General features: G+C 37.8%; 3 protein-coding genes and 1 pseudogene across 7 annotated transcripts in view; 1 reads left to right on the top strand and 3 right to left on the bottom strand.

Moving 5' to 3' along the window:
• The window catches only part of LOC105180945 (hypothetical protein), a 14,574-nt gene extending 5,514 nt beyond the window's left edge, over window positions 1-9,060 (bottom strand). The window contains exons 1-3 of one of the 5 annotated variants that reach the window (XM_025297764.1): window positions 8,736-9,060; window positions 5,776-6,103; window positions 5,401-5,586 (exon numbers count right to left, since the gene is read on the bottom strand). The gene's annotated coding sequence lies outside the window, so the exon portion shown is untranslated. Of the gene's footprint in view, window positions 1-5,400; window positions 5,610-5,775; window positions 6,446-8,735 lie in introns of those variants that run through there. The other 4 variants (XM_025297763.1, XM_011137312.3, XM_011137311.3 and 1 more) reach the window with 4 other exon arrangements.
• Window positions 9,061-37,726: 28,666 nt separating this feature from the next.
• On the bottom strand, window positions 37,727-38,454 carry LOC112588307 (THAP domain-containing protein 4-like). The gene is made up of 4 exons (XM_025297794.1): window positions 38,299-38,454; window positions 38,048-38,230; window positions 37,883-37,972; window positions 37,727-37,786 (listed from the first exon to the last, which is right to left on the bottom strand). The coding sequence occupies exons 1-4, from the start codon at window positions 38,452-38,454 to the stop codon at window positions 37,727-37,729; spliced, it is 489 nt and encodes a 162-aa protein (XP_025153579.1).
• An 11,687-nt stretch (window positions 38,455-50,141) lies between these two features.
• Window positions 50,142-50,885, top strand: LOC112588306 (protein ALP1-like). The gene is made up of 2 exons (XM_025297793.1): window positions 50,142-50,156; window positions 50,358-50,885. Exons 1-2 carry the CDS (start codon window positions 50,142-50,144, stop codon window positions 50,883-50,885), a joined length of 543 nt encoding a protein of 180 aa, XP_025153578.1.
• A 302-nt stretch (window positions 50,886-51,187) lies between these two features.
• Window positions 51,188-52,102, bottom strand: LOC105184569 (uncharacterized; annotated as a pseudogene).
• Between the last annotated feature and the right edge of the window lie 19,987 nt (window positions 52,103-72,089).

Here is a 72,089-nt window from a genome sequence, read left to right as displayed (position 1 = left end):
TATAAAAACGAAACAGAAAACATTAATAAGTAATAAAACTGCGTTTCTTAGATATATTAGTGTTTGTTAAATATACTATTAATAATTTAAATTGCAAAAAAACCGTAAATCTTATCTATAAAATATATATGATAAAATATGTATGAGAAAATTTTTATATAATAATTGCAATGGAAATAGGAGTAAAAATATATTATATTTTCGCTGGAGGATTTTTCGATAATAATTCATTATTCTCGTAAATAGAATTCGCATATATGAGAGCATTAGTGAATTCACCTTTAAAATCTTCATTTTCAAAAGATCTTTCTTCTAGCGATTCTACATCAACTATTTTGCTTGTTGAAGGATTCTCTGACATTGTTATGATATATGTAATTTAAATATGATCACCGAATTGTTCTGTATCACTAGTAAACGCACACTGCTGCTTGTTCTACTGACGACTGTTCCGATGCTCGAATCATTTCGTCATTCTTAACGATCGTTTAGAATGACACGAAGGAAGTTTCTGGAGGGGGATTGCCAGAAGAGATAAAGACACAACACAACTTCAACACAATACGACTTCTACACAATATAGAGAGTTGTAACAGAAATAAATATTTTATATATACAATATAAGATTACGAAAAATTATCTCATATTAGTTTAACCCTTTGCGATCGGCCGATTTCGAAGAGATCGATAAACATGGATATCTGTAAGTTGATCTAAACATTTGAATCTAGCATCGGGAGGATAGTTTTCTTTCATTATCGCTAGCTTCATTTGCCGTGCCGCACGCCAGGCGATCATAAATGCCAACCTGGCGGCATCGACTTCTACGACGACTTGCGAATGCCGTGGCGGCATCGACCGCAAAGGGTTAATAGCATTCCTATACATTTCATAACAATATTTTTATTCCTATTTCCATTGTAATTATTATATAAAAATTTTCTCATACACTATATATTTTATAGATAAGATTTACGGTCTTTTTGCAATTTAAATCATTAATAATATATTTAACAAACACTAATATATTTAAGAAATGCAGTTTTATTATTTATTAATGTTTTCTGTTTCATTTTTGCTTACAGAATAAAAAAAAACCATACAGCAGGGATCGAACCTCAGCCGTCAGCTCGGTAGTTCGTTACCTTCGCTGCTGTGCTACGCCGCTTCGTTGAATACCTCTCTTAACTCGTACACTTTGTTACCTCTTCTTTAGACCGTTTTTTCTCGAAAACGAAGAGATATTGCGTCGTATGCTATTACCATGAGTTATTAGTAGTCAAGTACTATTAACTCCGTAAGTTTCGTTCCAAACCGTTTCCCGGTCGATGCGTCCTCCCCTTGTAAGTCGTGAACGCGATTATGATATATCGTCGCTGCCGTGGAAAGATCCACTATGTATATTTTCCTATAAAATGAAGATGTTTATATCAATATACATTGGCTGCGTTCAGAAGAACAAAATGATCAGTGAGCGCTTAGTGATTCTCGCTCTTGATTGATGGATGCTTCTGGGTCTATGAAGAATCTAAAAGAATGCTCCAATCACAGACAATAATCACTAATCACTGATCACTTTATTCTGCTGAACGCAGCCATTCACAATTTTATTCTACATATATTGATACAATATGTTAAAATCACAAAACATGAACATAGACTTTTTTACGGCAGCGACGATTTATGACAAAATATGAAATAAATATAAGGCGAATATTTATATATATAACGTGCCAGTACGTCGCACGCAGTGGGATGAAAGTAGAGTTTTTTAGATAAATCAATCTATAGAACTCAATTCTTGATGTATCGGAATAAATTTTTTTTTAATAAAAGGTCATTTCTAGAGCTGATGATACCCGGGTACCCTCTCACTATTTGAAATACGGGAAATACGGGAATTACCTGGGTACCCGGGTATTACCCGTATTACTCGTATTATCCATATTACTTGCATAATCTATATTATTTGAATATCCATATTATCCGTATTACTCGAGTGTCTATGTAATAAAAGATTGTCAGAAGAAATGATGCAATCGGACTCAGAGAATGGATAATCACATCCATAAAACGAAATCGTTGCGAAATATACGTAATTTAGAATGAGGCCACACGCTTTACATTTCGCCTGCATTCTATCTTCTGACGGAACAGCATATTTCCATACCCAACTTTTTGGACGCGACATAATTAATAGCAAACGCAGTTATTAAATGCAGGTTATATCTGATTACGATATTAAATTAACGTATGTCATCGAGACGGTCAGAAGTTTGACATGAAGTAGGTAGATAATTTAAACAAACACGAATAATAAAAATACGGGTAATACGCGCGGGTACCCGGGTACCCGGGTATTTTCAACATATTTCAGATAGTGAGCGGGTACCCGGGTAATTCATTACCCGGTCCAAATCATCAGCCCTAGTCATTTCAATTGAAAGAAAGTTATCAGGGCCGATTTTAGATTATTGCATTCCTGTTAATGTAATTAACAGCAGAAAATGTTAAAAAAGGTCAATCGCGTTAAATTATCGCGTGCATTAAAGCCCATGCCGAAACCAGTAGTGACATGAAAAAACTAACTACTGGATTCATAGGCAAATTGAAGATGCATATTTTTTCTTTTTTCATTTTTCATTGTTTAATTAATAAATATTTAAATAAATCATGAGTCATTTTTTCGAAAAATTAATAATGCGGATCGATTCTACGGGATAAAATAAGAAAAAATGTATATGTCATTTTCTCGTCCGAAGTATATTTTGTTTATAAAAACGCTACAAATAAATAGAATACGGTCAAAGTGGCTACGACCTGTGCTTTGCCTATTGCATTTCAAACAAAACTAACTACTGGATTTATAAGCAAATCGAAAACAGATCCAAGTTTTTTCTTTTTTCATGTTTCATTGTTTAAACAATAATTATTTAAACAAATTATAGTTATTTTTTCAAAAAACTAATAACGCCCATTGATTTATTAGCGTTATTAGTTTATTAGAGTTATTAGTTTTTCAAAAAAATGACTTTTTTTATAATTTGTTTAAATAATTATTGTTTGAACAATGAAAAATGAAAAAAGAAAAAACTCGTATCTATTTTTTTTCAATTTGCCTATGAATCCAGTAGTATTATCCAGAACTTTCTTCCGATACATTAAGAATTGAGTCCTATTGAGATTGATTTATCTAAAAAACTCCACTTTTGTCCCATTGTGCGACGTACTGGCACGTTATACAGGGTATTTGAAAGCTTATCACGGCATATTTACGGCAGTGACGATTTATGACAAAATATGAAATAAATATAAGGCGAACATTTATATGTACAGGGTGTTTGAAAGCTTATCATGCAGACGAAAGTTGGAGATAGATTGGGTGTAGTCGAGAAAAAAAGTCATGTACCATAATGTCAAATTGCCAATAGTTACCGAGTTATTAATTAAAACATGTGAGCCAACGAACGCGTAGAGAGTAGAGGGCGACCGCAGTAAGCACGTAGACATTTGATACAGGCGGAGTCAGCGAGTGACGGTAGGCGCACGCGGCGAGGGGCAACGTAAGCGACAAGAGACGAGCGCGCGCAATGAGGAGCGAGTGAGCGCGAATGACGAGGAGCGAGCGAGCGCAAGCGACAAGAGGCGAGCGAGTGCGAACGACGAAGAGCGAGCGAGCTATAAGGAAAAAGCTCGCATACTCCTCGTCGTTCGCGCTCGCTCGCTCGCCTCTTATCGCTTGCGCTCGCTCGCTCGCTCCTCGTCGCGCGCGCTCGCCTCTTGTCGCCTGTATCAAATGTCTACGTGCTTCCTGCGGCCGCTCTCCGCTCTCTACGCGCTCGTTGGCTTACATGTTTTAATTAATAATTCGGTAACTATTGCCAATTTAACGTTATGGTACATGACTTTTCTTCTCGGCTACACCCAATCTATTTCCAACTTTTGTCTGCATGATAAGCTTTCAAACACCCTGTACATATAAATGTTCGCCTTATATTTATTTCATATTTTGTCATAAATCGTCACTGCCGTAAAAAAGTCTATGTTCATGTTTTGAGACTTTAACATTGTATCAATATATGTAGAATAAAATTGTGAATGGCTGCGTTCAGCAAAACAAACTGATCAGTGAGCGCTTAGTGATTATTGTCTGTGACTGGAACATTTGTTTAGATTCTTCATAGACCCAGAAGTATTAATCAATCAGGAGCAAGAATCACTAAGTGCTCACGAATCATTTTGTTCTTCTGAACGTAGCCAATGTATATTGATATAAACATCTTCATTTGATAGGAAAATGTACATAGTAGATTTTCCTACGGCAGCGACGATATATCATAATCGCGCTCACGACTTACAATTGTTAGATCCACGCCGAGAAAGCCAAAATATGCTCGGACGCGCGTTAACGCAGTTGAGTCGGAGCGAGAAGGAGCAAAGATTATTTTCTTTTTCACTAGAGCGAGGCCGGCATGAGGCGACGCGGCTTCACACCGATAGGCGGAGCAGCAGCGTTGTATGCGTGAAGACGCATGGAGGGGATGTTTCCCCTCAGACGCTGCGGTGTGCACGGGCACATTTCAGCAGCACTGCCGTCAAGTCAAAAATTATTTTAGTTTTTTGTATATTTTGTACTACAGTCGCCATTGTAATTGTTTTTCTTTTGAAAATTCTCACTGGTATTTTGGAATGTGTTTAAACTATGTTTTGATTACTTCTGATTACATTTTAAACTATGTTTTGATTACTCTGTTCACTCATACAACTAAACCATAATACTACACGTACGTAGTATCACGTACACCAACACAGATTTTCTAGCTCCAAAATGGCGACCGTGAGAGAACCACAGACTTTTATAGTATAACTAGACTGCTAAAGGCCATCACACACAAACGAACTTAAGCAGGAAGACGTAAGCAATAAGCAAATCAATCAATCATAATCGAAATTTATGGACGCCATTTTAAAACTTACGAGAATAATTGATTGTGATTGGTCAGTTTCTTTACTGCTTACGTCTTACTGCTTACGTTCATTTGTGTATGATGGCCTTAACTCCGACTCAATACATGATCCCGAAAAGTATGTACGTCCTGGTGTCCGACATTCACGTCTGACTGGTTGAATCAAAACACATTTCTTCTAATTGGATGGGCCATATTGCTTATATACCCCTTCTCCTTGTAGACTCCCGCATGCGCAGATGTTTGATTCCCTTATATAATACATACTTTTTGGGGTCAATTTTGTGCTACAGTATATAAGGGAGTTAGCAGTCTAGTTATACTACAGAAGTCTGTGGAGAGGACCCAATTTTGTTCTATTCCTCTATTTACGGACCTTGGTGGAAACTAGTAAGGATAATAGCGATGAAGAACAGACCAATAAATAACGGACCTCTTGACGCATTTGGGGACGCATGCGCTCTTGAATTCACGACTGCATTCCATTATACAATAGTCAGGCTATCTGCACGTTCCTGTACCTTCAACACTTTGTTTTATTCTCTATTCTTTGTTGATATATTCTGTATCCCATTTTTCAATCCTTCTTTCTCTTTTTCTATTGCTTTCTTCTTTCTGTCTTCAAAATCGTCAAATATACATCTGTTTAATTTAAAATATGATGAATACAATAAAATATATTTAAGATATTTATAGTCAAATCTTATATTTGTAAAATTGTCCTTTTTAATTTTATCTTAAGATGTAGCAAATATTAATTATATCACGAGATAAATTTAAGACAACATTAAAATCAAACTATAAATACCGCCAAGGAGATGCTGAAGACGATTCCGAACTTCGATGGTGTCGGTATTACAGTGAGGCGCCGCGGCGCGGCAATAATAAAATCTACTGCTATACTAACACCATTGTAGGTCAAAGCTTGGCAAAATCTGCACATTTCGCTTGATTTTAAGTTTGCTCTGTCTACCAGTATTGCTCTTACGTCTTTCCCCGTGCGCAGTCCACAAGCGACGTGAGGTTCAGTAACGTACGATGCGTGAATTTGTTTTCAATAGCTTTTCGCGTCACCTACGATTGACACTTTTTTTTTTCACGCGTCATATGTTACTGAGTTTCGTGTGGTTTGTAAGCTGCAGGAGAAAATATAAAAAGAATAGTGGTAGACGGAGCGAACTGAAAGTCGGGCAAAATGTGCAAATTTTGCCAAGTTCTGATATAGGTCACATGTGTTTTTCATAGATTAGTAATCTGTCATGGCAGATATAATTGAATCTCATTTCAATGTCGTATTGATCTATGACAATGTAGAAAATATGTGCACATGTGATCTATGAAATAAATTATTTGCTGTAATCCTTATTATCCTTGTAATCGCATTTAATTCAGCATGCAATTATTATATTTTCGACTTTTACAAATAATGTGATATGTGGATTTATTACTATGCAATATATCGTCTTTTACATACATGTACAATTATAAAATTAGCAATGACTGAAATAAATGTTGTTTTGAAATAAATATTATATTTTAACTTTTCTTCGTGTTTTGTACCATATTGGAGCAAAACATTTGTATTATATTGCCTTTCTGTTGTATAAATAAAAATTTGTTACAATTACTTTATTACTGAATATATAAAGAATAACTTTCTTTTATACTACATACAGGATAGGGCATCTAAAACAGGCCACCTGAATAACTCCCACAGTTTTCGAGATAGGAAAAAATGTTTGAAATAAAAGTTGTAGAAAATCGAGTAATAAACTTAATGGTGACCTTGAATTTGACCTTGGCCATGACCAACAAGGTCATTTGGAGGTCAACTTGCGTTAGCAGGCCCGAGGTGGCGCCGGCCGAGGAGCCGCCCTCGATTCGTTGAGGGCCTCCTTGGCCGCCTCGAGCCCGCCTCCGTCCGCGTAGGGGGGGAGGCGACAGGCGTAAGGCCTGCCTCCCCCTGCGCGACGGTAAAGGTAGGTAAAGGGGGTACGGGAGTCCACCCTTTACTCGTTTGGGGACGGGCCCCGCTCCCCTCCGGTAGAGAGGATGGGTGTCCCCTCTCTCCTTCGTTAGGACCAGGAGACCAACCCGACCGGGCAACTGGTCGGAGTGCCGCGCCCCTCTCCCTCAGAGGGGGGCACAGCACTTGGGTGAGGGACTCCCTTAGAGCCCCAGAGCCGGGATGTCGGGGAGGGAGTGCCGACGCAGTCTCCCCGATCCCCTCACTCCGGCCCGCCTGGCAGACACCCCGGTGGGGTTTTAGCCGGTAAGAGTCCAGCATAACCCCCGCCCCCCTAAGGAGCGGGGGTATCCATGAGGATTTCCCCACCGTAATAAAAAAAAGGTCAACTTGCGTTTTTTAAACGGAAACTTTAATTTTTTATTACACTGTTTTTTCTACCAATTAATTTGAACAACTTTTGTCTAAAACATTTTTTATTTGACTAATATTTTTTTGAGATATTTGAGGAGAACTTGATAACTTTTTCAATATTTAACTGACGATATCTCGCTATTTGTCGGAAGAAAAAAGTGGTACTAGACTTTCTTGCTTCATTTAGTCTCAAGAACATATTACAATAGCACCTTGACTTTTGTTAACTTGCTGATTTTTGGAAATTTTAAAATCATCAAATTAACAAAAATCAGGGCACTATTATAACAATATATTCTTGAGACTAAATAAAGCAAGAAAGTCTAGTACCACCTTTTCTTCCGATAAATAGTTAGCGAGATATCGTAAGTTAAATATTGAAAAAGTTATCAAGTTTTCCTCAAATATCTAAAAAAATATTAGGCAAAGAAAAAAATATTTTAAACAAATGTTGTTCAAATTAATTGGTAGAATAAAATAGTGTAATAAAAAATTAGGGTTCCTATTTAAAAAACATAAGTTGACCTCCAAATGACCTTGACGATCATAGCCAAGATCAAATTCGAGGTCACTGTCCAGTCCATTACTTGATTTTCTACAATTTTTATTTCAAGCATTTTTTCCTATCTCAAAAACTGTGGGAGTTATTCAGGTGGCCTGTTTTAGATGCCCCATCCTGTATACTTATATCTAGTTTATATAATACTAGATAATGCATGCATTTCATATTATTGGAAGAAAACATATATCAATAATGTTTTTATCAATTAATGGTTGAGAACAAGTTTCTTTGATAGTTGACTTAATGGTCTAATGACCTGTTCATATCATATAAGAAATTCTTGGCATTTTTGAAAGTAAAAAGATTTATTGAAGGTAACAAGATTTTATGCCTGCATTATTCTCTGGTTTCAATAATCTATTTATCAAGCCATGATTGAAAACAAGTTTTTTTGTCAACGTATTGCTTCAATAATCTGTTAACATCATATTAGATGCCTTTGATATTCTACATTATTGAAAGAACAGATTATGCTTCTGATTTATTGCCTCTGTTTTCAATAATCTGTTTATCACGTCACAGTTGCAAGCAAGTTTTGACAGTCAATGTAATACTTTAATATCCAGTTTACAACATACAACATGTCTCTGATATTTTTAATTATTCAATGCCACTTGTGACGCTAAAACATATATATCAATAAATTACCAGCTCATGTCACAAAAGGCGCCTCTGGCACTAATTAATGATAACCAGCCCATATTTAAGTAGATGACTCTGATATTAATTAATAACAAACAGATCACATCAAAAGAGATATCTCTGGCACCAGCCCACATTTCAATAAATGCTTCTAGTATTATATATAATTGAAAGCATATATTACGTATTTTCTTTTCTCCATGCAGGATGATACTGTCACTCAGTTTTTATTTTTCCTCAGCTGCATAAGCCTCGTTGCTTATCACTTTATCAATACAATTACTGTTTATTCAAAAAGTCATTTCGGATGACAGATTTCCTAACCTGATAAATGTATCAAGTTTATTTTTCTGCTGATATATGTGTTGGCGCGCTTCGGAGTTTGCGCCTTCTGCCAAATAGGCATGAACTAATTTCTTCACTTTTTTACCGATAGTACTATATAAATTTAGCATACGTGTGAAGCCCGTTGCACAATGCAGTGATGCCAGTGATGCCAGTTTCAGGCAGAGAGAAGCCTGAGAGCGGGCATGGTTGCATTTACAGCGTTATGGAAAAGTTGGCTGATTCGCAGCGCCAACTGAGTCCATTTTTTATGGACATGAACTACTAAGCCAATGTCCACGATTTGTTGGTACTATTCCGTGCTATGTCCATAATTATTTGGTTCTATTCTGTGCTATATTCACGAGCGAGCTAGATTAGTTAGATAAAAACGAAGAATCGGTCTTTGTCTCACCACCAGCGAATAGACAACTCTCAGAGCAATGTTATAGTTGTTCAGTGCACTACTCAATAAAAATATAATAATACTATCTTTGTATGTGTGAAGAATATTTGCTAACTTACAGGATATTGTAATAAAAGCAAGGAGGTTTTATCTCGTACTTCTAAGGCCAAGACTTATTAACGGCTAAAGACATATTCGAATTGATCTTGCCTTAATTGGTCGGATCAGTGATCGGTCTTGCCTTAACTGCCAAGCCTCATAACTCGGAAAGTACTCGATGAAATGTAACTTTGTTAGAGTGTTTTGGAATGCTCTCGAGATAAGCTACAAGAATATGTAATAAAAAATCGTAGTTTCTATTTAAAAAAACATTAATGACTTTGGCCTGATTTTGACAAGGTCACTTCATTCAAGGTCAAGTCCACATTTCCGTTATGTGTCGTCCTTCAAGCCATGCAATTTTCGTTCGAAAAATTTTTTAATAAAATAACATAAATTTTTACAAGTAAAATTTATCATTATTTATTAGAACACTGAGTTATATGGTTATTTTACTTGTTATTGTAACAAATTAATTATTATAACAATGCAATAAAAAATATTTAATACATAAAATCTTGGCGCGGCTGCACCAAAAACTATCGAACTAAACTATATCGAACTAAAACTTGATTAATACATACATGACAGCATTTTTATTATAATAAAATGTTTTTGTAAATTCTCTTTATACATATACGGCATAATGTTCTATTTAAGTTTATATAGTATTATAATAAATAAATTATAAACCTTCATTATAGAATATATTATAATAAAAATGCTGTCATGTATTAAACAAGTTTTAGTTCGATATAGTTTTTGATGTAGCCGCGCCAAGATTTTATGTATTAAATATTTTTTATTGCATTGTTATAATAATTAATTTGTTACAATAACAAGTAAAATAACCATATAACTCAGTGTTCTAATAAATAATGATAAATTTTACTTGTAAAAATTTATGTTATTTTATTAAAAAATTTTTCGAACGAAAATTGCATGGCTTGAAGGACGACACATAACGGAAATGTGGACTGACCTTGAGTGAAGTGACCTTGTCAAAATCAGGCCAAAGTCATTAATGTTTTTTTAAATAGAAACTACGATTTTTTATTACATATTCTTGTAGCTTATCTCGAGAGCATTCTAAAACACTCTAACAAAGTTATATTTCATCGAGTACTTTTCGAGTTATGAGGCTTGGCAGTTAAGGCAAGACCGATCACTGATCCGACCAATTAAGGCAAGATCAATTCGAATATGTCTTTAGCCGTTAATAAGTCTTGGCCTTAGAAGTACGAGATAAAACCTCCTTGCTTTTATTACAATATCCTGTAAGTTAGCAAATATTCTTCACACATACAAAGATAGTATTATTATATTTTTATTGAGTAGTGCACTGAACAACTATAACATTGCTCTGAGAGTTGTCTATTCGCTGGTGGTGAGACAAAGACCGATTCTTCGTTTTTATCTAACTAATCTAGCTCGCTCGTGAATATAGCACAGAACAGAACCAAATAATTATGGACATAGCACGGAATAGTACCAACAAATCGTGGACATTGGCTTAATAGTTCATGTCCATGAAAAATGGACTCAGTTGGCGCTGCGAATCAGCCAACTTTTCCATAACACTGTAAATGCAGCCATGCCCGTTCTCAGGCTTCTCTCTGTTTCAGGACCCAAACAGCACCGCTATAGTACGTGCAGCGGCGCGTACACAAGCAAACTACTGTGTACGTGCGCCTGCCCGTCACGAACTATAGCACTCGGCGCTTCGGCTAACAAGTAACACTACCCAACTGATACTCACCGATTTGAATGAAACTTAACATACTTATTAAACACCGAAAAATATTAAATACGTGTTTTTTTGTTTCGGCTAAATACGCTTTTTAGGGGTAGAAAGCATCTCTCAACTCCTGGAGGTGGAGACAGTTATGGCTAATTATTTCTGAAACGATACATGTTCTGAAAAAAGTGCTTAGGACCAAAGTTGTAGAGTTTAAAGTGATGCACTTGATGGCGACCTTGAAATCGGCCTTGAGGTCGATTTTCAAGGTCAATTAAATTTGGAGATAATTAGCCGTTGCCGGACTTTGACCACATCCTGCATCTATAATCAGTAATTTTATGCGTTGACTAAATCTCTCTTCAGAATTGATTTGTTGCATTATTTTCCTAAAAAAAGAAAAAACCTGACGTAATGGGAAGATAGGTGCAAATTTATAGAAAAAATAAGAAGGAGAAAAAAGTTTTGTAAGTAACTTCAGAATAGAAGTAAAGATAAGAAAACATAAAATGTCACTCTAATTGTAAGTTAAACATTACCTCCATGCTATATTAGAAATTTTCAAATTTTTAAAAATTTTTATTGCTACTTTGGAGTTATCCACAATACCTTTTACTCTTTATTTTGTATTAGGATTTCATTCGGACATGATCAATTATTATTTTCTCGACTGTCGTTGAGCAAGCATTTTCCAAAATTACTTCTTGATCACTTATTTTTTATGAGCTATCTTGCTCGTGAATTTCGTTCGAATATACCATCAACCATCATTTTCACATCTGTATTTGGGCGAGTGTTCATTGTTTATAGTTTTATGTCAATTGTTCTTACGACTGCTGTTTCTTGTGAATGTTTTCAAAATTCTTTCGGAAAATATTTACTGCAAGTACTTTTCCTTCATTTGTTCCTACGACTATTTTTTGTGTTAATTTCATTTAGGCTTATACAATCATAAACTCTGCTTTCTATGAATTTACTTTGAATCTCTGTTATAATATTATTAAAGCATTGTTAATCTGTAAAATTTCATAATTAATTAATTTCATAATTAATTGGTTGGATCAATGAACAATTTTAAATTGCAGAGGCTTGTTTTATTTACAAACCACCAACGTTCTGAATGTAAAATTTTACGCTCTATCGACTCTCGGGATGAAAAGTAAACTTCTCCCTTTGAAAAACATGAAATGATTTTCAAATGACCTTGAAAATCGACCTCAAGGTCGACTTCAAAGTCGTCATCAAGTGCATCACTTTGAACTCTATAACTTTGGTCCTAAGCACTTTTTTCAGAAAATGTATCATTTCAGAAATAATTAGCCATAACTGTTTCCACCTCCAGGAGTTGAGAGATGCTTTCTACCCCTAAAAAGCGTATTTAGCCGAAACAAAAAAACACGTATTTAATATTTTTCGGTGTTTAATAAGTATGTTAAGTTTTATTCAAATTGATGAGTATCAGTTGGGTAGTGTTACTTGTGAGTTCGAGCGGTGGAAGAGTGCAGACGACGCTGCTCTCTTTCTCTCATGATCTATTAGCTATAGCTAACGCGCCAGCCGTGAAAATGATGCCTAGGCGTCTTTAATGTATTTCGCCGGTTGTATGTCCTTTCTCGCGCGTGCATTCTCTTCCTACCCAATTAATTGTCCTAATTAATTGTCGCATTAAATAGAAAGTTTTTTACATATAAAAAATATAAAAAATGAAGAAATGAAAAACAGAAAGAATGTAAAAAATAAAGAATAGAAATCCACTCTTGGCCAATATGTACGCATTTTCCTTAAAAAAGCATGGTTATTAATTTGTAAAAATTATTTAATACGCAAAAAAATAGATTGCCGAATTAAATTATATCTTTTCTGTTTCGTAAAAAGTATTCTGTTAATATACTTTTTACTTTACTAATAGCAAAATCATTATAATAAGCAACAGAAAAAGATGTTCTTGCAGTAATAGTTTTCTGCTGTTTCAATTTGATAAATAGACTAAGTTAGTTTTATTTGGAATACCTCAAGTTGAAACTTTTGATTCTGATGCCTGATCATGAAGCCTGTATATTGCAAAATTGTATTTCTTTAATGTATGGCACGCCGTTTTACTTTTTAATGGCATAAAAGATATTCAGCATAATGTAAAAGTTCCAAATAAAAATGGCTACATAAAAATTATGTTTCAGTCTTTTAAAATATTATTATGTCACGACATAATAATAATTCGGCAAATTATAATTATGTGTCCACATAAGAAAAATACCGTATTTCTATTATGTCCCGACATAATTATAATTCATCGAATTACTATTATGCGAAGGCATAAATGTAATACGTTGAATTATAATTATATAAGTACATGATAAGAATGTGCAAAAATAATTATTATTATGTCATGACATAATATTAATTCCGGTATTCTTATTATGTCGGGACAATAATAATTCCGAATTTTTCTTATGCCACTACATAATAATAATTCTGAATTTCCATTATATACATAATAGAAATTGGGATTTATTATTATGCACATAACAGAAATTCAGAATTATTATTATGTCCCGACATAATCAGAATATCGGAATTATTATTATGTCGTGACATAATATTAATTCGAGTATTCTTATTATAGGGACATAATAATTCCGAATTTTTATTATACCGTGACAGAATAATAATTCCGAATTTCCATTATGTACATAATGCTAATTCTGAATTTTGATTATGTACTTAATAGAAATTCAGATTTATTATTATGTACATAATAAAAATACGGAATTATTATTATGTCATGATATAATATTAATTGCGGTATTCTTATTATGTCGGGACATAATAATAACTCAGAATTTCTATTATATACATAATAATAAATCTAAATTTCTATTATGCACATAATGAAAATTCAGAATTAGTATTATGTACATAATAAAAATTCGGAATTCTTATTATGTCGTGACATAATATTAATTCGGGTATTTTTATTATGTCGGGACATAATAATAATTCCGAATTTTTATTATGCCGTGACATAATAATAATTCTGAATTTCCATTATGTATATAATGCTAATTCAGAATTTCCATTATGTATATAATGGAAATACGGAATTATTATTATGTCGTGACAAAATATTAATTTCGATATTCTTATTATGTCGGGGCATAATAATAAATCCGTATTTCTATTATGTACATAATGAGAATTCACTATTATCATTATGTAGTACTGCGACGCTATTTTCGCTCGCCGTCGGCAAACGGCCGTCGGTCCAAGCGTCTCGGCCGTTCACACTCTCACAAAGTGGTTGGGCGCCAGGTGCAGCGGACTGCACCGATCACCAACACGAAACGGAACACCACCAAAGGGCCGAGACACGCGAATTCGATGGGACCGATAGCTCCTCGGTATTTTAAGTCGGTAGACGGGAGGGTTCGATCAGGAATCCGGGACGCAGTCGGGAAAACACAAGAATAATAATGCGCGTTTTAATTATCTCACTTTTTATTCTTTCGGGAATCGGAACGGTCCGACCCCTCGATACGGTAAACTCCGCGGTGTGCTCTCGCGAATTCGAGCTTTGCTCTTCGCCGACAACTAAAACGAGACACGATACGCACGGGACACCGAAACAATAAAGTAGGTGGACGGTCTTACAACTTCGGGAACCTCCCGGCGGCGTGGTCCTTCGACCTCCTTCCTCTTCTCGCTCCTCCACAATTCCGCCTCCCCCTGCAACCCCCTGGGCGTGTGGAGCTCCACCAAACTCCTGCAGTCCACCAAACTCCTCCTCTCACGCCCGGTAAACGGTATCCTTATTCTTTCGCTAACGGTAAACGACACTCCTGTCTTAGGCGATATTCACTCCGCAGTACTCGGAAGTAGACTCACGAAGTAAGAGATAAGAAGAAGGAGCGAAACGGGAGTTCGCTCTTTTATTATTTCCCCAAAAGAAGTGTCTAGTCGTTCTTCTTTGTTGTGTCGAGCTACCCGTCTCTCCCCGTTCCTCGTTGGATCTCCCAATCCGGGAATCCTTCCGCGGATCTTTGTTTTCGATCCGCGGGACGGGTGCTCGGTCTCACTCTTGCGCGTTCTCCTTCTCGCTCGCGCTCCCGCGGTCTCTTCGCCTAGGCCGGCTTTGTTTAGCCGGCGATCACACTTGGAGCACGGGAGCGACGACAGTTTCGCCGGATATTCCTGCTGGCCTGTGGACACGGGAACGGCAGCGAGAATCTTTTAAGGCGATACGGGAATCGGTAATATAGAAGGTGGAGCATTCACCTGAGGTGGCGGTCCGGTCGATGGGTGACGTCCTCTGGTTCCTCCGGTCTCGATGGGCGGCACAGGAGGTCCAGGGGCACAGAGCTCGGGGACGTGGGACCGTTCCACCTGCACGCTCCTATCACTAACATTAATTAATACGGGGGAGGCAAGGCGGCTCCTCCCCCCCCCCGAAATTCTCGCGCGATATGTTTCCCCCCCCCCCGCAAACCTCGCCCAAGGATCAAGGGTCGCACTGTGACGGGCGCCTCCCCGGCTGCCACGTCACAGTACATAATGGAAATTCGGAATTATTATTATGTCACAGCATAATAAAAATTCGGAATTATTATTATGTCCCGACATAATAAGAATACCCGATTTAATATTATGTAACGATATAATAATAATTCCGAATTTTTATTATGTACATAATGCTAATTTTGAATTTCCATTATGTATATAATGGAAATTCGGAATTATTATTATGTCGTGACATAATATTAATCCAGGTATTCTTATTATGTCGGGACATAATAATAATTCCGAATTTTTATTATTCCGTGACATAATATTCCCAGCAAACAATTTGGTAGCAAATTGTCACCAAATTGGCACCAAATTTATACAAAGTTTGCTGACAAATCCGGTGCCATCTGTGTCCTCAATAGGATCGGAATTTGCTAGCAAAACTTATATACATACTCTGATGCCAAATTGGGACCAAATAATGAGCAAGGCTTGCTGACAAAACTCTACACTAAATTATCACCAAATACCGAACAAAGTTTGGCGACAATAGTCCACAGTAAATTGTCGCCAAATACTGAGCAAAGATTGGCGATAAAACCCTACAGCAAATTGACGCCAAATACCGAGCAAAGCTTGGCGACAAAACAACCTTGCAGCAAATTGACGTCAAATACCGAGCAAAGCTTAGTGACAAAATTCCACAGCAGTAGAATAGCTAGGCCGGTTCTAACCCAATTTCTAAAAATTTTTTGCAAAACCGTTTTTTTTAATTAAATAGTTCTCATTTATACCCCCTTTATTAATAACTCCTCCCTAGAATTTTTGCTTCCATGGACTAGATGTGACCGTGATGTCACGAGAGAAAAACTGTCGGGGCTGCTGCTAGACTCGAACCCGGGTCCTCGCGGTTACTATCCAATGCTCCAAAGCTCCTAGACCACCGTCGCCTGTTGCTATAAGCCGTCTAATGAAGGTTCTTAGAGTGTGCATCGTGACGTCACGCATACGTCAAAGAAAAGATGAGTCGAAACTAGGTCAGATTCAAACCCCAGGCCCTTCGTTTACTGCGCCACATCGAACGTCTCTCGAACGTCTCACGAACGTCTCACGAACGTCTATCAGACATCTATCGAACGTCTATCGAACGTCTCACGAACGTCTATCGAATGTCTAATAACCATAATAAGCAAATAAAGAAGTATTTTTATCAATATAATTAACATAATTAACATAATTAACATAATTAACATATAAAATTCTAAGAAAGGGAATAAGGGGAAGTTGGAAGAAAGGATATGATCTAAAATAAAAAAGATGTATCATAATATATATATACAATAACAAAGTAATTTATTTCTCAGAATACCAAACAGCTCATAGCTTCGTGCAAGATATCTTTCGAAGCACATGCCAGCAGCTCGTAATCAATAAGTGACTCACTGTCAAAGGCAGCGCTTTCACGTATCGCTTTTACCGCATTGCACATTTCGGTAATTTTTTTTTCTCGAAGATCTTTTACAAAAGTTAGAATTCTTGATCTAACCAGATACGACTGTTCAGACAACTGCGTATATATATGATCAATGCAATATTCATAAGTAAATAACTTGTTCATTGTAGCAGGACTCAAATACAAACTCTTAGAAGATTGCATTAATTTTACAATTTTTGAACCATTTAGCTCAAACAATTTCACTCCTAAATTTTGAATCCGTAGCAGAAAGTACGATGGGTTGCGCGCTTCCAGAAGTCGTCGTACAGTACCACAATTTTCCATCAGTTTTTCCCAAGTGTCCGTATGTAATATTAGTTCATTACCGCAATTGTCGCCGAGGACTATTTCCACGACGGGGTAGGGTCGATATTATACATTGAGTCCAATTTCCAAATATTTATGAGTCGTTGCAGTTAAAACATATCTGCGCCCCAGGATGCGAGTAGCATGACATGGCTCAGGAATGCTATAAAAATACAATGTAAATGTTATATACATTTAAAAATTCTGTCGGGAAAGTGCACACAAAGTACCAACCAAATTCACATTGATACTCACTTCTTACGTTCCATTTCGCATGGTGGCTCCTCGAAACACTCGTCGTTTTGTTTCCACCTGGGGTGATCCTCATTCTCATCCGCATGTTGAACAGGCGTGTAATAATTTGCTTGTGCAGCGTTCACTTCGACATCGGACATTTTGGTTTACTGTATATGGAAGCTACTGTCGAACCTTGTCTTTTGACAGAACGACTGTCGAACCGTGTCTTTACAGAGCGACTGATGCAGGAGCTTCTTCAACGCAGGCAAGTTTCCCTTCGAGTTTCCTCCGCCAATGCTACATCCCCTCCATCGTTTTCTTCAGAGTTCTCAACACATATACACACACAGGCAAGTTTTCCCGACAATGCCGCATCTCCTCCATCGTTTTCTTCAGGGTTCTCAAAATTTCTAATGCACGTATCAATATATCTTCTGAAACTAGATATTAATTCTCTGGCACATCGTTGTAACCAGTCAATTAAACAGTCATACGCTGATGAAATAATACCAGTCATAGCGCATAACAGTACGACAAAAAATAATGCGCAGTACAGAAATGCGCAATATTTATACTTTTATTACAATTTGTAAACGCTGCAATATAATGGTGCTGTGTATTACAGTATCATATTTTGACCAAAATATTTTTGTCAGTCGTCGACCCCCCAGACTGCAGATACCAAATCGTAGGTCTACAAATACTATTGTGGTATTAGAAAGGTATGCATATCTTATCATAGGATGCATCCTGTGAAGCACTTAGTGCTGTATCATGTAAATATATGACTATTTTTGGCTAGGATTTTCCGGGAGTTATTTATCGAAGATGGTTTAAAATGAGGGACTAGACTATAGAAGCGAACGAGCGAGGATGCTACTCATACCTCCAGCATCAATCGCTTATTGTGACCTGTGTTTGAGTAATATCGAAGAAAGTAAAGTAGAAGGTGTCGTCGTTGATTCTTCAAATAATAATAACGAGAAGAGTGGCAAAAGTGAAGCATATAGATTTAATTTTGTGTGTATTTCCCAGTCTTTTACTATGAATCGCGAAAACATAGAGCATGAAAAAGTAGAAGACGAAGAAATAGAAAACGAAGAAATAGAAGACGAAGAAGATATAAATCATATACTCACGGATGATAGTAATTATGATAGTGACAATAGTAATCAATTAGTGAATGAAAAAGTGAAGAAATTGGAAGTTTCAGAAATTAATACTTTGAGTGGCCAAACAAAAGTGTGTTGCATTTATTTTTCATATAATTCTGGAGACAATCTACGGTTCTGCACATCATGTTTTTTTTATGGTATCCGCGATACACTTACAGAAATATTTGCAGTGTGCGAACACATCACCGAAAGACACGATGCGATTGATGGTGTATTTTGTTCAAACTGTAGAAACCCCATCTACCAAATAACACCACGCAATCTGTATGCACTAATATGACATATTTAAAACAGAATTCTTATACGGTACAAAACTTCATCCAATACACTATACAAGATAAAAGAAGCAGGAAGAATGTGATAACGATATGTGTGCATGTGTGTGTGTGCGCATATGGAAGACAGAAGAGCTATAAAAAAAGTTCAAAGCAGAACATTCTATAGTTTAGTTGAAGACGAACAGAGTGGACGCCAGACTGCTGATACCAAATCATAGGTCTATAAGCCTATTATTGTATCAGATAAAGAAAGGCATGCACTTAGGCAAAGTCCACAACGAGTCGATATGAGTTTAAGACCCAGGAATGTGTTTAAAAAAGTTCGTCGAGGAAGTTTCCTGAATTTTGATAACGGCCTGTATTTTTAGACGAATGAAGGGCTATAAAAAGTTCAAAGCAGAATATACTATAGTTTAGTCGAAGACGAACAGAGCGCGCAGTTACAGTGTGTTTATAACGTTTGCTAGAAAAATGGCAGAATCATCATCATCATTATCATCCGTAGAACGCTAGCTGCAGAATCAGGCCGCTCGATTAGGCTCACTAGACGAATACCTCGCATGGGAACAAAAGTGCGACGAGTGTCTCGAGTCGTTGGAACAGCATAGCCGAGCCAAACAACCACGACTATCGGTTGGTTCAGCACACTCGATGGTTGCTCGTATAGCGCAACTCGAGGGTTTAAAAAATACTTTGCGCAGACGTTTCGTATACGCAGGAACCGGACATTCGACACTTGTTTGGCGAGAAATCGATACAGCGTTCAATAGTCGCATATCAACCGGGGCGATTGTAAATACAGACTATATCGACCCTCTTTGATTTCTCCAAGATGCGAAGATTATCGTTCTCGAGCATGTGCGATGCGTTATGAAGAGACACGGTAGCGTAAAAGTGAATACTGTGTTCAACGGTGAATTTGTGGCGGGTGATAAACGCGAGAACAAGAGCATCAATACGAGGAACGTTGAACTTTTTTCCACATCCGATCTAGACAATTGGTTCACGATGCGTGTTATCGAACCCACCTTAGCGTCCTTGGAAGAATTTCAGGAACGAGATAGCGGGTGGGCACTCTCACGCATACTCGATCTGACCGTTAACGTTAACAAGTACAAACCGATGCGTGCAGGATGTCACATCGAATTACCGCGTGAAATAAAAATGAAGCGAGCTGTGATCAGTGTGCAATCCAAGGACAATACATGTTTCGCGTGGGCGGTGGTTGCAGCGTTATGTCCAGCCTACAAACACGCAGATCGTCAATCTTCGTACCCACACTATACATCGGTGTTAAATATGCACGACGTTGAATTTCCAATGCGCATAAACCAAATTAAAAAATTTGAACGGTTGAACAATATCTCGATCAACATTCATAGTGTGGAGAAGAGATATAACAACACGACAAAGAAAGAAGGAAACGTGGTCGTGCCCATACGTCTCACGGAACAGAAAATGGAGAAGCATGTCAACCTGCTGCATATCCCAGATCCGCGAGATGATGATGACAACGCTGGACATTTCGCGTGGATCAAGAATTTGTCCCGACTCGTCAGCTCGCAGCTGAGCAAAAAGGAGCACAAGAAACATTTGCGACTGGTAAGTATACACTAAGAACATAATGTATAATGAATAATGCGACATATACTAATAACAAATAATGTTTTTCCAGATGTTTGCATTACTTCAGCTCGAGCGAGAAGCTGGAAAGCCATACCGTCGACTGTGAAAAAATGAATAACTGCGCCATCGCCTTGCCAAATGATGATAACAAATGGCTCAGCTTCACCAACTACTGCAGGAAGGAGCGGGTCCTGTTTGTAGTTTACGCCGACTTGGAATGCATCCTGGAGAAGGCGCCGAGGGAAAAACAAACGAGTTCGTATGCGTATCAACATCATAGCGTATTTAGTATAGCGTATTACATGCGATGTTCCTACAATGAGTCGTTATCCGCGTATCGATGTCGTCGCGATCCGGATTGCATCTCGTGGTTTGTCAAAGAACTTGAAGAACTAGCACATCGTATAAAGGATATTTTGTCTGCAAGTGTCTCCATGGAAACTTTGTTGAAAGAACAGGGGAGACATTTCGGAACGCTACGCTGTGCCATGTGTGCGAGAAATCATTTACAAAGGATGATACACGCGTGACCGATCATTGTCACCTGACTGGGCGGTACAGAGGTCCCGCGCATTCCAATTGCAATCTAAATTACCAAGACAGTTATTGCATTCCCGTGGTCTTTCACAACTTATCCGGTTATGATTCGCACTTCATCATCAAAGATATAGCAACCGCGTTCGAAGGTTCAATCACTGTACTACCGATAACCAAAGAGAAATATATTTCGTTTACAAAGACTGTAGGAAACATTACGGATAGTAGGAATAAATGGAAAAATTGTATACAATTGCGGTTCATCGATTCGTACAAATTTCTTAGTTCTAGTCTCGATAAATTGGCGTCTTTTCTCAACCACGACAAATTAAAAATTGTTCGGTCCGAATTTTCAAATTTGTCCGACACGGATTTTGATTTATTGACGCGAAAGGGTGTCTTTCCGTACGAACACCTTGATTGCGCGGACAAGCTGCAGGATCAGTGTTTACCGCCGCGCGAGTCATTTTACAGTTCGTTGACGGGTGACACGGTATCCGAGAGCGATTACGCGCACGCTGTGAACATCTGGCGGCGATTCTCCATTCAAACCTTGGGTGAATATAGCGACTTGTATCTGAAGACCGATGTCTTGTTACTAGCCGATATTTTTGAAAATTTCCGCAATAGTTGTATCAAAAGTTACAGGTTAGATCCCGCGCGTATTATTACACTTTGCCTGGTTTTACGTGGAATGCTATGTTGAAGCATATGGGCGTTAATTTCGAATTGCTCATTGATATCGACATGGTTATGTTCATCGAGCGCGGTATTCGCGGTGGTCTCACAAGGGGAGGACGCATCGACCGGGAAACGGTTTGGAACGAAACTTACGGAGTTAATAGTACTTGACTACTAATAACTCATGGTATTAGCATACGACGCAATACCTCTTCGTTTTCGAGAAAAAAGTCTAAAGAAAAGAGCCAACAAAGTGTACGAGTTAGTAAGAAGGGTATTCAACGAAACAGCGTAGCGCAGCAGCGAAGGTAACGAACTACCGAGCTGACGGCTGAGGTTCGATCCCTGCTGTATGGTTTTTTTTTATTCTGTAAGTATAAAAACGAAACAGAAAACATTAATAAGTAATAAAACTGCGTTTCTTAGATATATTAGTGTTTGTTAAATATACTATTAATAATTTAAATTGCAAAAAAACCGTAAATCTTATCTATAAAATATATATGATAAAATATGTATGAGAAAATTTTTATATAATAATTGCAATGGAAATAGGAGTAAAAATATATTATATTTTCGCTGGAGGATTTTTCGATAATAATTCATTATTCTCGTAAATAGAATTCGCATATATGAGAGCATTAGTGAATTCACCTTTAAAATCTTCATTTTCAAAAGATCTTTCTTCTAGCGATTCTACATCAACTATTTTGCTTGTTGAAGGATTCTCTGACATTGTTATGATATATGTAATTTAAATATGATCACCGAATTGTTCTGTGTCACTAGTAAACGCACACTGCTGCTTGCTCTACTGACGACTGTTCCGATGCTCGAATCATTTCGTCATTCTTAACGATCGTTTAGAATGACACGAAGGAAGTTTCTGGAGGGGGATTGCCAGAAGAGATAAAGACACAACACAACTTCAACACAATACGACTTCTACACAATATAGAGAGTTGTAACAGAAATAAATATTTTATATATACAATATAAGATTACGAAAAATTATCTCATATTAGTTTAACCCTTTGCGATCGGCCGATTTCGAAGAGATCGATAAACATGGATATCTGTAAGTTGATCTAAACATTTGAATCTAGCATCGGGAGGATAGTTTTCTTTCATTATCGCTAGCCTCATTTGCCGTGCCGCACGCCAGGCAATCATGAATGCCAACCTAGCGGCATCGACCGCAAAGGGTTAATAGCATTTCTATATATTTCATAACAATATTTTTATTCCTATTTCCATTGCAATTATTATATAAAAAAAATTTTCTCATACACTATATATTTTATAGATAAGATTTACGGTCTTTTTGCAATTTAAATCATTAATAATATATTTAACAAACACTAATATATTTAAGAAATGCAGTTTTATTATTTATTAATGTTTTCTGTTTCGTTTTTATACTTACAGAATAAAAAAAAACCATACAGCAGGGATCGAACTTCAGCCGTCACAGCTCGGTAGTTCGGTAGTTCGTTACCTTCGCTACTGTGCTACGTTGCTAGTAACGCTACGAATGCTACGCTTCGTTGAATACTTCTCTTACTAACTCGTACACTTTGATGGCTCTTTTCTTTAGACCGTTTTTTCTCGAAAACGAAGAGGTATTGCATCGTATGCTATTACCATGAGTTATTAGTAGTCAAGTACTATTAACTTCATAAGTTTCGTTCCAAACCGTTTCCCGGTCGATGCGTCCTCCCCTTGTCAGTCAATGTTCCGGTAGATACGCAAAGGCCAATAACAAGTACGTGCAGTCTTACGATCCATTGCAACCATCATCATACTTGATGTACTTCGATGTAAATAACTTGTACGGTTGGGCAATGTGTCAACTGCTGCCATACGCCGAATTTCGATGGGTTGATGATGATGTATCGAATTTCGACGTATCATCAATCGCGCTAGATTCACCCATAGGATATATTCTGGAGGTCGACTTGGAGTATCCGCAACATCTGCACGACGCGCACACTGACCTACCGTTCTGTCCGACGCGGGGCAAATCTCCGAACAAAAGCAAGATAAGCTTCTCGCAACCTTATGCGATAAGCAGCGTTATGTGATTCATTATCGCAACCTGCAGCAGTGCATGCGTCACAGTCTTCGTATTGGAAAGATACACCGTATACTCAAATTTGCTCAATCTCCATGGCTCCGCGATTATATCGAACTTAACATGCAGTTTAGAACACGCGCGACAAACAATTTTGAGAAAAATTTGTACAAATTGATGAACAACGCTGTATTCGGCAAAACCATGGAAAACGTTCGCAATCACGTAGACGTAAAACTGTTAACAAAATAGGACGGACGATACGGTGCTGAGGCAATGATCGTGAGACCAAATTTTCATAGCAGAAGTGTCTTTTCGGAAAATTTAATCGCCGTTGAGCTACATAAACTCGAGGTGAAATTCAACAAGCCGATCTATGTGGGTATGTGTATCCTTGACATATGCAAGACCTGCTTGTACGAATTTCATCACGAGTACATGTCTTCCCTGTATCAGAACAGATGTAAAGTAATGTACACCGATACTGACAGTTTAATCTACCATATCCAATGCGATGATATTTTCAAGCACATGAAACGCGATATTTCTAAGTTTGATACGAGTAATTATCCCGCTGATAACGCGTACGGTATACTACTTGCCAACAAGAAGGTGCCGGGTCTGATGAAAGATGAAAATAACGGAGCGATTATGACGGAATTCGTCGGACTCAGAGCAAAGATGTACGCGCTAAAGGTAGAAAGCAAAAAGGACACGAAGAAGGCGAAAGGTGTCAAGACCAACGTCGTAGCGCGAACTATAACGTTTGATGATTATATGTAGTGTCTGAGAGACGAGGTCGAAAAGCAACGTCAGTCATGCATACGATCCAAAATGCACAAAGTCTACACCGTGTCCGAACTGAAAACTGCTCTGAGTCCGTATGATGACAAGCGGTATACCGTACTAGACTCAACAGACACTTTACCATGGGGACATTACAAGATACAATTGTAAACTAAAAAAGCGATCATTGTGCATACATGTATTGAGTGAGTGCAAATGGTGAGTACACATGGGTGAGTGCAAAAGTTCGTGCGGAGTTTGTGAGTAAAAGTCACACAGTGATTAGGCAAACAAAAATCTTTATTCAATCAATGATATATTCTCTATCGTTTTCTATAATCTTTTCCCAACGTTCTGGCAGCATACGGATGCCTCGATCATAAAAACTGCGCGGTTTAGATTCGAAGAACGAAGAGACGCCGTTTTTTAAGGCCTCCAAAGAGTCAAAGTTTTTTCCATTTAAATAATTTTGCAATGACCAGAACAAGTGATAATCAGATGGTGCGATATCAGGAGAATACGGTGGATGCGTTAAGACATCCCATTTCAGGCTCTTCAGTTTGCGCAGCGTCTTTTTCGAAACGTGTGGTCTGGCGTTGTCGTGATGAAAGACTACTCCCTTGCGATTTGACAAAATCGGACGTTTTTCTTTTATTTCTCAATTCAGATTGGTTAATTGGCGACAGTACTTGTCCGAATCAATCGTTTCGCCAGCGGGGAGAAGCTCGAAATAGATTATGCCCTTGCAATCCCACCAAACAGAGAGCATCACCCTCATCGGGTGCAAACTGGCCTTTGGCATTGCGTCATCATGCTCACCTGATTGTTTCCATGTCCGTTTGCGCTGAACATTGTTGTAGAGGACCCATTTCTCATCGCCCGTCACTAGTCGATCCAAAAACGACACGTTATTGAGCCGCCCGAGTAAAGAAACGGCTGCAGAAATTCGCTTGATTTTGTTCTTCTCGGTCAGCAAATGGGGCACCCATATATCGAGCTTCAAATCGAATCCCATCTTTTTTAAACGCCGAAAAGCGGTTGATCGGTCAACGTTTAGTGCTGTAGCAACTTCTTCTGTTGAAATTCGCGGATTATTGAGCACTAAAGTACGCAAAACATCGTCATCAATGTCAGAAGGTCGACCAGAGCGTGGCTCGTCTTCAAGGTTAAATTCTCCGCGCCGAAATTTAGCAAACCATTTTTCCACAGTTCGTTTAGCTGGTGCTTCATCCTGATAAACATCCTGAATGTTTTTTACGGCTGCGGCAACGTTTATTCCCTTCCGAAACTCGTAAAGCATAACATGCCGTAAATGCACCTTATCGATACTCATTTTTAAAGTGATATTTCTCGAAGCAGTTTGTATGAAAACAAATGATTTTTTTTTTAATAACAGTTGAAGACGTCACCTTTCCAACGTTATATAATATGTAGATAGAAGTATTAATGACAACACTTTACGACGCTTATAACTCCATCTATTGAAACTCCGCACGAACTTTTGCACTCACTTAATATATTGTAAAATGAAAAGCGATCATTGTACATATATTTGTTTGTAAGAAATATTGTTAACTATAATAAAAGATGGTTTATTACAAGCTGTTTATAATAGGATATTGTAATAAAAAAGTGTTTATAACAAAGAATTGGTTACAATACATTTTCTTTGTGCATTCAAGAGTTGTGCAAGTCGTCAAATTCCAACCATTTCACTAAAACCTTGTTGCCGCTTTTTCACAACACCTTTTCCACGAGATAAACGTCAGGATTAGCAGCGCGATGCAGTTCGTATTCGTAAAATCTTCCGGCTTTAGACTTTCCGCGAGAATCCTCAAGCAGATAGGTCGCTGGATTAGTTATCTGCACTTCGACGATTTTAAACACTTCGGTTGTCCAATTCGGTGTATAGCCTTTTTTAAAGATGGTTTTGAATTTGCTCACGCGTATCAGATCACCCACTTTGAATCTCGCAGGCGCAGCGATCTCTACGTTGTTGTAGACTGTGTGTAGGAGCTTATCGGCGATCTCGGGTGTCACGTCGATAGGACGCATGTCGATAGTTCGATGTTTCCGTGTGTCGTACTCCGCGATAAGGCGCGGTAACGAGTCGATCCATTTGTATGTTCCATTCAACGTAAACATTTTCCACATGGTGTTCTTTAACGTGCGGTTGAATCGTTCCACAATAGATGCCTTCATTACCGAGTACGTAGAATAATGATTGATACCGTGTTTTTTAAGGAGTTTTTGCAGATCCGCATTATAAAATTCCTTTCCCTGATCCGTTTGCAAATTTTTCGGACATCTTCCAGATTCTTGAAATATCCTGGCAAATACTGTCACTGCTTCTTTACCGCTCTTGCTTTTCATCGGTACAGCCCACGCATATTTGCTCAATACATCGATAACACTGAGTATATAGTGGTAGCCTTTATTAAATCGCCAGTAAGGACGCATCTCTACCAAGTCAGCTTGCCAAAGATCATCGTATCCGCGCACTATGACGCGTCTACGGGGAAAATATCTTCTCGCTGGAGCGTGCAACTCCTCCACCAACTGATGCTTTTCGTTACCGATGAGCTGCTTCTCTGAACTTTTCTTCTTTTTGTTAAATTTTGATGATTGCTTTGCCATTGCAGCTTGTGATGATCCGTCTCACTTATGTCGATACTATATGTCAATTTAACTGTAATATTCTACTTTTATATTTCCCTTGATTGCTTTATCTCTGAGCTCCAGTCTAAAATTTGGTATATGTTCTCATGAATGCTATTCATGCTCTGTATGTTTTTCTTCCGGTAGTCTTCCAGCCAATCCTTCAATTTTTTAACATTCTCATCTACATACTGCTTCATCTCAACGTTACTCTCATACAGTAGAAGCTTTACAGCATTTATATTCTCATCGATATACTGCTTCTTCTCAACGTTACTTTCATGCAACAGAAGTTTTACAGACTTTATACTCTCATCCACATAATATTTGTGCGCAGCGTCATTGAAGGCTTCCGGCTGCGGTACATTATGTATCGCGTGCATTTTTGCATCGAAACATTTGCCATCACGACCTTTACTATTGGCGGTTAGACAAAGGGCATTTTCATTTACATATCGTTTGGTTGCAACGTTGTTTAAATGATATCTCACACCTGCAACATATTCATCCACGTATTGTTTGGTTGCAACGTCACTGTCGGCTTCAGGTTGCGCTACATGTTGTATCTTGCGCGACTTTGCGTCAAAAACTTTGGCAGCGTTTAAACAAAGGGCATTTTGATGTATGTAATTTTCAACGTGTTCATTCCATTGATGCGCTTCGATCGGAGAACTATTGCTGTCTGGCAACACTCCAAACTTATGCATCGACATTTCGGAGCAAGCTGTGCTGATGCTGTATCGGCTAACTGACTGACTGACTGACTGACTCGTGTCAGTGCAGCGCTGTTTAATTTATAATAAGACCAGCTTCGCGGAGTTCTTCGATAATCGATATTTCGTTGTCATGAGCGTTGTTGCCGGCTTGGCGCGAAGCGTCAAGCAATCGCAGACGATCCACCAGCTCGTTGGGATCATCCCAATGCACGTAATCGATATTGTTGTCATTTAAGGTCATCATAGCTTGCGATGCGTATAAACCTTTTCCGGCCACTTTATCGCTCGACGCATGTGATACTAGGCGCGATTATATGTTTATATTTGTGTCCCTTGTTATCGAGTATCGGATTTTGCGGGAGGTATCCGCGTCTATGAGCATTCGTTGCCAATAGTATACTTTTGTATTTTTGCATATCAGCCTCGGTGTACACAGAATCGTCGGGGATTCTTTTGAATATTAGCTCGTAAAGACCGGGTGTTCCAATGTATCCTGTTTCGCCTATGATTATATTATTGTCTCTGTCCACATCGACACGTTTATCACCGAGCATCGCTCCATTGTTACTAAGACGTACGCCGTAAACATAATCTATGGTGTTATCTTTTCCACTACTTAGCACAGCTCCCATATATCAGGTGTAGTAAAAAGAAATCCATTATTTTTCCAATAGATGGCTTTAGTTATCTGTATCTCGCGTTGTATAAGTCCGATCGGGTTCCACTAGATGGCGTTAGAAAGATGAGATTTCGTACTAAAAAAACTTTTGTGACAGTTTTGTAATTAGTTGACTCAGTTTTGTTTGAGCGCGCGTCAAAGATGGACACTAGCAAAGAGAAAATACGCTATATTTTACAGTTTTTCTTCGATAAAGGCGAAAACGCAAGCCAGGCGGCTGAAAATGTGAATGGTGTTTATGGTCCTGATACTGTAACAGCCAATCACGCGCAATTTTGGTTTCGTCGATTCCGTTCCGATAATTTCGATGTCAAAGATGCACCACGCACTAGAAGGCCAATTGTCGAAAATATCGATAAAATCATGGACATTGTCGAGTCCGACCGTCATGTAAGCACTGTTTCGATTGCCCAAGAGCTAAAGATTGCACAAAAAACCGTTTGGGACCATTTGAATAAGGCTGGATACAAAAAGAAGCTCGATATATGGGTGCCACACGAGTTAACGAAAAAAAACCTCATGGATCGAATTTTCATCTGCGAATCGCTGCTGAATCGTAACAAAATCGACCCATTTGGGTCGATCATGAAGCGGTTGGTCACTGGTGATGAAAAGTGGATCACTTACGACAACGTCAAGCGAAAACGGTCATGGTCGAATCGCGGTGAGCCAGCGAAAACGGTGGCCAAGCCAGAATTGACGGCCAGGAAGGTTTTGCTGTGTGTTTGGTTGGATTGGCAGGGAATTATCTACTATGAGCTGCTCCCCTACGGCAAAACTCTTAACTCGGAACTGTACTGTCAACAATTGGACCGTCTGAAGGAAGCAATCGCCCAGAAGCGGCCAGCTTTGGCCAATAGGAGAGGAATTGTGTTCCATCAGGACAACGCCAGGCCACACACACATCGATAGTGACTCGCCAGAAGCTCCGGGAGCTTGGTTGGGAGGTTCTTATGCATCCACCTTATAGTCCGGACCTGGCACCAAGTGATTACCATCTGTTCCTGTCCATGACGAACAATTTTGCTGGTGAAAAATTCGCTTCAAGAGAGGCTTGTGAAAATCGACTGTCTCAATTTTTTGCCAATAGGGACGAGGGCTTCTATGAGAGAGGCATAATGAAATTACCTTCAAAATGGCAACAAGTTATCGAACAAAACGGCGCATATTTGACCTAAATCGGATCATTCTAACTATGGTAATTAAAGTCTTCAATTTCATGCAAAAATAATGGATTTCTTTTTACTACACCTGATATTTTTGACCCAACGGACCAAAATAATCATGTAAAGTTTGTTGTCCTTTGTACATTCGCAACTGACGTCTAACGGATGTCACTACCGATTCATCGGGGGTTTCGGAAACATTCTCATCATCATCAGTGAGTAGATTGTCGATCAGTGAAGATTCATGTGGTTCCTCATATTGTAGAGCTCCCGTCAATGTAGAAACTATCGAAGGATCTTTGAATAGTTTCCGTTTCAGCGGAGTCAATGCGACTGGTGAAAGTTTTGCCTTATGCTTTATCTTTTTTTCGGGTTTTAATACACTCTTTGTTTCTTCGCTTGTACTCATTGATAGTGGCTCAGTTTTAACATCAACGTTACTTTTCACATTAACGCTGCTTCCTGCGATTTGCTTGAGAGGTTCAATAATAGGTTTAAAGTGTCTCTCCAATGCAGCATTCTCAACAATTCTACCGGTTTTCAAAGCGCGATACTTCTTGCGGATCGATTCGCTGGTTTTCGCAATCTCTTCCGCTACCTTTTCATGATCCATGATCTTCACGTTACTATTCATCATTGATATATTTGTCTCGTGGACATTGAAGATGTTACCACGTTGAGGTTGCAACGATGATTGAGCATCTCACAACACAGCAAAGTCGTTAAATCCTTTCCTGTATCGTACGTTGGTCATTGAGCTGTCCGTATCAATCACTGTGAAATCATATTTATGCTTCTAACATTTGCAACACAATGCACTGAAATCCTCATATGATGTGTCGGTGTTCACATGATCGTTATACACATGTTTCAAATTGGTACCATCCTGTTTAAAGAGAATCAGAAAATTTGCGTTGTCCCGTATAAGATACTTGGGTATTTTTTGCGTACGTTTGACAGAGATAGAAACAGTCAACATTTGAATGACGACCCATGGCAAAGTATTCTCTTATCGTATCTTGCTTGTCACATGCCACATCGTCAAAGATAAATATCGTCGTTGGAATCACGTCGCTGTTATCGGAGAATGTAAAGTATCCAATTTCATCTATCGGTTTCAACAAATTTTCCAAGTAGCGATATTTAGGTTGTTGCAACGATTTTGAGTACACGTACAAGTTCTCGAAACGCAGACCGCGCAGACTTTCCAGCAAGCTGATGAGAACATTCGTCTTGCCGCAATTCGAGGGACCGCATATGATGCCGCGTATGGTGTTCGGAAGCATGTTTCCATGCCTGTGCGCCTCTTGCACAATCATTGATTGCGTTCTATTGTCGAAATTTGTCACACGTATCGATGTCGGTTGCTTCACGAACCGCATGTTTCCCCCACGAGTCACAAAATTGATTATGTTAACGGATCGTTGCGATTGAACTATATATATATATATATATATATATATATAGACGCGTCAATCTTGGAAACGCTCAGTTTAGAAAATGTTGCTCCTTCTGACAGATACTCGTGATATTCGAGAGCTAATCTCCGAACAGTTGAAATACATACCGAAGAATGTTTTGTTACGCGATTTTGCAAAGTATATTGACGACTTATGGGGCAGACTCCTTGAACATATAAAAGTTGATCCAGAGGTTCAGCAGTATCGTCGGTGTTTGGAACATTACAATCGTCCGTGGCAGCGAACGCATATCGACGGTCCGGCATCGCTGATCCGGGACTGTAGTGAATGCCATTGACAAAAGTCAAAGTCGACAGCGGTCTATTGAATCGCGCGATAAATGCGCTTCCTATCGAACTACACATTCCCGGATATCAATTTTGTGGTCCTAGAACTCGCTTGGCAAAACGATTGGCCAGAGGCGATCGAGGCATTAATTCATTAGACGCGGCGTGTCGTGAGCACGATATAGCCTATTCGCGTAGCAACAGTCTCGCTGATCGGCACGCGGCGGATAAGATTCTCGCTGTAAAAGCGTGGAAACGCATTACTTCGAAAAATTTAACTCTAGGCGAGAGAGCGGCTGCTGCCGTCGTTTGGGCTGCCATGAAAGTCAAAACGAAAATCGGCATGGGTATGAAAGTCAAAACGAAAATCGACATGAAGAAAAAGAAGTCTTCCAAGAAAGCAATCCGAAAACGAACACTTCCGATAGCAAAACGAGGTGGTATTTTACCAGTTCTACCATTACTGGGAGTTCTCGGTTCACTAGTCAGTGGAGCGGCGGGTGTCGCAAAAGCGGTGAATGATGGCAAAGCCGCGCAACGCCAGCTGGAAGAATTAAAATGTTATTAGGTGCGCAACTAAGTTCCCGCTGTTTTTCAAGAGATGGCTCCAGTAGTAAGTGCTGGTCGATTGTGACATAACCAAAATGTCATGAACCAAGCTTAGACATATGGTAAACAAACCGCTTTGACACATTAGTGATTTTGTTTTTGCGTCATATACTTTTGGTTGTGTGAAAATGTCTGATTTTGTGCCAAATAATCGTCATTTGCGGGAAGTGTTGCTTTTCCTCTTTCATTCGAAGAAAACGGCGGCTGAAGCGCATCGAGAACTCCAAAAAGTTTACGGAGATGTTGCTCTAAGTGAAACAACGTGCCGTGATTGGTTCCGTCGCTTCGAAGACGGTGATTTCGATGTTGACGACCGTTCGCGTGAAGGAAGGCCAAAAACCTTCGAAGACGCTGAATTGGAGGCATTGCTCGATGAGGATCCGTGCCAAACGCAAAAAGAACTTGCTTCAGCATTAGGAGTTACCCGCCAAGCCATTTCCAAGCGATTGCATGCGTTGGGAATGATTCAAAAACAAGGAACTTGGGTTCCTTATGATTTGAAGCCAAGAGACGTTGAGCGCCGTTTTTTCGCCTGTGAACAACTGCTCCAGCGGCAAAAAGGAAGGATTTTCTTCATCGCATCGTTACGGGTGATGAAAAATGGATTCATTACAGCAACTCAAAGAGAACAAAATCATGGGGACTGCCCGGTCATGCTTCTACGTCGTCGGCTCGGCCGAATATTCACGCTGCGAAGGTTTTGCTGTGTATTTGGTGGGACCAGGGCGGTGTTATTTATTATGAGCTGTTGAAACCGAACGAAACCATCATTGGGGAACGGTATCGAACTCAATTGATGCGATTGAGCCGAGTACTGCGCGAAAAGCGGCCACAATACGAGCAGAGGCACGAAAAAGTGATTCTACAGCATGACAACGCTCGGCCTCACGTTGCCAAACCCGTTAAAACCTACTTAGAAACGCTCAAATGGGAAGTCCTACCCCACCCGCCATATTCCCCAGATATTGCGCCGTCCGATTATTACTTGTTCCGTTCGATGGCACATGGTCTGGCTAATCAGCAGTTCCGCTCATATGAAGACATCTCAAAATGGCTTGATTCGTGGATAGCCTCAAAAGACGAACACTTCTACCGTGACGGTATTCGAGCTCTGCCAGAAAGATGGGAAAAAGTTGTCGCTAGCGATGGGCAATATTTTGAATGATTCATTTGTAACCATTTTTTCACAATAAAGTTGCATTTTCATCAAAAACACAGCGAGAACTTAGTTGCGCACCTAATATCATCGCTCTATGGAAGGTCGCTGAATTTATCTTGCCCCGTACAAGCGTGGGCGAGGCGCAGCAGGGAAAAGAACGTCAAAGAGAAACTAAAATTACCCATGGGTGCAATGACTAACGTACAATTGGAAAGACTAGCAAGGCGTATGTATATATCTTTCTTTCGAAGTGTTTTCATGCGTGACGCCTTACCGATAGATGGAGTACGTCAAAACGAAAGTGGTATTGTAAATTTAGATAACACAGAGGGACCAGGTACACACTGGGTGACATATGCGAAAAGAGGAAATCGCGCAGTATATTTTGATAGTTTTGGTAATCTTCGTTCGTCCAAGGAATTGATTCGATACCTTGAGAGAGATGTAGTGAAAATTGTGTACAATCGCACGTCTTATCAACATTACAGTCAAAGCATATATGGACAATTGTGTTTACAGTTTCTCCAAACGGTAGACGATGGATATGGATTTAAATTACAACATTCCACTAACAGCAGTCAGTATTCGCTTGGCAGTTTGCGAACATGTCGCTAACGCTTACGTTGACTGGCAACAGTAGCACCCTTACGGTGAGCTATTTTCCCGCTATAGATTTGAGCGACAGTGATTACGAGCTCGGTTTAACGGATTTCGAAACATACAATACGATACCAAATGTAAATTCGTCGAATAATAAATTTTACTATGGTGCTAACGACGAAGAAATTCCTGAAGGATCGTACGAATTGCGTGCCATATACGAATATTTAAAAAATGTAATTTCACATGCTCAAAAAACAGTATGTTCCAAAAATAATCCATATAAAGATGACGCGAATGAATATTCTATAATAATTCGTGCCAATAATAATACGATGAAGAGTGAAATAAAATGTGCTTATAGAATAAATTTTAGTAAGCTAAACAACATTGGCTCGCTTTTAGGATTCTCATCGAGTCATGTATTAGAACCGCACCGATGGTACGAATCGGACGCACCGATTAAGATTGTCAATGTTAATATCATTCGTATAGAATGCAGCGTTGTCAGTGGTGCGTACAGTAACAGTATGCGTGTACATACGATACATGAATTCTCGCCTAAGGTGCCGCCAGGATATAAGATATCGGAAACGCCGGCACATGTCATTTACCTTCCAATCATCGCACGGAGCATTACAGATTTAACGGTGCGTGTCGTTGATCAAGAAGGACAATCGCTCGATTTTCGAGGAGAAGAGATTACCATTAGATTGCATGTACGACGGCGATGATAATAAACGCAATCTATGAAATGCTTGTGGTGAATTAAGTGGAACAGGAGAAACAAGCTGGAAATATACCTTTTACGAGACACGCGATTAACAGTACAAAATCCCTCGTTCGAAAGAAACTCAGCGCGTTGAACGTTGAATTTTTGAAATCTCTGGGATTCATCGTACGAAACGATTGAGAAATATGGTTGACATTTTGAAAATTGAAAGTGAACCGGTCTTTGACGAGCGCATCGTCAAGATTGAGACACATACGTACAACCCATACGCTAACACAACGTTTGGATATAGCGACGATATGAATACCCATACAGCAGCAGGATTTATACATATTGCCATGCGAGAGTTATCTCTATGTCGAGGGGAAGGTGACGAAACAAGTTGCAGTCGACGGTGCAACTGTAACATTGGGATATAATTGCGTTGCATTCATGTTTGATGAGATTCGTTATGAACTGGATGGTGTGGAGATTGATCGTAACAGAAACGTGGGAATAACTTCAACGCTCAAAAACTATGTATCGATGTCTTCGGATGAAAAATGCTGTCATGAAAAATGCCGCGTGGGATGCGACTGACACTATTTCGCCGGACGGATACTTCAACTTTTGCGTACCACTCGGCGTGTTGCTAGGATTCTGTGAAGACTACAAGCGTATAGTGATTAACGCGCGTCACGAATTGATTCTATTACGATCGCGCAGCGACAACAACAGTCTACTAGAATCTTCAGCGCTGGATCCTAAGATTGAGCTGTTCAAGATACAATGGCGAATGCCTCACGTAATCTTGAACGATATCAATAAACTTTCCATGCTGAAAACTTTGGAGAACGGACTGAGTATGAGTTTCCGCTCGTGGGATCTGTATGAATTTCCTCTACTGCAAAGCACGACCAAACATCTGTGGACCATCAAAACTGCTACTAATCTGGAGAAGCCTCGATACGTTATCTTTGCGCTGCAGACTGGCCGGAAGAATGTAATGCCGGAAAATATAGCTCGTTTCGATGACTGCAAATTGATCAATGTGAAGCTCTATTTGCATTCAGAGTGTTATCCGTACGACGACATGAATTTAGACTTTGCAAAAAATAAATGCGGCAGACTTTACGATATGTATAGACATTTTCGTAAATCGTATTATGGATGCGACAGTGCTGAGGTATGGTTAGCAATTATAGACTTTCGACGGCTAGGCCCTTTCGTGGTTATCGATTGTTCGCGTCAAAATGAGTCCGTCAAGAGTGCCATTGTGGATGTGCGCATAGAATTTGAGTGTAAGGAGAATATACCGGTGAATACTACCGCATATTGTCTCATCCTGCACGGTCGTGTAGTTGAATACAGCCCGCTAACCAACATAGTGCGCAAACTCAACTAACATCAGAAAGTATGTACGAGAAAAGAATAATACATGAGAAAGTATGCACTAGAAAAGAACCCTGACCAAAAATAGTCATATCTTTACAGGATACAGAATTTAGTTCTTCACAGGATGTACCCTATGATATGGTGTCTCTCTTTATCTAACATCCCAGTAAGCTTGCTGAAGAAAACGATGGATGGGGATGTAGCATTGGCGGGGGAAACTCGGAGGGAAACTTGCTTGCGTTAAAGAAACTGCTGCTTAGTGTTGCACCAGTCGCTCTATAAAGACAAGGTTCGACAGTCGCTCTGTAAAAAGACAAGGTTCGGCAGCAGCTTCCACATAGTAAATCAAAATGTCTGATGTCAAAATGAGTGCTACGCAAACAAATTATTACATGCCTGAGTGCGACGAATGTTTCGAGGAGCCATACAAAATGCCTGATGTCGAAATCAACGCTGCACAAACAAATTATTATATGCCCGAGTATGACGAGTGCGACGAGTGTTTCGAGGGACCATACAGAATGAAACGTAGGAAGTGAGTATCAGTGTGAATTTGGTACTTTGTGTGCACTTTTCCGACCGAATTTTTAAATGTATAACATTTACATTGCATTTACAGCATTCCTGAATCATATCGTGCTACTCGCATTCCTGAGCCGCGTTATGTTACTCGCATCCAGGGACGCAGCGATATTTCTCTCCCGAACATGCCAAAGAATGGTTGTCCTATCAAGATTGTACCGACGTTTGTTGATCTGCAGGGGTTCATAGTTCGGAAACGATTTATCGTAAAAGAAGCAGCGATACTGAGGAGCGGGACTGTTCTTTCGCACTACCTTTTCACGAGTCCGATGCCATGGGAGTTTCTCTCAAGATCAGAAAAATCGAGAGCCTGCTGGGTAACGGATAATCATCACGGGTTACGATGGGGAGATGGAACCATCAAATTCTGTGAATCTAAACAGTTGATTACTGCAGCTGTGGATGATATATGTGGCAGGCTTCTCAATTCTCAAGACGATGCATCTCAACTTGTATACGTGAAGGGGCATGAAAAGCGGGAATGGCTATTACACCTTCTAGACCATGCGAGAAGCAGCGTGCTCATTAAGACCATGGACGCTGACTATGATGACATGCCTTCTCTCCAAAAGTTGCCGAATGCTTTCCAATGTAATAATCATAAGAAAAATTGTGCCTTACAAAATGTATTAAAAATGTTCAATTGGTGGTCTTTAAGAAACAATGTATGACGCTATAAAAGCATTATTTCAAACATGTAAATGTTTCAATTGGTGATCTTTAAAAATAAATTACTTTGTTATATATATTATGATACATCTTTTTTATTTTAGATCACATCCTTTCTTCCAACTTCCCCTTATCCCCTTTCTTAGAATTTTACATGTTAATTATGTTAATTATGTTAATTATGTTAATTATATTGATAAAAATATTTCTTTATTTGGTTATTATGGTAACGATGATATAGTTAGAACAGGAGCAGGTTCAACAGTGTCATTTATAACCATCAATATAATACAATACAATAATAACAACAATATAATACAATATTTACACATAGTTTCTTTCAGTAGTACATATACATTCTCTTATTTCTATTTTACCTGTTTCTCATTTACTTCAATATGTTCTGTATCATTTAACAATGATGTAGTAGGAGCAGGAGCAGGTTCAACTATGTCATTTATAACCGTCTACAACAATATAATGCAATCTTCAAAAATACTTTCTTTCAGTAGTATGTATATATTCTCTCATTTCTATTTTACCTGTTTCTCATTTACTGCTATATGTTCTTCATAAACGGGCTGCTGTGTTTCCTCAATGGTATTAGGTATCGTAACAGGAATTTGTTTCTTTACAAAATATTCAAAAATTGTAGGTACTGCGTTATGTTTCAATTTCCTTTTCTTATCGCTCCTCTGTTCCCACATTTCAGGTTGAAAGTGTACCTATATTACCGTAACATTTAATTGAATAGTAAACATATTTTATATTTGTACATAATAAATAATTTTACCTCGCATACACATGAATGTTTTGCTGGCGTCCAATTATACTTTGTATTTATACGTTCTATCCATTGTCGTCGACGTTCATCATCTCTCGGGATTATTTTCAGAATATATCCCTTTTCTGAGGAATTGTTGCAAAATGGTATGATACATCCAACCATTTTGCAATAATTAACGAAACTATAAAAACTATAAAAACGAAAATATAAACAGTTGTCAAACGCTTACAGATTATACGAATGTTTGTGTTACTTTTTGCACTAGGTTCCGATATTTACGGTCAGTTCATAAATCGTACATTTCATAGATTTTCAGTACTGACGGCGTATGTCTGAACACACCCGATTTCGATAAAACATGGCGGACCTCCCAACTTGTCGCCACTCTGATTAGAGGCACTCTAATGTAGTCGACATACAGTCTGAAGTTGTGTTTTTTTTATAGCTTGGACATCTGTTAACAATAACCAGTCGTAATACCAACACATATCGCAACATAAAAATATTTTTTCTAACAACGAAGATATCGAGTTTTGTGCTAAATAAACAGCATTTGCGGGAAGCTTTGCTTTCCTGCTTTAACTTGAAAAAAGTGCAGCTGAAGCACATTTGCTTGAGAAGGCCTGCGGCGAACATGCACCATCGAAAACTACCTGCGAAGATTAGTTTAAATGCTTCAGAAGTGGCGATTTTAACACTGAGGACAAGGAGCGCTCCGGAAGACCAAAAACAATTGAGGACGCCGATCTGCAAGCGTTATTGGATGAAGATGATACGCAAACACAAGATCAACTTGTGGAGGCATTAAACATGACTCGCCAAGGTATTTCCAAACGTTTACATGCCATGGGGAAAATTCAAAAGGAAGGAAAATGGGTGCCGCATAAGTTGACTGAGAGACAGATGGAAAATCGAAGGGCCTCTTCCGAAATTTTGCTTTTGCGGCATGAAAGAAAGAGTTTCCTGCATCAAATTGTTACTGGCGATAAGAAGTAGATATATTTTGAGATTCCCAAACGCAAGAAATCGTGGCTTTCACCTGGCGAAGCATCAACATTGACGGCACGGTCAAATTGCTTCGGAAAGAAGACCATGCTCTGCGTTTGGTGGGACCAGAAAGGAATCGTGTACTACGAGCTGCTAAAACCGGGCGAAACTATCAATAGGCATCGCTACCGACAGCAACTGATCAATTTGAACCATGCATTGCTCGAAAAACGGCCAGAATGGGACATGAGATACGAACGAATGATATTGCAGCACGACAACGCTCTGTGCCATCGCACTTCCATCGTCCAAGACACCATCAAAACGCTAAAATGGGATCTGCTACCGCACCCGCCGTACGAGGGTTGCCTTTTATATTTCGGGAATAGAGAACAAAAATAGGAAATTAATCATCGTACATGGGTTTATTGTTTTTCAAAATATTCTCCATGAAGATCAATACACTTGCATGCGCTTGAACCAATTTTCGAAGCACTTTTTCCACTCCGATTGAGGTACCTCCAAAACATGCATTTTGAACGCATCAACCGCTTCTTCAGGCGTCGCAAAACGTTGACCTCGTAATTTATTTTTGATTTGCGGGAATAAAAAGAAGTCATTGGGTGCCAAATCAGGGCTGTACGGCGGATGACCCATCAATTCGACTTTTTCAGTTCTCAAAAAGTCTCTTGTTTGAGCCGATGTGTGAGAGCTCGCATTGTCCTGGTGGAAAATAATGCGTCTTCGGCGGTTGGTTTCCCTTATTTTTCCGAAGACTTCTGACAAACAAATGGTTGTACCATTTGAAGCACCGCAAATGGTTGTACCATTCAGAATTGACCGTCCGACATTGCACTAATGGTACAGTTGCCAAATGTCCGGTTTTTCCGAAAAAACAGGCGACCATTTGCTTCGAAGTGCTTCGTGCGCGAACAACTTTTGTTGGATTTGGCTTATCTTGAAACACCCATACAGTCGACTGCTGTTTACTTTCGGGTTCATACGCATAGATCCATGATTCGTCACCTGTTACGATATCATAGACGTGTTTTGAAGCACCACAATCGTATTTCTTGAGCATTTCTTTCGACCAATTGACACGAGCCTTTTTTTGAGCGATTGTTAAATTATGTGGGATCCAACGCGAACAAATTTTTTTGACAGCCAAATGTTCATGCAATATTGAATGTATGCTAGTCCCACTAATGCCCAAGGATGCCTCAATCTCACGATAAGTCACATGACGATCTTGCAATATCAATTCACGCACAGCATCAATGTTTTCTGGAACAACAACTGATTTTGGACGACCATCATGAAATTCATCACTAAGCGAACTACGGCCACGATTGAATTCCGTATACCATCGATATATAGTGGTTTTTGATGGTGCTTTATCGCCAAAAGTCGAATTAAGTTCATCGATGCACTGTTGTTGAGATAATCCACGTCGAAAGTTATAAAAAATAATCGCACGGAAATGTTCACGACTTAATTCCATTTCTTGGCCGACATCAATTTTTCATGTCACTGTAAACAACACAAATGGCGCATGGACATCAAAACGTTCTGAGTAAATATACTGACAAAAAGTTGAACTTTACGTTAGGGACGTCGGTTGTCAGATGGCAGCACCTGGATCGTCCATTCCCGAAATATAAAAGGCAACCCTCGTATTCGCCAGACCTGGCCTCTTCCGATTATCACTTGCTCCGGTCGATGGCGCATGGCTTGGCTGGGCAACTTCGCCAATTTCGAAAAAGTGGAAAATTGGTTGGATGAATGGTTTCGGTCCAAAGACGCGTCGTTTTATTGTCGCGGTATTCATGTATTGCCAGAGAAATGGCAAAAACGTATAGCTAGCGAGGGACGATACTTTGAATAAACCATTTTATATTTCTCTTGAAATTTTCCATTTTTCATTCATCAAAAAACCCGAAAACTTAGTTGCGCACCTAGTATACATATTAAAGTACATACCGTGAAATGTATTGAATATTACAGAAAACTGTATATATTGGCTGCGTTCAACAAAATGATCAGTGAGCGCTTAGTGGTTTTCGCTCCTGATTGGCAAATACTTCTGGGCCTATGAAAAATCTAAAAGAATGCTCCAGTCACAGACAAAATAATCATCTAAGCGCTCACTGATCACTTTGTTCTGCTGAACGCAGCCATTAACGAAATAATATTGAAATTGCATCATATGTGAAGGAGAAATTCAGCTAAATATTTCCAGCAGATGTATCACTCCTCACTGTTCAGATACCACATAATATTTACAAGATATTTTAAAAACATAGATGTTGGATATATTATAAATATTCTAATGTCTGAGATTTTCAACTATGGAAAAAATTATGATAAATATCTAAAAATATTTATGATATTGTTCATACATCTTTTATAAATCGGAATTCTTTTTATAAACATACGTATGACAAACATGTTTAGATATTTATCATACTCTTTTCATACCTGAAAATGTCGGACATTAGAATATTTGCGAAATATTCAACATCTATGTTTTCACAATATTTTGTAAATATTGAGTGTTTTTTCAACAATGCTACATGTCTTATGTCGGGTCTTGCTGGTCCTCTTCCTCTTCCTCGTCTGCACGCTCGTCGCTCCATAAGTCGCGTTGTATCCTTGGACCGTTCTACGTTGATTACGTCCTCTATGGCAGTGTCGTTCCTTCGCTGTCCGAAGAGTGTCTCGCATCTGTACTTGGAACTCGGAACGTTGAGGCTTCTGAAAGAGCCGGCTACGGTATGCAGCATCTGAAAACCATAATATATCTTTATATCTTTATATCACTACACAGTTGCATGCTACTACACCTGACACCTCCGTGTATAACGATGACTGTATTCAACTCAAAAAATAACTCAGTGTGTACTTTGCTTATTGTCTGTGTTTGGAATATTTCTTTACATTCTTGACAAATGTACGGAAATATGTCAATCAGGATGGATGGCGTTCACTGAGTTGCTTTTTCCGCTGAATATGTCCAAGCACGTCGTCACGACTCAGCAAACTTGATCTGTGTAGAGAAGAAGACACAGCACACACAAAGTAACAATTATATCTCTGCTAAAAATGTTTGATAGAAAATGTGTAATTGGATATAATAGAACCGGATAGAATGTCTATATTAATTTATATGATTTCATGATAAGTCATATATTTTCTATGTTAATGTTAATGAATGTCTATGTTAATAAATTAACATAGACATTCCGTATGTTTATAAAAAGAATTCCGATTTATAAAAGATGTTTGAACAATATCATAAATATTTTTAGATATTTATCATAATTTTTTCCATAGTTGAAAATCTCAGACATTAGAATATTTATAATATATCCAACATCTATGTTTTTAAAACATCTTGTAAATATTGTGTGATATCTGAACAGTGAGGAGTGATACATCTGCTGGAAATATTTAGCTGAATTTCTCCCTCACATATATATGACGTAATTTCAATATTATTTAATGGATGCGTTCAGCAGAACAAAGTGATCAGTGAGCGCTTAGGTGATTATTTTGTCTGTGACTGGAGCATTCTTTTAGATTTTTCATAGACCCAGAAATATTTACCAATCAGGAGCGAAAATCACTAAGTGCTCACTGATCATTTTGTTCTTCTGAACATAGCCAATGTATATAGTTTTCTGTAATATTCAATACATTTCACGGTATGTTCTTTAATATGTATATATTGAATATCACTGAAAAACGCCTACATTCATGAAATAATACAGAAATAGGGTAATGTAAGAGAGAAATGTGGCAAAGCATTTACAGCAGGGATCATTCTTCACTGATTACTGGTAGCAAAGTTGTATGTTCTTCAAATTTTCATGTCTGTTCCCTGTATTTTATTTGACCTCATATGTTAATCGCGTTCGTCATATATATTAAAAAATATTAAAAATTTCTAAATTTACAGATGCATGGGACGAGGATGAGGATGAAGATTGCACGGATGACAGAGACAACACCCACGGTCGCAGGAGGTCGAGAGAGAGAGAAAGAGAGAGAGAGAGGAGGATGCACGCACATGCACACGCGCGCGCGCACACACACACACACACGCACGCACGCCACACACATACACCCACACACACCCACGCACACACATATACACGCACGCACATACCGCACGTTCTCTTCTCGAAGAGAGAAGAGTAAATCAGCACTTTTCAGCGCCCGCTTTTAAAACATAACGGGAACACCTCAGTACAATAAAAGGCATTTTTGAATATCAAAATCTGAATCGGCACTTTTTAGTGCCAACTTAGGCTAATATTACATATGTCGTATGACAAGCTTTTCGGATACATTGATTAGCATACGTGGAGCAATCCTAGAAATATTGTTTGTTAACCAATCAACGTATTTGAAAAGATTGTCGTACGACAAATGTAATATTAGCCTTATACTTTAGTGTACTTTCGACATTCTAATAAATTTAAAAAAATTGTTACAATAATAATAATAATAAATCATTAAATATAATAGATTTGTAAAATATTAATAAAAATTTATTAATATATTTGATTTTACTTAATAATTAAGCGGGGAATACAGGATTCGTGCATAATGTATAATTGACAAGCAAATGCATTATCAGGAGTCGTCATTTCCAGCTATACGTAAACATTGAATGATTCTAATACATTTATTTGCTTTTGTATTGTACATTATACACTTGGCCAAAGTCTGTACTCCTCGCTTTATTTAAATCTAACTTATCAGGTATGTAAATATGAAACCGGAATTTTTGTATAGAAAATACACGTTGATTGTATGAAAATGATAAAAAATATTTTATTCGAAGTATTGCCCATCGCTAGCTATACATTTTTCCCACCTGTCTGACAATTTATGGATGCCACGCCAAAAAAACTATTGTTCTTTTAAGGCAAACCAGTCATCGAGCCATTTTCGCACATTTTCGTAAGAAGTGAAGCGCTGCTCAGCAAGTCCCATCGATGCAAATAAGTAGTAATCGGACGGAGCCAAGTCTGATGAGTAAGTCGCATGCGAAAGTATTTCCCAACTAAACGCCTCAATCCTTGACCAGTTTCCTTGACCAGTTTTGCTGTGTGTGATGCTATATATTATCATGAAGCAAAATCACTTTGTGTTGCCTTTTTTGATATTCTGGTCATTTTTCATGCAAAGCTTGATTCAAATCGATCATTTGTTGTCGGTAGCGTTCGGTATGACCTGGTTTCACCAGGTTTTAGCAGCTCATAATAGATCACACCCTTCTGATCCCACAAAACACAGAGCATTGTCTTCCGTCCATAGCGATTTGGCCTTGCATGGCTCGATGACAGTGGTTCGTCTGGAGTTACCCATGATCCTTTACGCTTGGGATTTTCAAAATATATCCACTTTTCATCGCCAGTCACAATTCAATGGAGAATTGTACCTGGCGAACAGCATTACACAAGTGGTTTTTCGGTTTCCCTGCTGTCTTTCATTCAGTTCATGTGGAACCCATTTTCCCATCTTCTGGATCTTTCCCATGGCTTTCGAACGTATGGAGTCGGCTTCTCGTGTCAGATTTAATTGATCCGCGAGTTGTTGCGTTTGAGCGTCATCCTCATTCAACAATGCTTGCAATTCGCTGTCTTCAAACTTTTTCGGTGGTCTTCCACGTTCTTCGTTTCTCACGTAAAAATCGCCACGTTTGAATTTTTTAAACTACTCGAAGCACTGTGATTTAGCAAGTGTATGCTCACCGTAAGCTTCGACAAGCATTCGATGCGATTCTGCAGCAATTTTCTTCAAATGGTAACAGAAAATCAATGCTGTCCGCAAATCGTAGCTTCCAGGCACAAAACTCGACATGTTCAACGCTATTACAAACTATGCTGTTGTATGAAACTTGTATTGTTGTGAGTTGGAAATCTTTGTCAGATATCAACAAATGGAAATGGCGCCAATGACGCGGTTTGACGGTAATTACATTGACAGCTAGGGCCATCTATGGGCAAATTCCGGTTTCATATTTAAAGACCTGGTACTTGGTTGAAGTGGGAGGGGCATAATAAATGAATACGGCAGAATCTGCTCGATTTGGCGCCAATTTGTTGTGGAATTTTGTCACTAAGCTTTGCTCGGTATTTGACGTCAATTTGCTGCAAGGTTTTGTCACCAAGTTTTGCTCCATATTTGGCGTCAATTTGCTGTAGGGTTTTATCGCCAAGCTTTACTCGGTATTTGGCGCCAATTTGCTGTGGAGTATTGTCGTCAAACTTTGCTCGGTATTTGGTAACAATTTGGTGTGGTGTTTTGTCCGCGAGCCTTGCTGGGAACTTGGCGCCAAAGTTTGCTCGTTATTTGGCGTTAATTTGACATCAAGTGGCCTACCCAAGTTGTGCTCGATGTTTGACACCAATTTGCTGTCAATTTTGGTAGCAAGCGTTGCGTATTACTTGGCGTTAATTTGATATCATCCCAGTAAGCAAAATGCTAGCAGAATGCGCGCAGATTGACGCAAATTTCGATCAGATTTCCACATCAAAACCATAGTCATCTGTGTCCTCATTAGGCTCGTGTTTTGTCGACAGGACCTGTACGACAGGCCATGCGAGCAGATTGTCAGCAGAAACCGCGCAGGTCCTGCTGCCAAACTACGCGTAGAGTCTGCGCGCAGAGTTTGCTCGGTTTCTGCCGCCAATCTGTCATCAAATTACTGCAAGTCTTGCGCGGTTTTTGGTACAAATCTGCTCATCAAATATCCCACCGCAGGATCTGGCGCATATTTGACCGCAGATTGGCAGCATAATTTGATATAACAGATTCTGCGTTAAATTTGTTGCCTATTTGCCATCAAACTATGATAGCAGGCTTTGTTCGAAATCTGCTTGCGTAGGTTTGGCTATCTGGGATGTTATGTGCGCAAATTTTGTTACATAAATGCTACCAATTTGTGGACATTCTTTGATAAAACAAGGTTTATTCCAAATTTGTACTAAATTTGCCAACAAATCTTGTAAGCAAATCTTTGGCTTTATTTGGCAGAACAGATTTGGCTATCTAGGTACATCGATTAAGTTTAATTACTTAAATCGAAATTCTTACAACATATAAAAATTATTCAAATACTTAAACACACACACACACATACATGTATATATACGCACGCATACACGTTATTTTAATATTGAACATCAGATATAAGTCAATCTTCAGGTACATCTAGTACATATATATTTATATATAAAATTTTATACTCTACCATAGTGACGAGTAATAAAATTCTCTTGTACGCGCATTGCAATTGCTCGTCCTGGGAAAGCTTTATCCTGTTCGATAGCTCTGTTATTTCTATTTATTTGATGTAAAATTTCTACTTCATCAACTTCTATATCTTGTATGTGATGCGCAATTCTCATATTGTGTAGTACAGTACATGCGTTAACTATTTTACCAGCCATATCAGGATCATACATCAATCGCCTTTGTGCCGATAGACATCTGAACACAGCTTTCTACTAACCAAATAAGCGTTCTACACATGATCTTGCTTTGCATAAATCTTCATTGTATCGGTATCTTGGAGAATCTGGTATTTCGTGTTTTAAAGGTGTGAATAGCCGTGGTTCAAGGCTGTAGCCATCATCACCTAAACAATCATTACTTAAGCAATCTTTTTACATTTCTAAAATAAAATTTATAACATTTATATATTTTATAGCTTATCTATCAACCAAGTATTGCGCTCTCCATTATTATATCGTCGTTCCATGGTACGACGAATTGGGGAATTTGACCATATATACGCATCATGACGGGCACCCGGATATTGTGCATTTACATTTAATATTTTCAAATCAGGATCACAGATCTGAAAATAACAAGACAAATATTATTCAAAACATAAAAATAAAACAAATAATTTATGAAGTTAATATTTTTCTTATCATGATATACATTATAAATTTATTGTGAGAAAAGTACAACATATACTATTTGGACATTAAGTGTATGATCACTCCAATGATTCACATAAGCTTCCTCATGTAATGATGGTGTTAAAATATTTACGTAAGTACAGCCAATTGCTCCGATAGCACCAATAAATGGTTGACATGCGTTTCTAAATTTTTCTCTTGCTATAAAATGTTCTATGTCGGTCATAGGAAATTGTATCCAACGTCGAAGTAACAGGTTATTAATAGCATTTGTCACTGTACGCATCTACTGACAGCTGATTGGCTAATAGCTATATCTCATTGTTCTTCAATTGCACGTTGATAACAACCAACTGCATAGAAGCGCAGTGCAGTTAATATCTATAAAAATAATATTTCATTCAATACATTATAGTTTCAAATATAATATACATACCTAAATATAATACATATATATATATATATAATACATATATAATACATATATATAATACATACAAGTAGCAGACACTTGTCATTTTTCCATCATTTTTTGGTTATTCATTGATTAAAAATTGATTAAGAAATGATCAATAATGATCAGAACCCAGCAAACACAATGTAACATGTAATGTACTTGTTAGTTATAATAGAAGTTAGTTAATTCCTACTCAACAATATAACTGTTATATAAGATGTTATATAACACGTATAACATATGTGTTATACAGGGTTTTTCAATTGGTGCGGGTCGATGTTGGCAGCCTGTGGCGGCCATATTGTTTTAGCGGCGTCTATCTAACCTATTGTTTATTATTCAGTCACTGATGCCAAATCACCATGACAAGTTACACGATTGAGCAGCACGTCTAAATGATAAAACTTTATTATCAAAATGAGTGTTCGTTAGTGCAAACGTTGCGCGCGTTGTGCCCATTTTACGGCAGACGCAGTTGCCCTTCAAAGTCGACTCTCCAACGTTTGGTGGCCAAATTCGAGACGACCGGTTCGGTAAACGACCAGCTAACACCTGTATGTCAAAGGAACGCTAGATCGGCCGAGAACATCGCCGCTGTAAGTGAAAGTGTGCAGGAGAACCCGAGGCAGTCAATTCCTCGTCGTGCACAAGAACTCGGCCTTTCGCAGACTTCAACTTGGCGAATTTTGCATCGGGACTTGGGCCTGCACCCGTACAAGATCCAACTGGCCTAGGAGCTCAAAGTTAATGACCATAGACAACGCCGTTTGTTCGTTGACTGGGTTTCGGAGCATTTGGAAGAGGACCCCAATTTTGGCCGAAAAATCATCTTTAGCGACGAGGCGCATTTTTGGATGAATGGCTATGTTAACAAGCATAATTGCCGTATATGGCACGACGCCAACCCACATGAGGTTCAACAGGTAGCAATGCATCCACAAAAAGTTACTGTTTGGTGCGGATTTTGGGCCGGCGGCGTCATTGGTCCGTATTTTTTCGAAAACGACGTTGGTGAGGCCATCACCGTCAATGGCGAGCGTTACAGAACGATGATAACCAATTTCTTTTGGCCCAAATTGAACGATATGGACGACATGTGGTTCCAGCAGGACGGCGCTACGTGCCACACAGCGGACGCCACGATGGACATTCTGCATGAACGATTTGAGGGTATGGTTATCTCTCGCAGATGTGACGTGAATTGGCCACCAAGATCGTGCGATTTGACCCCGCTAGACTTTTTCTTGTAGGGTTTTCTGAAGTCGCAGGTCTATGCCAATAAGCCACAATCGACCGATGCTCTTAAAGTCAACATAACTCAGGCCATCGCTCAAATTCAGCCGGATCTATGCTGCAGAATCATTGAAAATTGGACCACTCGGATTCGTGCCACCGTGAGAAGTTGCGGCGGACATTTGAACGATGTTATATTCCACACATAATGGCATATATGGGTCTTTCAAATAAAAAAAGAATTTCGTTAATACCTCACACACAGCTTGTTTTATTCCATTGCAACATCGACCCGCCCTTATTGAAAAACCCTTTATAACAATTACATTATTGAGTAGAAAATTCTATCTAACAAATACGTTATATGTTACACTGTGTTAGCTGAAAAATGATGTGAAAAAAACGTCAAAATGACAGTCTATTGATATTTGAGGCTTTTGCGATGTCTATAAATATTAGATTTGGTTTCCAAGTTTGAGCCGCGTCCATTTTTTTGTAATACAAAAAAGAATTCACGCGACTGAAACTCAAAACCAAATCTAATATGACGGTCTGTTGTCATAGAATGATGACATCAAAACTTTTTAATGACCTCAGAAAAAATTCATATATAATCATATAAAAATATATATGATTATAAGTATAATATATAATTATATATGAATTTTGTCTATATATGTGACTTTATATATAACCATATCTAATTATGTATATCCATACATAAAACAAATACTGTTAAATGAAAAATGGAAAACATAATCCAATTAAACGTTGACATCATGGGTTACTGTAAATATAAACATTTATTTCAATTGTATCTTCACAACCAGTATTCCTTTCAATGTAGATATATATAATTATATATGATCATATATGGACAGAATCCATATATGAACTTTTTTCTGGGGACGTTTTTATGATGTCTTATGGCGTCATTAAGACATCATTAAGATATAAAAACGTTATTAAGACGTCACAAAAAAATCGCTACTATTAAGATTACTTTACGTCATTAAACCAGTCATGACTAGCTTTTGACGTCAGAATGATGTGTGTCTACTACCTGGATAATTTTATCATTACAAAATAAATTATTTTAATTAATTTAAAAATTGTACATTGCTTTTATGATATTCATTCTGAATATGTAATAAATTGTTAATAATTATAACATTTACATTTAATTCAATAAATATATAAATATGTTATACCTGATTCTACACTAAGACCATATGGACGTTGATGCTGTAATTGTGGTCTCAAAATATTTATTAATTCCAAAGTAATATCTGGGCTAACCCTATATAAGTTAATAAACATATCACGCGACATATGAATAATAAGGTAATAATTTTGAGAATATATTTAAAAAATTGTGGACATTTTTATTGTTTTAATATTTCTTTGTGTAGTATTTTTGTATTCAACATTTTCCATGTCATTTTTAGGCTGTTTGTATTCATAACTTGCTTTTTATAAGTGTCTTAGCTGAAAATGTTGGGTCAGTTCACAATGCACATGTTTTTCGGCTTTCTCCTGTCTACCAATATATTCAAAGTCCACAAATATATTTTCCTAATAATTCTCATATTATTGGAGATTCTGCCTATAGTATCCATCCCCATATTATGGTACCTTTTAAAGATAACGGACAGTTGACGGATAGACAAAAAAATTTTAAATTTTGCTTATCTTCTGCGAGAATGGCAATTGAGAGAACATTTGGCTTATGGAAAGGACGATGGAGAAGCATTTTGGATTGCCTATCTATGGTTACTCTAGAAAAAATTCCCGAAAATTTAATAGTTACTTGTGTACTGCACAATATTTGTATATTAAAAGGCGATTTGATAGACTTTGATGAAATATGTGAACAAGGTAGACATGCACGTGGAACATTGATACCTTGTAGAATGGAAGATGGTAATGCTAAACGGCAAACAATTATGAACAATCTAATTATGAGAAACAATTAATGTTCATTGTCACTGTTATCTGTTTCTTTTTTAATTTTTAAGATATGCATAATATTTATAAAATTTGTGAAATGAATTTCGTAATTTTATACTAATTTCTTTACCTTTTAATTTCAGAACCTAAGCCCTCTTAATATTGATTAAAGGTTATAGTAAAAATAATTGAACAATTTTTGTTATTAAATTTTATTTATTAACGTAAGGTCAAGTTTTACAAGCATCAAGAACAATATGAACTTTAGAAACAAAATAAAAACTTTAGATATGACAAATAAGAACTTTAGAAATAACAATGGCATAAATAGGAACTTAGATATTCAGACTGTCAACAAAATTAAATTACTTTTTAGTGATGGCTTCTAAAAACTGTTGCATAATTGCTATTTTTTCCTTGTGTTGCCTTTCTTGCTGTTTCTCCAATTCTTTTAACCATGCTTCTTTAGCTTGTTTTTTCTTCTCCTTTTCTACTCTTTCCTCTTTCACATCTGATATATAATCGTCTAAAACAGCCTCAATTTTCCGTTTATTATATCTTCTTTTTTATCATCATTTGTGCAAAGAGAATCAGATATGATTGCCTGCTGAGCACTTGGTCCAGCTTCTGTAGCAATAACTTTAGGATTTGCCCATCCTGTTTTTCCAAAAATGTCATGCATTCTCTGAAAAAAAAAACATACTTGGATAAATCTTCATCAAATATAACTGAGGAAGAGAAAATTTAAATTAATATACTTACTTCAAAATATGGCCACGTCTTTCTGTTATTTCCTGACACAGAATTGTGATTTAATATTTTTTTATATGTCTTCTTCAAACCATTTAATTTCGATTCACATTGCGATCCACTTACAGTACAGTTATTATTTATTTTCCTTATTTCATCAGCGATGGTTTCCCAAATTTTGTTGTAGCGTTTCGTACCTTCTGTAAACTTTTCTTCTCGTTCCTCATATTTTTCGAGCAACAGGTAGGTATACACATTTAGACGACCACACGAATAATGACTTTTCATTTGCTGTAACTCACTTGAATTTTTAGGATCGACATCAGAGTCTTGTGATTTTGGAAATGGTGTGTAAGATTCATCATCATGTAGAGACTGAACAACCGTTGAAATGCCAATATCATTGTCTTGATCAGTTGAAATTCGTATATTTGTTTCATTCATCAAATCCTGGCTTCTCTTATCATAAATTTTATTAACGAGGCTTGTCATATAATTTATATCTGAAAATAATTAAAAATTACTCTTATGCTAAAATATAATATATATTTTACAATACATTTTAACCTCATTATTACACATGAACACATTCATTATTTTTTCTTATCCATACTGGCTCTCTCCGCATCTTGTGGCAAAAGCTTCAATATTAATGTTTCGCCACTATCTTCGATGAAAACAGGGACAGATTAATTTATCCGACATTTTCGCCAACCAAATTTTTAAGTTTATAACGTCTTTTCTTTTTAACGTGTTCTCTTCTTAACGTTTTCTGTGTTTTTTTCTTAACGTCTTTTGTTCTCTTCTTCAAATCGTCACTTTTTCGCGCATTTGTGACGTCATGCAACTATGATACTCACGGTGACCCACCTTCCAACCAGAAACATCGTGAGCACTGAAGACATCATGTATTAGGTGCGCAACTAAGTTCCCGCTGTTTTTCAAGAGATGGCTCCAGTAGTAAGTGCTGGTCGATTGTGACATAACCAAAACGTCATGAACCAAGCTTAGACATATGGTAAACAAACCGCTTTGACACATTAGTGATTTTGTTTTTGCATCATATACTTTTGGTTGTGTGAAAATGTCTGATTTTGTGCCAAATAATCGTCATTTGCGGGAAGTGTTGCTTTTCCTCTTTCATTCGAAGAAAACGGCGGCTGAAGCGCATCGAGAACTCCAAAAAGTTTACGGAGATGCTGCTCTAAGTGAAACAACGTGCCGTGATTGGTTCCGTCGCTTCAAAGACGGTGATTTCGATGTTGACGACCGTTCGCGTGAAGGAAGGCCAAAAACCTCCGAAGACGCTGAATTGGAGGCATTGCTCGATGAGGATCCGTACCAAACGCAAAAAGAACTTGCTTCAGCATTAGGAGTTACCCGCCAAGCCATTTCCAAGCGATTGCATGCGTTGGGAATGATTCAAAAACAAGGAACTTGGGTTCCTTATGATTTGAAGCCAAGAGACGTTGAGTGTCGTTTTTTCGCCTGTGAACAACTGCTCCAGCGGCAAAAAAGGAAGAGTTTTCTTTATCGCATCGTTACGGGTGATGAAAAATGGATTCATTACAGCAACCCAAAGAGAACAAAATCATGGGGACTGCCCGGTCATGCTTCTACGTCGTCGGCTCGGCCGAATATTCACGCTGCGAAAGTTTTGCTGTGTATTTGGTGGGACCAGGGCGATGTTATTTCTTATGAGCTGTTGAAACCGAACGAAACCATCACTGGGGAACGGTATCGAACTCAATTGATGCGATTGAGCCGAGCACTGCGCGAAAAGCGGCCACAATACGAGCAGAGACACGAAAAAGTGATTCTACAGCATGACAACGCTCGGCCTCACGTTGCCAAACCCGTTAAAACCTACTTAGAAACGCTCAAATGGGAAGTCCTACCCCACCCGCCATATTCCCCAGATATTGCGCCGTCCGATTATTACTTGTTCCGTTCGATGGCACATGGTCTGGCTAATCAGCAGTTCCGCTCATATGAAGACATCTCAAAATGGCTTGATTCGTGGATAGCCTCAAAAGACGAACACTTCTACCGTGACGGTATTCGAGCCAGAAAGATGGGAAAAAGTTGTCGCTAGCGATGGGCAATATTTTGAATGATTCATTTATAACCATTTTTTCACAATAAAGTTGCATTTTCATCAAAAAAACAGCGAAAACTTAGTTGCGCACCTAATATTAATGACGTCACTTTGCTCATGAAAACGCTGTAAGGATGAATCGGACCGGCCGTGAGCGCGATGTTAGCGCTGTAAGCGTGTTTCGGACCACAGCCATATTCGTCGTTATACTTCGTACAGAATAGCTATTATCGATGAGTGTCGCTCAACGCTCTTACCGACACTAGTGGCTATCGTTACGCGTGTACAGAATTGAGCCCCTGGGATATTGAGTAATAAAAACATTTTTTCTGCAATTTATTTTTTATTTTCGTTTTGAAGTGTATAACAAATTCCATTAGTACTGTCTCATTTTCTAGCACAATATTTTAAAATTTCTTTCTGGTTAGATGCATTATTGAAATGTTTGTATAGAATACCCGTAAATTATTTGACGATGTGTTAATTCCAAAAATGTCTAATATCACATATCTGACTACAAGTTGTAAACTATGCTAGGAAATGAAACAGAATGGATGGAATTTCTATACATATATAGGGTGGCTCACGTAAAGTATTATAAGTCCATAACTTTAAAAATATTTATTAAATCAAAAAATTGTTCATAAGGACGTTTCATTTATTCGAGAGGCTTCTCTAATTACGTAAACATAAAGTCGTCCCCGCTTCCCCTTTAAGGGGGAACAGGGGTAACTTCATAATTTTTAATGGAACCCTCTATAAAATATTGCATATTTGGATTCTACGAGAAAAACAAGTAAATTTTATCTGAAACATTTGTTTGGAAAATGCTTCTATCAAAAGTTATAAACATTTAAACCTTTAGCGATTTCATTCATGATTGAACTCCATTGACACAAAGTTGCGTTCGTAGTACAACAGAAACAAAAAAGACCTTAGAGTACATACTTAATGTTAACCAAAAGAAACATAAATAAACACATTTGTCGGGAAACGTAAATACAGATCACAGACCCGTTTCCCGATAAATGTGTTTATTTATGTTTCTTTTGGTTAACATCAAGTATGTACTCTAAGGTCTTTTTTGTTCCTATTGTATCGCGAACGCAACTTTATGTCAATGGAGTTCAATTATGAATGAAATCACTAAAGATTTAAATGCTTATAACTTTTAATAGAATCATTTTCCAAACAAATGTTTCAGATAAAATTTACTTGCTTTTGCCGTAGAATGCAAATATGCAACATTTTATAGGGGGTTCCATTTAAAATTATAAAGTTACCCCGTCCTCCCTTAAAGGGGAAGCGGGAGCGACTTTACGTTTATATAGTTAGAGAGGCCTCTTGAATACATGAAACTTCCTTTGAATAATTTTTTGATTTGATAAATATTTTTAAAGTTATGGACTTATAACACTTTACGTGTGCCACCCTGTATAACAATGTCCGGCAGAAATCTTAAAAATGTCGTGCACGAATATTCTTGGGACGTTTTCAATATCTCCACCGATATCCTGTGACTATCTCGAAGACGTCCTTGTGTTGTCCTGATTATGTCCTCTGAACCACATGAGGGACGTCCGGAGGACGTTCTCGGGATCTCCTGAGGACCCGCTGAGGCGCTCATTTGCTATACTACAGGACGTCCTGAAGACATCCCTGGACTTTCATGGGATATCCTCAAAACATCCTTATATCCCATCCCGGACATCTTGAGGATGTCCTGAGGACGTCCTTGTGCTGTTTGGGGAGTTAAATGAAAACGATTTTGATCGACGTGTTCAATTCTGTGAGACTATGATAGCGAAAATAGATGCAGAACCTGACTTTTTATCTAACATAGTCTTCTCAGAGGAAGCAACGTTTCAATTAAATGATATTGTTAATAGACATAATTGCAGATTATGGTCTGATACAAACCCGCACTGGATGTGGGAACACAATATGCAATATCCACTGAAATTGAATGTTTGGGCAGGAATATTAAATAACAGATTAATAGGACCATTTTTTATTGAAGGCAAAACTTGACAGCTCATTCATATGAAGACATGCTGAGAAATCAAATCGTCCCCGTAATCAACGCGATCGTTGGTGAAAACTTTCAACAGATATGGTTTCAACAGGATGGTGCACCACCGCATTATGGACGAAACGTTCGTATTTATTTAGACAATTTTCCTGAACGGTGGATAGGGAGGAGAGGCACGATCGAGTGGCCAATGACTCGTGCATTTATCCGAGCTCACGCTTGTCCGGTCTAGACACTTCAACAGTTGAACGTGAAAATATCGTTACTTATATATTTGCGGCCTAGCGTTAGACTGTCCATGCCGGATAAATGCACGAGTCATTCGTTTGTTAAACGTTCGCATGCGAAGCTTGCATAGTGATCGCTCTAACGCTCTGTGATATAGGACTTCTTCGTGTTTTTCATCATCTGGCAATTCTTTAGAAGGATGAGCAATAATCAAAAATATGGGCAACACTTTTGTAAGGTATGGGAGCAGGATTTCTTCGCCTTAATATCCGGAGAAACAGTATGTCTTTTATGTGGCTTTAAACCTTCATTTATCAAACATTATGTAATACAAAGACATTATAAAACTAAACATTTTAATGAATACACGCAATATGTTGGTGTTGAAAAATATAATTTAATCGAAGGTTTGAAATTAGTTTATGAACAAAGTCGAAATTATTGTGTAAACGTAAACGACGGTTCCTTATCTGAAAAAGCTCTTGTGGCTTCGTATAAAATTTCTCATATGATAGCGAAACATTCAAGACCATTCTCCGATGGCAACTTTGTAAAAAATTGTATTATTGAAGCAGTCAATGCATTTGGAGGGTTCCTTAGATATTAAAGATGTTTGTAGTATTCCTCTCAGCGAGAAAACTGTTGCGTCGAGAATCGCGAATATCGCGAGTTGCATAAAAGACAAACTACAATCTCTCTTGGCAACCTGTTCTTATTATTCTCTATGTATCGATGAAAGCATCGATAATCGACACGTGAGTCAATTAAGTATTTTTGCTCGAATTATACAAGCTGATTTTTCATGTGTCGAGGAGCACTTAAATTTCGTCCCTTTGCATGGCACAACGACAGGTGCCGATATTTTTACCGCTGTCGAAGCAACTCTTCATAAATTTCATATCGACTTCTCCAAATGTTCAACTATTGTTACTGATGGTGCGAAAGCAATGACTGGCACAAAAATAGGATTATTCGGTCAATTAAAACAACGAAATTTAACAATTCCTATGATCCATTGCATTATTCACCGAGAAGCATTATGCGGAAAAGCTGTCAAAATATGCAACGGAATGCAAATGATAACAAAATCATTAATTTCATTAAAGGTGGTCACAAATTCCTGTGTCACCGAAAATTTCAGCAATTTCTCGCAGATCATAACGCTGCCTATACGGACGTGCCACTATATTGTGAAGTCCGTTGGCTTAGTGCTGGTAAATGTTTAGAGAAGTTCTTTGCGATAAGAAAAGAAATCTTTCTTTTCTTGCAAGAACAATCTACTTCGAAATGCGAAGAATTCAAAGCTTTTCTCTCCGACGTAGAGTCACTTTCCGAACTCGCAATCATAACAGATTTAACAAATCATCTAAATTCGTTAAATTTGAAGTTGCAAGAGGCTAATCAAAATATTTCCTAATTAGTTAGTACTATAGACTCCTTTCAGAGAAAATTAATAATATTAAAAAATCATTTAGTACAAGAAGTTTTCCACTTTCTTCCTAATTGTCAAATTCTTGCAAAGGAATATGACATTTCAATTAACTTCAAACAACATACTCATTTTCTTAACTCCTTAATAAGTGAATTTGAAACGCGTTTTGCGGATATTACAATACTTCGGGATGATTTAATTCTTTTTGAAAATCCTCGCACTGTTCATATTGAAGATCAGAAGTTAGAATTTCAGGAAGAACTGTGCCGTTTACAAACAGATATTTCTCTGAAAGCGCGACCGGAAAGTGGAATAGAATTTTTTTAAATTTTAAAGCCATGTTCTTATCCTAATCTCATAAATTTTACACTTCGTATTTCTTCTATGTTTGGTTCTACATATTTATGTGAGTGCTCCTTTTCTAAGATGAAATATATAAAAACAGATGAACGTTCTTCTTTAAATGATGCATCCTTATCCTCATTGATGCAAACAAGCACCTCTAATATTAATGTAGATATCTCGTCGCTTATTCAGTCGCACAAAAGGATTAGGAAATCGGTTTGATACATTCGTCTTCTTTTCAATTTCTCTTTCTCGATCAAAATTATTTTTCTTCTTCAGTGGAATAGGCCTACAGGGGATACCACTTAAAAAAAAACGCGTTGGCAATAGTACCTCACGGGTGACGTGGAAACCTATTGTTTTTTTATAATATAGAAAACCTATACTTTGTATTTATAATAATATTAATACATTAATACTATATATTATAGTTATATTAAGAATATTACTTATATTAATATTTGTATTAATATATATTTATATTAATATTAAGACTATATTATATTAGTAAACTATAAAAAATGCCTATGGAGTTATTTTAATAAATAAATTTGTTTCAGCTATGTTAAACTGTGAAGCGTCTCATGTGACTGTCTCATGTGATGTGCCTGAGACAGCGCCTCGCGACTGTAAGTTTCTAGGTCCGCCGTGCGGGCTGGAGCGGTAAGGGGAAGTAAGGAGGCGTAGCTCTCAGAAATCGGCCCGATCATGCAAGTAATTCCGGGCACTGATCTACGAGATCGAATTCTTGATGAAGCGGCACCTTATACCTAATGAATACACAGAAGATGCTGTTCCAGGTTTTTAATATCGATTAGCGCATTGTCAAACAATGAATGGTGAACAATTTGAGTATTTGGTACATTAATCGCGCTTTCAATTGCTAGTTTTCCTTTATGATCATCTTGCCTTAGCTGGCTGGATACTTCTTTGATCTTGCCTTGGCTGGCAGGATAGTTCTTTGATCTTGCCTTGGCTGGCTGGATACTTCTTTGATCTTGTCTTGGCTGGCTGGATATTTCTTCGATCTTGCCTTAGTTAGCTGGACATCTTATTATAAAAAGCTCGATAACTTCGAAACGGCTTACTCAATATAAAAAAAGTTATAGTGTTTTGTAAAGGTCTGAAGAAGGGCTATAAGAATATGTACTAAAAAGTAGGAAGTCCCATTTAAAAAATTCAAATTGTCCTTGTCCTGACCTTGGCGACGCCACCCAAGGTCAAACTCATAATGTATCAGTGAATAGATCTTTTGAAACCCTACAATTTTTATTTGAAACATTTTTTTCTAAAATGCTTAGTTTTTGTGATATTTTACCGTCCCGGTACTTTCTATACACCCTGTATATGGATAAATTCGGCATCAAATGCTCTTTAAATTTTATTCTCATGAAATTTTTCAATTTTAAAAAATTAATGAGTAGGAGGGGAGAGTTAAAAATGTTGACACTTAAAAAATCTGAATATACCGTTGCAGACAGTATAAAATACTGTAAAACTTTTGTATGAAACGTTTTCTCATATGTCTCGTACTTAGAAGACTCGCAAAAAATGAAAATGTTAGTTTTTTCGAGGGATTGTTTCACCCTTTAAACCTTAAGATATGTACATAAAAAATACGTGCCTAATATTTTATGTTGTTCTACAACATATCTAAAGCTCATTTAAAATCGGTAGGACAGTTCCGACTCTTTCTTTGTAAGAGTTTTTTATCGATAATGGCTCAAGTTTAAGAAGTCAAACTGTTACTCAAAGTTTTATCCTCTTTATGCTATCTCGATAATTATTGCAGCTAGGAAAAAACTTTTTAAACAAAAATTGTATATTTTCTATGCCGTATAATCTTTGTTTAAAAAGTTTTTTCCTATTTGCAATAATTATCGAAATAGCATAAAGAAGATAAAACTTTGAGTGACAGTTTGACCCCTTAAACCTGAGCCATTACCGATAAAAAAATATGGGTCTCTTACAAGGAAAGGGTTGGAACTGCCCTACTGATTTTAAATGGACTTTGGATAGTATAAAATAATAGTATAAGATAGTATAAAATAATAGTATAGAGATAGTATAAAAGGGATGAAACTTTGAGGGGCAATTTCACCTCTTAAACTTAAAATATAGGTATGTGATTTTTGGCTACTCTACAAATATGCCAAGTTTCGTCGAAATCGAAGACACACACACTTCACGTATGTTCCTTGTTAGTCCAAATCAGTCCTAGTTAAAAGGTTAATACGAATATAGACGGCTATAGTTTCGCTGCAGGATTCTAATCAAATCTGTTGATATACTGCTCTATTTTACTTATTAAGATATTGCAACACTTTGTAATAATAAAACATAATTTCATTTTTATATATATTTATTAACGTGAAGCTTCAATTACTGCACAATGCTATACAATGTTATGAAAAAAACAACAATAATACAATAATACAACAATAATACAATACTTCTCCCCCCCGCCAGATAAATTTTTTAAATAAATGAATTAGAAATATGGACAAAGTGTAAGCCTAAATAAGATAAACAAAAAAAAGAAACTATATCAACGATAAATGTGTATATATGGTATGCATCTAATTTTACACACAATATGAGTAATATTATAACCAAATTAATTAGTTTATTATTATATAATTGGAAACAAATAATAATCAAAGTAAAAAAATATATTGGGTTAGCAACTAAGTGATTGCGGATTTTGTCGACAGATGGATTTTACACTTTCTTTTGTTTCGTTAACGTGTTCAAAGTACCTAACCTATATTTTTTTCTTATTGTTTTGACTTCTACCTTTCATTTAATACAAAAATTATATCGATTAGTTCTTTAGTTTTGTTTTTATCCCAATTTAAAAATGGAAGAGCAAGACGTGCACTTCAGACATGTTTTATTGTATTATTTCCGAAAAAGCAAGAACGCATCGCAAGCACACAAGAAGTTATGCGCCGTATATGGGAATGAAGCCTTGAAAGAAAGGCAGTGTCAAAATTAGTTTGCCAGATTTCGTTCTGGTGATTTTTCATTGAAAAATGCTCAACGATTTGGCCGTCCAGTTGAAATCGATGAGACCCATATCAAGGCCATTATCGATTCAGATCGTCATAGCACAACACGTGATATTACAGAGAAGCTCAATGTATCGCATACATGCATTGAAAAAAATTTAAAAAAGCAAATTTAAAATTTTGAATTTTCATTCTTATTTAAAATCCGCAATCACTTAGTTGCCAACCCAATATATGTACACTCAGAGGCAGGTATAATGTCCCTCGGCGATGTCGTATACGCCTGTAAAACAATCGAAAGCGATGACAGGCATATACGCATACGCATATGGGCGTACTGTACAGCGCGAGAGAAGCGAAGAAGGAGAAGTGGTGGGAGACGTTCCGATGTTGCATCCTTATCGCACGTTGCACGATCGAGAGAGAAAGCATTACCGGACGTGGTACGGTTAATGGTATTCCCCAATAGCTGTCTCACTCACTCTACGCTTGAATGCAAGCAATATGAGTGAGACAGCTATAGAAACACCGCGCTGTCTCTATAGCTGTTTCATAGGTGTCTAGCTCGCTCTAATAGCCATATATCGCGCTTTCCTCTTTTCTCCTTAGCAGAAATGCCGATTAAGGAGGCAATCCTGTCTGTAGGCCAGAAAAATAAGCTTTTTTCGCGAATTTTTTTTTTCGGAAACTAAGCAGACGATTAATTTCAAACTCGATAAAAATAATAATATATATTTTATTGATGAGAATGAATTTTTATGGCGTTATAAAAGAGAAAAGCGCGATACATGGCTATTACAGCGAATGAGACACCTATAGAGATAGCGCGGTGCATATAAAAAAATTAATATTTTTTTATTTCGCTAGTTCATACGATAGATAGACATGTTTCGAATATGTAATTAGATGCTGCAGTCGATCGATCGACTTTTTATATAAAAAAAGTTTTTTTTCTGATTTCAGGAGATGCTATATAGCGTCTCGTTATTATTATTGTAATTTTTATTATTATTAAATGTCTCCTAATATTTTTTATATTTTCAAGAGCGGAGCCTATATTTTAAGTAGCATTTTAAGGAAGATGTTGCATTTATTCTCCCTCCTTCTCGTAGTCTTTTCAAAAGTAAAGATATGTTGCGTCTAAAAAAAAATTGCACAATTTGACATATCTTACGGCATAAAATAAGTTTTTTCGTAAATTTCATGAAATATCGTTTTCTTGCAAATAAAATATTCTTAACGTAAAATCATCGATATTTATGACGATTTTTCAAATATAATTTTTAAATGCCTTAAAATATTAAAAAAGTAGTTCGTTTTTTATTTCCTTAATTCAAACGAGTAAGCGGCAAGTTCGTAGATTAATTATTTTACTTACGTTTTTGTCCCAGTCTACCGTATTTCGAGATTTTATAGGAACCGTGAAACGTTCCTATAAAATCTCCTATAAAACGTTCCTATAAAATAGGCGCGCGCCTAAACATGTCACGTTATTTTTTGTACATTTGCTACATTATTATTCATATAACGCTATAAAAATTCATTCTTATCAATAAAATATATATTATTATTTCTATCAAGTTTGAAATCAATCGTCTGCTTAGTTTCCGAAAAAGAATTCGCGAAAATAGCTTGTTTTTCTGACCTACAGACAGGATTGCCTCCTTAATCGGCATTTCTACTAAGGAGAAAAGAGGAAAGCGCGATATATGGCTATTAGAGCGAGCTAGACACCTATGAGACAGCTATAGAGACAGCGCGGTGTCTCTATAGCTGTCTCACTCATATTGCCTGCATTCAAGCGTAGAGAGAGTGAGACAGCTATTAGGGACACCATTAACCGTACCACGTCTGGTAATGCTTTCTCTCTCGATCGTGCGACGTGCGATAAGGATGCAACATCGGAACGTCTCCCACTACTTCTCCCTCTTCGCTTCTCTCGCGCTGTACAGTACGCCCATATGCATATGCGTATATGCCTGTCATCGCTTTCGATTGTTTTACAGGCGTATATGACATCGCCGAGGGACACCATACCTCTGCCTCTGAGTGTACATATACAGGGTGTTTGATAGCTGATCATGCAGACGAAAGTTGGAAATAGATTGGGTGTAGCCGAGAAGAAAAGTCATGTACCATAATGTCAAATTGGCAATAGTTATCGAGTTATTAATTAAAACATGTGAGCCAACGAGCGCGTAGAGAGCGGAGGGCGACCGCAGTAAGCACGTAGACATTTGATATAGGCGGAGTCAGCGAGTGATGGTAGGCGAGCGCGCGCGGCAAGGGGCAACGTAAGCGACAAGAGGCGAGCGAGCGCGAACAATGAGAAGCGAGCGAGCTATAAGGAAAAAACTATAAAGAAAAAGCTCGCTCGCTCCTCGTCGCGCGCGATCGCCTCTTGTCGCTTACGTTGCCCCTCGCCGCGCGCGCTTGCCTACCGCCACTCACTGACTCCGCCTGTATCAAATGTCTATGTGCTTACTGCGGCCGCCCTCCGCTCTCTACGCGCTCGTTGGCTCACATGTTTTAATTAATAGCTCGGTAACTATTGCCAATTTGACATTATGGTACATGACTTTTCTTCTCGGCTACACCCAATCTATCTCCAACTTTCGTCTGCATGATCAGCTATCAAACACCCTGTATACAGGGTGTCTCAGAACTTTGGGACACGGGCTCCGTAGGGACATCGAGCTAAGTGAGAAGAACAAAAAAGTTCTGTACCATGATGTGAAAATCGTAATAGTTTTTTTAGTAATAACCGTTAATTATAGCCGTGTAAATTTTGGCGTTTTCCACGCCCATCGTGACCTATAGACGCTCCGTGACAAGCTGTGTGCGTAGGAGCTGAGCAATAACGCGTCTCGCGTTGACTGTCGCGATGGCGTCTTGGCGCTTTGACGCCGCGCAACGGTCAGTGCGAGCCGCGTTATCGCTCAGCCCCTACGCATACAACTTGCCGCGGAGCGTCTATAGGCCACGCTGAGCGTGGAAAACGCCTAACTTTAGACTGTTATTACTAAAAAACTATTACGATTTTCACATTATGATAGAGAACTTTTTTGTTCCTCTCACTTAGGTCTATGTCCCTACGGAGCCCGTGTCCCAAAGTTCTGAGACACCCTGTATATACACAGAGTGTGTAAAAAGTACCGGGAAGACGGCGAAATATCACAAAAACTAAGCATTTTAGAAGAAAATGTTTCAAATAAAAGTTGTAGCATCTCAAAAAATCTATTTACTAGCACTATAAGTTTGACCTTGGGTGGCATCGCCAAGACCAGGATAAGGTCACCTTGAATTTTTTTAATGGGACTCTACTTTTTATTACATATTCTTGTAGCTTATCTCGAAAGCTTTCTGAAACACTAGCATTTTATACACTTTGAGTGGGCCGTTTCGAAGTTTTCGAGCTTTTTATAATAAGATGTTCAGCCAGCGACTGGGGCAATTTCGTGACTTGTATTTCGGACATATGTAATATTAAAGTAATACTAATGTACTAAATTTATAACAGAACTAAAATTCACTTTCGAATCATTTCAAATTAATTGCAATGAATTTGACTTGAAGTAAAACACATTATTTGTACATACATGATATGCATTGTTTCATACAGAAAATATAAATGATTTTTCTTACTGATTTCTCTTTCTTTTTTAATTGAATTATGGATTTTGTTATCTAATTAATACAAATTTAGTTAAATAAGAAAGAAAAATCAGTAAGAAAAATCATTTATCTTTTCTGTATGAAACAACGCGTATCATGTACAAGTAATGCGTTTTATTTTAAGGTTTTAAATGTGTTCTATTTAAAAAATTCAAGGTGACCTTGTCATGACCTTGGCGACGCCACCCAAGGTCAAACTCATAGTGTCAGTAAATAGATCTTTTGAGACCCTACAACTTTTATTTGAAACATTTTTTTATAAAATGCTTAGGTTTTGTAATATTTCACCATCTCGGTACTTTTTATATACCCTGTATATACAGAAAACTTATCTTTCAGGCCGGTATTCATAGTCAGATCTTATATTTAAGACTGTCTTAAGTTCATCTTCAGATATTCAGTAGCTAATAAAATGATCCATACATAATTTCAAGATATACTCAAAATGTTCTTAAATGTAAGATCTGACTATGAATACCGGCCTTAGAAATGTAGCAGTCTAAAGATTAATAAAAAGGATAAAAAGTAATCAAGAATCACGAATTTTTTAAGATGATTTTAATAGATAAAAAAATTAAAGTATTTACATTGTATTATCGTACATTCGGATATTATCGAACACTTCATTTGTCGTCAATAACTCCTTTATATCCAGATTTTCAAACTCGCTTGTATCCCAGCTTCTCTCTTCCACATACTCTTATTGTATAGATTTGTAGTCATCAGTTTAATATGTAATATCTCTAATAAATATTAAAATTATTATATATTTGACGCTATTTTTATATTATATTTTAAATTTGAAAACGCTATTAAATATAAGCTATATATTTCTTACTTGATTACGATGTGTACTACGTCACGATACGTAAACGACTATTTCGTATTTGTTAATTTCCGTTTCTATGGAATTCAATTTCGTTTGTCATATTTCATAAAAATATATAAATGTATCAATACGATATAATTGATCGATATTAATCGATTGATTATATCGCATTTATACAAACATACCCTAATAGCACAGATGTCCAGAGTACGTCTTGAGGACGTCCTGTGGACGTTTCTTCATCCTCAGGACGTCCTTAAGACGGCCCCAGGAGAACATGTGCTGTCTGAGTATATTCTTATGAAAATAATGATACGTAAAATAGGATTATGTACGTAAAATACGATTTTGAAAAAGTGTTGCTTTCAAATAGGTTAAAAATACCTATAGCGACATACCTATAGTCAAAAAATAATTCTTCACCAGGTTGAATCGCTCTCTTAGCAAAAAATACCTATTCTATGATCACCGTTCACCATCATCACTTTCGCATAACAATTTGGATTTATCGAGTGATTAGCGAACTTTATTTTATTCCCTTTCCATGTCGCGTCTACAACAAAATTTGAAACCGACCAAAAATTTAATTTTTATTATTTTTCAACATTTAATTAACCACTATATCTATCTTTATTTACCATTGTTAAGATTAAAAAGGAAACTACACATATATTTATCATATACTTTTCCCCTCCTGTCAGCTTCGTCTTGACTGATAATTTCGCCGCAATATTCCGAGATGAATTCATTCTTCGCTGCTGATCTTTCAAATTGTATAAAGTATATTTCAAATAAAAAATTCTACTCATTGAGATTATACTGATTTTCACTCTAATAAATTAAATTTTTCGAAACTTATAAAGACCACGTTGCACATTGACATTTTTGTGAGATTTAGAATTGATTTGGAAATGATCTGCACCATACGTTTGGCAAAGATCCGGATCACATTCCCTAATAGCCAGATAACAAGAACACTGCTTTATATTGCATTGCGCCTTGCACCTACACTCAGGAAATCTGTTCTGGCATTCGCTGCTGCACTGATAAAACTTCTCGCAGAAGTTTTGTGCTTGTATACATGGGCATGAATTATCACACTGACAGCCAGGATGATCACAAGGTGCAAAATTGTGTACGTGATTAGCACCTATTCATTCAAATTCTGAAGAGAAAAGCTTCGGGAAACTAGGATAATATCAAATAAGTAACAATAACGTTGAATACACATAAAAAATATATAAAGAAGAATTTGTATGCTTTGTGTCGTTTTTACTTTTTACAGTCTGTTATGTTTTATTAAAACATAATAGAGAAAGGAAGAAGAGAAGAGGGAAAGAAAGAGAAAAAGAACAGAATGCGAGAAGAATAAAAAAAGATCAGACACAAAAAAAATGTCAATGAGTGACTACAGTATAGTGCATTATAGTGCTTTATTTTTAAAATTATTTTTAATTATTTCCTTAATCATTTTCATTATTTTTGTATGAAAGAGAGATTGTGTGAGAAAGAGTGTGTGAGAAAGAGAAAGTGAGAGAGAGAGAGAGAGAGAGAGAGAGAGAGAGAGAATGTGAGAGATACAGAGTGTGAGAGAGGGGGAGTGTGAGTGAGAGTGTAAGAAAGAGGAGAATGTGAGGGAGAAGAAAGTGTGTGACAATAGGAGTGTGGGAGAGTGAGAGTGTGAGAGAGGGAGTGTCAGAGAGAGGGTGTACAAACGAGAAAGAAAGATATTGAAAGAGAGGGAGGAGGAGAGAGTGTGAGAGGGAGAAAGAGTGTGTGTGTGTGTGTGACTGCTGCTCGCTAAGAAGAAGACAGCACTGCATTGAAGATTCAAATCAGTGATCCACATTGTTTGTTCAAGAGCTTGTATTACTATTGGTGCCTGCGAGAGTGAGACAATAAAGATCAGCCCCGCCAACGCTTTCGGGTAGAACTAACGCCTTCGGATATCACGCATTCGAGCAGCTTCTCGCGATCACCTTCGGGCAGTTTTCCGCCATAGCCTATTAGCATAACAACTTGAAGCCGTACAACTTTGCTATTGGACATTTTTCCAAAATGCATTCTTATTGAAAATATTAGGGGGAGCCGATACTTTTCGATTAATGTATTTTCTTTAAACCAATTAATTGGTCTCATTATTTCGCGCATAAAAATATTAAGGTTATGATTACTGTAAACTAAATAATATTTTACAAGATATTTTACATTTTGTGTCAAAAAATTGTTAACTTTAAACCTTTATAACTCAAAAAGTGCTTAATGAAAAAATATTTTATTATAGTGTTTTGGAAAGCTCTCGAGATAAGCTATAAGAATATACAATAAAATGTTGGGGGTTCCATTTAAAAAAATAAGGTTGACCTTGAAATGACATTGAAGAACATAGTCAAGGTCAAAGTCAAGATAATCATCTTACTCCCCGCTTGAAACCATACAACTTTACTATTGGACATTTTTCCCAAAATGCATTCTAACTGAAGATATTAGGGGGTCCGATACTTTTCGATCACCCTGTATATGGATCCCTGTATATGGAATGCTTCTACTGCGCGACGAGTCATGGAACGCGCATATAACCATGGTGAACGACGAACATAACTTCTTGGTAAGTGGTATCTTAATCGTTGCACCAAAAATGTTATATTGCTGTAGAAAATTTTTGTTGCTGATTGATAACTTACATAACCTTGATAGAACAGAAATCCCCATAACAGAGTTCTTACTTATTACGAATATCACGATATATGCTGTGAACATTTCTTGCTAATTGATAAAAAAAAAGAATGGTGAGAACCGAACTTGGATCCTACAGCGTACTAGCTGCAACCGCGCCACATCCACTGACTCGAAAGTTGTTGCTACGTACCGAGTATTCTATGGCGCGTGAAACTTCAAAATTTTTTTCTCCGAAACTAAAGCCTATTGAAGAAAACCCTTTGACTCTCATGCACAGGGGAAGTCCCTCTATAATATATTCGAGAGCCATTAAAATCCTTTATTAACAGATCTGAGGGTCCCCTTGTGAGTAGCTGCAACGCTTCTCCAATCATCTATGTCGGCGCGCTCCCGTTCCTCAGATTTCTGTCATTAATAACTCGATAATTATTGCGAATCTCGCAAAACGGTATGGGACTTTTATGTTTATCTTAACCCAATCTATCTTCACATTTCGAGTTGGCAACTTATAATCAACCACCCTGTATACTGGAATAAAAAATAGATCACCCTAACAGCATAATATCTTCTAAGAACGTCCTGAGAAAGTTCCTAGAATGTATGTACATTCTTAGAATGTTCTCAGAATATCCGTTCCAGTATCCAGGAGGTATATCCGTTAATAAATTGTTATTTTGCATCAAGGTCTCACAATATTTAAACGCGTTTGTCACTTCTTCCTTGAATTTGTCGTCTAATTCCATTTTATCAAAATTATCCACAATACCGCTTCGATCGTTCTCTCTCGGAAGCCCTGAACGAGTGAAAGTGAACGAGGCTGCTGCTTCTTACTAACGGAGGAGCCGACGTCCCCACTCTTTTTTAAATCAGGTACCACGGTCTTTTGACAAAGGATTCTTTGTTAGTCATCGGGTCGAATGCGAACGAGAAACAAGAATTCAAACACGTGTCCTCTGCTTACTGTCTCCATCATAATATTGAAGTGTAGAGCAAAGCAATGCTTAACACATTGGATACAAAACAAATAATATTTAAAATCGACTGCGATACTATAAAATTTATAAGTGATTTATAAGTGAAGTATGAATAATATCACTGTTCTTATTTATTACGAATATGTTCTTATTTATCACAATGTATGCAGAAAGAAATATATTTTCGAATGTTAATGATTTATGTTTTCCGGTCTCGCTTTTAAAACAACCATGTGCCTGTAAGGAAAATGCTTTTATACGATATGCATGGTGCTCTGTGAATTTATGTTTTTTCTGTTTCTATGATAAGTATCACCCTGAAAATTGTTCATTTCATACAGAGGAATCTGTGATGTAAGAATTATTTAATATTACTATAACTATATTTGCATACAATAATAAAATACCATTTGTCTCCACCAATTCTTCACATTTCAGATTTCTATCCTAGAATTGACCTACATATTAAATACTACATAATCATAACATAGTTCTTACTTATTACGAATATCACGATATATGCTGTGAACATTTCTAGCTAATTAATAAAAAAAAAAAGAATGGTAAGAACCGAACTTGGGTCCCACAGCGTAATAGCCGCAACCGCAGTCGCTGCGCCACGTCCGCTGATTCGAAAGTTGCTGCTACGTACCCAGTATTCTATGGCGCGTGGAACTTCAAAATTTTTTTCTTCGAAACTAAAGCCCATTGAGGAAAACCCTTTGACCCTCATGTACAAGGGAAGTCCCTCTACAATATATTCGAGAGCCATCAAAATCCTTTTTTAACAAGTCTGAGGGTCCCCTTGTCAGACCACAGCGCGGCCCACTCGACCCAGCAACTGTTGGCGGCGTGCGGCGAGACGTAGTCCGGCGAGATAAAACAACGAATAGCAGCGCATTGTCTTTCCCCTCGCCGCGCACCGGCAACAGTTTCTGGATCAACTGGGCCGCGCTGCGGCCTAAGCAGCTGCAACGCTTCTCCAATTATCTATGTCGGCGCGCTCCCACTCCTCAGATTTCTGTTATTAATAACTCGATAATTATTGCGAATCTCGCAAAACGGTATGGGACTTTTATGTTTATCTTAACCCAATCTACCTTCACATTTCGGGTTGGCAACTTATAATCAACCACCCTGTATATTTCCAGTATTTATTTCAGCCCAGTTAGAATAGAAAATTATAAGATCAAAATGATAAACAACTAATAATAAAACAACTTTTTATAATAAAATTTCAATAATTTTCTAATTATTTTCATGTCGTTTTATTGTCATGAATGTCATCCTATGTTCTACCTACTTTGATTAAATATAACTTACATAAAAAATTGTAAATGGAACTGAAATACATACGATATACTCCGTCTATACAGGTGATTCAGGTTATCCATTAAAACCGTAGCTATTAACTCCTTTGCCATGAGAACTCGAAAGGACTCCACGTTTTGCGTACAACGAAGCACTATGTAGTGCAAGAAATTGCATTGAACGCCTCTTCGGTGTAATGAAATCAACTTGGAGATGTCTTTCTAGGCATAGAGTTTTACTATACAGGGTGTTTGATAGCGCGAACGACGAAGAGCGAGCGAGCGCGAACGACGAGGAGCGAGCGAGCGCAAGCGACAAGAGGCGAGCGAGCGCGACGAAGAGCGAGCGAGCGACGAGGAGCGAGCGAGTTATAAGGAAAAAGCTATAAAGAAAAAGCTCGCTCGCTCCTCGTCGCGCGCGCTCGCTTCTTGTCGTTTACGTTACCCCTCGCCGCGCGCACTCACCTACCGTTATTCGCTGACTCCGCCTGTATCAAATGTCTACGTGCTTACTGCGGTCGCCCTCCGCTCTCTACGCGCTCACATGTTTTAATTAATAACTCGGTAACTATTGCCAATTTGATATTATGGTACATGACTTTTCTTCTCGGCTACACCCAATCTATCTCCAACTTTCGTCTGCATGATCAGCTATCGAATACCCTGTATAAGCCTGGTTTCGCTAGCAGAATTGCCAACGCTTGTGCAGTCCTTCATAATATGCGGAATACTCATGATAATTATTGGGTGAGTGCAAAAGTTCGTGCGGAGTTTGTGAATAAAAGTCACACAGTGATTAGGCAAACAAAAATCTTTATTCAATCAATGATATATTCTCCATCGTTTTCTATAATCTTTTCCCAACGTTCTGGCAGCATACGGATGCCTCGATCATAAAAACTGCGCGGTTTAGATTCGAAGAACGAAGAGACGCCGTTTTTTAAGGCCTCCAAAGAGTCAAAGTTTTTTCCATTTAAATAATTTTGCAATGACCGGAACAAGTGATAGTCAGATGGTGCGAAATCAGGAGAATACGGTGGATGCGTTAAGATCCCATTTCAGGCTCTTCAGTTTGCGCAGCGTCTTTTTCGAAACGTGTGGTCTGGTGTTGTCATGATGAAAGACGACTCCCTTGCGATTTGACAAAATCGGACGTTTCTCTTTTATTTCTCGATTCAGATTGGTTAATTGGCGACAGTACTTGTCCGAATCAATCGTTTCGCCAGCGGGGAGAAGCTCGAAATAGATTATGCCCTTGCAATCCCACCAAACAGAGAGCATCACCTTCATCGGGTGCAAACTGGCCTTTGGCATTGCGTCACCATGCTCACCTGATTGTTTCCATGTCCGTTTGCGCTGAACATTGTTGTAGAGGACCCATTTCTCATCGCCCGTCACTAGTCGATCCAAAAACGACTCGTTATTGAGCCGCCCGAGTAAAGAAACGGCTGCAGAAGTTCGCTTGATTTTGTTCTTCTCGGTCAGCAAATGGGGCACCCATATATCGAGCTTCAAATCGAATCCCATCTTTTTTAAACGCCGAAAAGCGGTTGATCGGTCAACGTTTAGTGCTGTAGCAACTTCTTCTGTTGAAATTCGCGGATTATTGAGCACTAAAGTACGCAAAACATCGTCATCAATGTCAAAAGGTCGACCAGAACGTGGCTCGTCTTCAAGGTTAAATTCTCCGCGCCGAAATTTAGCAAACCATTTTTCCACAGTTCGTTTAGCTGGTGCTTCATCCTGATAAACATCCTGAATGTTTTTTACGGCTGCGGCAACGTTTATTCCCTTCCGAAACTCGTAAAGCATAACATGCCGTAAATGCACCTTATCGATACTCATTTTTAAAGTGATATTTCTCGAA

The sequence above is a fragment of the Harpegnathos saltator genome, unplaced genomic scaffold (assembly GCF_003227715.2).
Source record: "Harpegnathos saltator strain DR-91 unplaced genomic scaffold, Hsal_v8.6 scaffold188, whole genome shotgun sequence".
Lineage (NCBI taxonomy): Eukaryota > Metazoa > Arthropoda > Insecta > Hymenoptera > Formicidae > Harpegnathos > Harpegnathos saltator.
This window is presented reverse-complemented; position numbering and strand designations above follow the sequence as displayed.

Excerpts from the sequence above, each read along its gene's own strand:
- LOC112588307 (XM_025297794.1), bottom strand. The coding sequence starts at position 38,454 with ATGGTTGGATGTATCATACCATTTTGCAACAATTCCTCAGAAAAGGGA. Across the intron at positions 38,231-38,298 it reads AACATTCATGTGTATGCGAG|GTACACTTTCAACCTGAAAT; the intron begins GTAAAATTATTT and ends ACGGTAATATAG. Across the intron at positions 37,787-37,882 it reads TTGAAGTAAATGAGAAACAG|ATGGTTATAAATGACACTGT; the intron begins GTAAAATAGAAA and ends TGTATTATATTG.